This window comes from Alosa alosa, chromosome 7 (assembly GCF_017589495.1).
Source record: "Alosa alosa isolate M-15738 ecotype Scorff River chromosome 7, AALO_Geno_1.1, whole genome shotgun sequence".
In the NCBI taxonomy this organism is placed as follows: domain Eukaryota; kingdom Metazoa; phylum Chordata; class Actinopteri; order Clupeiformes; family Clupeidae; genus Alosa; species Alosa alosa.
Window position 1 is genome coordinate 17,706,111 of NC_063195.1, and position 72,089 is coordinate 17,778,199.

A 72,089-nucleotide genomic window follows, 5' to 3' on the forward strand; every position below is an offset into this window, starting at 1 on the left:
TGATCTTTAACACACGGAGTGCCTAGTATTGTACTACGTCACTTTGTTTTTCCATGCAGAAACATGGTCCTTTTCGTTAGTTCAGTGTTTCCCAAACTTTTTTTCTGGGGACCCACTTTTTAAAATTGACAGACCATCGCGACCCATTTCACTTCAAATCTACCCTGCAACCAACAATATTGTTTTAGGCCACAGGTTCTCCAACTTTTCTATGCCTCCCCCAATCATATATTGCTATAGGATCTAGATAGATAGATTCTGCTTTTCTGTGTTGCATTTTGAGCACCATCAGCATGAAAAGTTGGAAATGACTACTGAGAAGATACATTTTAATGCACATCCGAGAGTTGGGGAAATTCTCGCATGTTGCGCAGTCGTCATTCGTCAGCATAGTAAGCTGTTCCTGTATTTTTTAAAAAATGTTGTAGGCTACGTTGCGTTGCAGACAAATGGGTCCATAACACTGTGGAAGTCAATTCTGATGTCAACAGCAAATAACTCAAGTTGTTATATTGTGTTGTTGTATTATATTATATTGTATAGTCGTTCAGAACAAAAGGCTTTTGCGTAATAGCCGGAAAAATGCGCCTTTACTTTGGAGTTAGCGAGGTAGAAAACGAGAGAAATAGTGTTTAACATGTCCATTTAAATTGTAGCCTAATTTAATGCACTGTTGTAAATAAGAAATGAGAACACAAAAATAAAAATGTGAGGAGGTTGCTATTAACTTTAAAGATTGCATCTACAATCGAAACTATCTATATGCAAATTGAATGGCCTTATGTCCGGTCTATGGATGCTTTAGTTGACAGCACAGTTGACAGCACGGTCACTAGATTTTAATCGGTAAAGTTGAGGAGCTGGTATCTGTTAATGTTCGTGCAAATAAGCGGATTCATGTCCCTTGCAGTTTGCAACTGCGAGGTACATGGCAGGCACCCCTACAGAACGGTTTCATTTTGAGAGGTATATATCCATGCTCTGGCACCCCCTCTGCGATGCGTTCGTCCCCCAGTTCCATGAGCTTTTATGACAAAACCGTGACTGTGGTAGTTAACAAACTACATCCTAATAGAAAACGGTTAGCTTTCCTGGTATCAAATGACAAATGGTATCAGTTAGGCCTATAACACAACATAAATTGTGCTGGCGACCCAAATAAAATCTCCTGCAACCCACACGTGGGTCGCGACCCAGACTTTGGGAAACACTGCGTTAGTTTATGATGCATTCGGCACCACCTTAGACAGTTACCCAGTGCGTTGCAAATAAGGGGATTTCTACATTGTGTTACTTTTAATGTCTTTAAATCTTTTAAAGTAAAAAAGGACAAATTGGTCATTTGATGAAATAAAGAAAACAACATAAAATAGAATAATGAAAAGAAAATAATATTTATTGTGCATAAAAAAAACAAACCTAGCAAAACTCTCCTGACATTTCTTTTGCTTATTCGTGTTAAACATCTTTCAGGGAAAGTTGAAAGATTTAGTATGGATGCTATAACTCTTTCATCAAACATAAAAATCTTCCTATGTCTGTGCAGGTGAGAAAATTTAGGGTATGCTGCAAAGAGTCAGTGGGAGAGCTTATATCAATCAAGCTCTGTCTCAAGCCATTCATGGGCTATTACAACGAGTGGTTCTGCGACAAGATTTCTGTCAGGACACCTGAGGGCGATGACATTTTGTTTCCATGCTATCGCTGGGTTGGCTGTGATGAGAATATTGTGTTAAGACCTGCCAAAGGTAATGGCGCACACACACACACACTGAACATTTACAATGTACAGTATGACTGTTTACAAGACAATACACATTTGTCAGTTGTATTTTTTTGAATACGAGACTATGACTTGTGATAAAGCTCAGTTGTCTGTGTCTATGTGTGCTTCAACAACATCAACAACAACAAGTCAACAGAGGTTTTTATGATTATGTAATGTTTATTGATGTTTTGATGTAGGGCTATTCCACGCAAAACTGTCACGTCCATAACGCCAACTAAATGCCATAGTATTTGTATGATAGTAGTGCAATAGTATTTGTATGATAGTAAATGCCATAGTATTTTCCTGTAAGTTCTACAACCAAGAAGAGTGAATGCTCAATTTTCAAGTAATCATCATTCACATCATACCATACCATGGCATTGTGTTGCCGTTATGGACGTGACAGTTTTGCATGGAATTGCCCTGTATTGATGTATTGATCGCTTTAGATAAAAGTGTCTGCCAAGAAACATAAACATCGTATCAAATCAAATGATATCAAATCAAAAGTCATATGCATGATGAGCTATCTTCCTATGACCAATTAATGTTGTTGTTTTTTGTATGGATCCATTCCAGCAAGTCTCACGTTCCAGGACACACATCCCATAGCCCAGAGACAAAGGATGAGACACCTCCAAGAGCACCGTGAGACTTTTAGGTTAGTGGGCAGAGTGCCAAAGCATGCCGTTTCTGACTGTATAGACCCTTTCAAGAGAGTTTCATTATCAGCATCATAGTTGGCCCCACAAGGCTTCCGTTTTAACCAGGGTAGGAATTTCACGGCGGCCACGACGGCCATGGCCGTCGTAGCCCCTTGCGTTTGCCGTGACGCCCCTTTGAAAATCAGAGGTTTACAGGCCACGGTGGCCTTGGTGCCCCCGTCTTTCAATATTCTGCTTTGCGTCCTACTAATAGCGATATATATTTAGCCTATGGCCTGTCAAAACAATCTTAGCATTCACAGCGCAAATTACGCAGTGGAGAAAGTTAGCGCAAGAAAGAAAGTGCGTCCAAATTCACCCATTCTTCTCAGTTGAACTACTTGCGAAGTAGCCTCAGGGGCGGATCTAGAGATTTTTTCCTGGGGTGGCGAGGTTCCAGGAGGGGGGCCATGGACATTATCTAGTTAGTTTTGAGGGAATATGGATACATTTATAAAATAAGCCATAAATAGATTTAGGTTATATGGATTGAAACAAGATTCTGATGATTTGGAGGTATTTTTAAAACATGACCCCTCAAATGATGTCTTCTATTGAGTTTTGAGGGAATATGGACAAATTTAGTCATACAAAATAAGCCATCGGTAGATAAAAAAAACGAATATTAATATCCAACACTATCTAACTGCCTTTTCCAAGTATGTAGTCTAAATTACTGAAACAATTTGTGAAATAAGATACCAGAGACACTAGGCAAATATTTATAGGCCTGTCATGCAGTTGGTAGCACCATACATAGGTTAGGCTATTGCAAGGCTTAAAGCAAGGATTTTCTGTGCCTTTAAGTTAGGCTATTATTTTTAAGACCTAATATTATATAGATATTATAATATTATGATATCAAATAATGTTTTTGCTCAGAACGAACCTAAATGGAAATCAGTCCCCCTCAGTCCCTGATCTTTAGTGCCAAATGTTACGTTTTGCCATTCACAATTTTGGCTACTCACTCACTCACAAAGTGGTGAATAAGGAAGTACATGTATAGGCCTACTGTATTAAAGTACCTTTATAAATATCCTATTAAAACGACCTCAAACACGAGTGAACAAGCAACATGTTAATTTCTTGAGGACACAAACTCCTGTGCTGGCCTCAGCTTGTTGGTTCATCTACCAGCAAATGATTGAAATCTATCACCCAATGAAACTGCAAGATTTAACTGGAATAGAAGCAATTACATATCATGCACAACGCTTCATATGTGATGTGCTTTCAAACGTCTAGTCTAGTAGCCTACTCTGAGTAGGGTTTGTTTGAAAATAGTAGGCTATTATTGTGATTGAGTAGAATTTCAGTCATGTAACTGTAGGCTACTTTTACTTGTGTATATTGATTCACTGTATATGAAAAGAAAGGGTAAAAAAAACGCAACCGCCACCAGCTTGACACCGAATAGATATTCTAGTTTGATTTGACATGTCGACCAAATTTGGATAGTCATAGATCCTGGGAAAGTGGATGCATGACAATTTTGAGAACCAGTGTTGAATTAGCACGTGTATGGGTTGACATTGACAGCAGTATTTAGGCTACAATCAAATGTTATAAACTAGCGACACAAATAGACTTTAAACGTTAAGCTACGCATGAGCATGCCCTTATGATCTGACCTGACCATCATCAAAAAATTCGATGAGACAAAGTCTTGCGGATGTAAATGACGTCGACTAACAGTGAGGTTGTTGCCGGGTTAACTGATGGACTGATTATGGACTTTTTCGACTTGGTGGTCAAACTTACCACTTCGTTGTAGGCCTACAGACAGTTGACACATAGTTGCATGCACTGTGCAATCTGCTGCCAATGGTGAAATTTCACGGGGGTCACTGCGCTGATGGTGATGGGTGAAACCATTGTGAGGGGGCGGGGGATTCTAAATCGGCGATTTCTGTTTGAGGAGTTTGGTGCGGGTTTCACACCTTCTCACAGTCCAACATGTATGAACATAAAATAAACTTAAAAAAATATTATCTGATTTATAAATGGGGTGGCAACGGGTGGCAAGACTGTGTCCCAGGGGTGGCAGTTGCCACCCTTTGCCACCCCGTAGATCCGCGCATGAGTAGCCTACTCATCACACAGACATCACAAGTATCACACGAAAGTCATTTAAACGATGTCAGCCGCTAATTGCTGTGATGAACGGTTCGCGAGAAAAGTAAATAATATCATTCAATTTAATCATAAATTCTACTGAAGGTTTTGCGTCCATCTCCCTACCCATTCATCTCTGCAGAATACTTCACGAACCCCTCGTTTAACACATGACAAACCATATATCAGAATAAACAGCAGACCTTACCGAACACAAAGGTGTAATGCAGTCCCCTGTACAGTTAGTCGTTCCAGAGTAATCCCGTTTTGAATTTGCAGTACATTTCAACATACATGGATGTCTCCAAATTTGGGCTTTAAGTTTTACACTGTGTTTAAATTGTTCCACATTATTTCATAACGGGCCAAATACAAAATAAATATTACAAATGTCGCCTAGATATCGGTTTGTGAGTTTGTAAGAGTAAGAGTTTGTGAAAGTAGCCTTAATGATCACAAAATGCTAAGCATGCATCTAGGCTATTTGACTTTCTTAAAAGCTGAACTGTGCTTAATTGTTCAATACATGATTTCAATACATCATTCAAATATCAAATAAATGTTAAATATAGCCTAGATATCTGTAAATATTATCAGATGATTTACAGTTATATGTAATGTCTCATGTTTCATGTTTTTGTAATGTTTCATACAGTGATACAGGTCTACTGCAGTGAATAGGCTAAATACAACTTTGATCATTTTTATAGCCAACTACTGTATAGTTAACGTTGGCCTTAGTGCCCTGACATGTGGCCTTTGTGCCCTCCACCAAATATGCCCAACTGAAGGCCAAATGGCCTTGCCCCCAGAATGTTGAAATTCCAAGCCTGGTTTTAACATTCCATGTGTTATCTTAATGCAGAAGAAGTAGATTGGGAACCAAATAGAACGTTCAAGCATTGTTTTTGTTTTTATTGTTGAAAGGGTCTATAAAGTGTGTGTGTTTGTTTCAAAAACACAGTGCAGGTGAGACGACGGCCGTTTCCTTTCTCTTCCTACTGTAGGTGGCGTGTGTACGCCGAGGGCATGCCCCAGTGTGTTGATTTCGACACTTCCCTTGCTCTGCCGGCCGAGGTTCAGTTTTCTTTCACAAAGGCGACCGATTTCTTCACCTCTGCAGGCAAACAGTAAGCCAATGCTGAAGTCATTCCGCTCTTTCAAAATTCAAGTCACGAATGTTTGATGATTGATGCTTGGTGATTGCTGAGTCTGGTCCCGCTTACTTAAGTGCTCTTAGCAAGGCTTATGTTACCCCTTGGGCCACTACAATCCTCCATGGACTCACACTGTCGTCTCGCACTGCTGCCCCTGCACACTATCCAGACTATTTTAATTTGTTCCCCGTTGGTGGAACAACCTACCGTGTCAAGTCAAGACAGGTTAATTTATATTGTGCATTTCACACACAGAGGTCATTCAATGTGCTTTACATAAACAAAATCAAAACAGTAATAGCAAATAAAAGCATAAAAGGGCAATGGTTGATTAAAACATGATTAAAATGCAATCAAAAAACATAGAATGATTGAAAGACAAAGTGCAAAACAACAAATTACTGGAACACAGCCAACAACTTAACCTTTTGCTTCATCATACTTCCAGCCAGTTAGGCTGTTGTATTAGATTTAGCTGTAGACCAGTGAAGAATGCTATTAAAAACCATCTCCTTAATTCCAAATTGGAGATGCCAAGTTGACTTAATCCAATGTTAAAGCTGCAGTTGGCAAGATTGTTTTGATCATATTCATTGAAACCGACACTATGCTCCGACAGAACAACATAAATCAGCCTGTTTTAGAAAAAAAAAACACACTTGTACCTCCACCTAGAGCTTGTTATTTATTTTGCAAAAATCCACAGCTCCCGGTTCTTCTGGTCCAATCAGAATCCAAGCAGGACTGTGTGAGATCTGACTGTTAATCACAGTCTGGTGCGCACTGACAAGCACAAACTCGATGAAGGGGGCTCGGTGGTAGTGGGGGAGGGCCATGAGAGTTGTAAACATTCAAAATTTTGGCTAAATCCCCTTAATCTGTCACACTTGCCAACTGCAGCTTTAATCCAATTGAGCTAGAGCAGGTAAAAACTTGAAGTTGGCTTGCAAAAAGAAGAGTTCTTTGTTCTAGATGTCACAGGCAGAGTATCCATGCACAACATTAACATATGATGTTACTGCTACAAGTAACAACAAAGGTAACAAAGAAGTAGAGAGACAAACCACTCGTGGACAGATGACAGAATATACATTCCTGTCAAGAAACTATCAACCCACAACAAGTATGTCCTTTATGAAACTCACAGAGATTCTCATGTTTTGGCATAACAAGTAAGAGGAATGATGAGCACTCTGATTATTAGCATAGAAGCATGAGAGATGGCAACAAACTTACAACATAGAAAACATAGTGATCCTGGTCACATACCCAGTGAACAGCAGCACTCTTTTAATGGAGATTCTTCTTAGTAGCCTTGTTTGTGCACACACACACATACTTTTCCTTTTAGGGCCAAAATGGCCAGACGATAAGGCCCAGTTAGTCTCGATAGACACCCAAGTGGAGTAGTTAACACTCGAATAGAGCTTCAGAGAAGCCCGGTAGAGCAGTAACGATAGAGTCTCCCTCAGATCAGACCCTCAGAGCCCGTTGTATCTATTCTGTGTAGAATGACAGAGTGACTAGGCTACTTCACAGAATCCCCCTTTTCCCCAACACTGTGTACTAATAGGCTAGGTGCTCTGAAGCTCAAAGTGTTCAGACACTGTGTCATTGTGTAAGATGTGATGCTCTTTAAGAATTGAAAATAAGCAATATGCTTATAGGCCTATGATATCTTCAAAAATGGCAGGTAACTTTAGGCTCAGATATTTTCTGTTCTTTAAGCTCTGTAAACTTCCCAACACTTAGGCTAAGTGCTCTGAAGCTAACTGGGTTGGCCGACTGCAGACGATCGTGGGAAAGCATCAATCAACTGGACGTGATCATCTGCGAGAACAAAAACCCAACCATTGGTATGGTATCTCCCATTAAACAAATGAGCTGTCCAGCTACAGTATGGAGTAAAACAAACAAAAAAACTACAGTTTGTTTTTTGTTTGTAGCATTTGTTCTGACACGGCATGCTTTGTAGGATATGTAGAGGACCACTGGGACGAGGATGAGTTCTTTGGCTACCAGTTCCTGAATGGCCTCAACCCCATGGTGATCAAGCGCTGCTTAAAGCTGCCCGAGAACTTCCCCGTCACAGAGGAGATGGTCAAGCACTACATGCGAGGGTGCACCTTGGAGCAGGAGATGAAGGTACACTAATGGGGTGACCACTGGCACACCCATATGGGGAAATAAACCAAAATAACCTAAAAGTAGAGGAAGATCTATCTATCTATCTATACTGCTCAAAAAATTAACACAATTGTTAAAACACATTTTTTGAAACCTTCCACCCTTTTCTCCATTCTCAAACTACATTCACAGAATGTCTGACGGTTCTTGCAAAATAAAACACTCACCTCAAAAGTTTTACTTGTGCTCAGAACCAAACAGTGTCAGAGTAGCGATCCAGTGTATGATTGAAGTGTTTCCTTAATTATTTTGAGCAGTATATAGATAGATACATACATACACACACACACACTTAGTTACGTTTTGTTTTAAACTTTTCTCACCTCCAGAAAGGGAACATCTTCCTGTGTGACTACAAGATGTTGGATGGGCTTGTGGGAAATGTAGTTGCTGGCAGGCAGCAGTACCTCACCGCTCCCCTGGTCCTGCTCTACTGCAACCCTCAGGGTCTGATGCTGCCCATCGCCATACAGGTAAACACATTACATTATTGAAATGTAGACACGCCAAAAGCAAGATCATTTCGTTGTGATGTCTTTCTAGTGAACACAATGGAAGAATGCATATGTGCACCACGAAGCCAAATAGACATAATGTTTTCACAGAAGCACATCATTCTGTTGGATTATTAGAAAACACAATCCGACTTTGTATTACTTAGCCCATCTTAGCCCACCAGTAACCCAGTTCTGTTTTGATTTCTAAATATCCTAAATCTGCACGTGCAGCAACTTACCTGAGGGACATAGATAGCAGAGGTTAGGAAGAAAAAACGTATGAAATCAAATTCATAAATTAAGAAATCATGTTCAGAAATCTTAAATAATATTGATATTCAAATAATCAAATCATTAAGAATAATGAATGGAAATACTGTAGGTTATGTAACTGATATGTTGATGGACTTGGCTGTCTGATTAAAAATGACTAAGAAAGAGAGACCAGTGTCTTAAAACCTTTTCCTTTACTTGAAAATGAGAGGAAAAAATATGTGAAATTATTTGCAACCGTTTTATGCATGTTAAAACATATCTGTGTAGTTAAAGCAAAAGCCTGGCCAAGACAACCCCATCTTCCTTCCATCGGATTCCAAGAGTGACTGGCAACTGGCCAAACTCTTTGTGAGGAATGCTGAGTTCGGCGTTCACGAGGTCGACTTTCACCTGCTGAGAACTCACCTACTGGCTGAGGTGTTTACCGTGGCAACGTTGCGGAACCTTCCCTCACCACACCCCCTCTTCAAGGTATGGCTGTGATCCTGGAATAAGTCTGTACATCAGTCTGCCTCAACAACAAAGAACAGAGAGAGAGAGAAATGCATCCAGAAATTCAGAGAAATGCATCAAGACCTTCAAAACTTTAAGTATCCAAGTCTAAGAATACTATTAGGAGAGGAACAAAAGAGTGCAACAGTCGCAGCAAGATATATAGATGCTTGCCATAAACAAGGGTCACTTCATCAGTGAAGCACACAAAAAGTCAAATACACACACACACACACACTGCCGTTGCAGTAATGTATGATGCATGATGTTTTGTTTTGTCTTTACACACTACTACGTACATGTATGCTTTGGCAATACAAATTGTATTTTTTGTCATGCCAATAAAGCTCAATTGAATTGAGAGAGACCTACATTCACCCTCACACACACTCTTCTAAATGGATAATATGTCTCGAAGAAGGGTGCTGTGCACTGAACTACTGGAACACACACACAAACACACAGATACACACACACACACACACACACACACACACACACACACACACACACACACAGTGTACAATGCTAATATAGCGTGTGCAATGTTCTGTAATCATCATTCAGACAAGAAATTCCCTTGTTCAATCATTTATTCATTTCATATTTCAAGAATGTCGGGTGGTTAATACAGTTTCTTTCTGCCCTTGCAGCTCCTCTGCCCCCATATCCGATACACACTCCAGATCAACATCTTGGCCCGCAACCAGCTCATTTCTGAAGACGGAGTTATCAACATCGTACGCACAGCACCGTTTAATAGGCACTAAGGGTTTTTTGCCTGTTCTACTGAGTTCATGTGTCATCCATTCTTACAATCTAGTGACTAGTACAGACTTCAGAAAGTAAAAGTCCTGCCACGCTTTGGTTCCAACCATTCACTTAATCAGCGGATTCTAATTAGCACAATTCTTAAGCCAGGTAGATCATCTAATTAGTGAAATCACATGTGTTAAGCGCACAACCAATACATGGCAGGACTTTTACTTTCTGAAGCCGGACTTTTACACCTCTGCTAGTGAACCTAGCCTTACAAAGATCAAAAGCTACATTTCACTAACCGAGACTCTAAATGAAGCGCTACATGAAACTAGCTAGCCTTCTCACCAACTATTACATTTAAATGATGGGATGTCATTTGTATGACACGGACCATCCCGTGCAATGCATTAATACTGTCCTGCAGGAAAACATTTCCAGACAAAATCATGTAAATGTAAATCAGGTTTCTCGGCCAAGTATACTTGCATATACAAGGAATTTGGTCTCTGCATTTATCCCATCCGTGAATTAGTGAACACACAGAGCACACAGTGAGGTGAAGCACACACTAATGCGGAGTAGTGAGCTGCCTTGCTACAGCGGCGCTCTGGGAGCAGTGAGGGGTTAGGTGCCTTGCTTGTTCCCACTGGTCGGGATCGAACTGGCAACCCTCCAGTTACAAGCCCGAAGCCCTAAACAGTAGGCCATGACTGACCCCAAATCATTTTGCTGATTTAATACCATGCAACGGCACGCTACATGCAAACGTGGTTGGGTCAGCGCACAAACAAGGAAGTTGTCTGCCAGAACATTAATGCTGTAATGACCGCAGAGAGGTGACGGAAGGGTGGGGTGCAAGAGTGTTTGTTTTAATTCAGGCAAATCAGAAAATCCAATAAACATAGTTCAAGTACCTGACTCATTAAAAACACATCCTTTATGATTTTTCCCATAAATGACCTCCATGTAGTATGCAGGAGTTGGCGGAGAGTCATTGCAGAAGTTGCTGAGGCGTGCAACAACTGCGCTGACCTACAGGTCCCTCTGTCTGCCTGATGACATCTCTGAGAGAGGCCTGGAGAACGTCCCCAACTACTACTACAGAGATGACGGCATAAAACTGTGGAACATCATTAACAAGTATGCTCACTACTAGAGTTCAGTCCAGTCGTGTTTTTTTTTTTTTTAAGTATATTTGTTTGGCTTTTTTTCCCTTTATTAGGACAGGACAGTAAAGAGTGACAGGAAGTAGGTAGGAAAGAGAGATGGGGTGGGAGAATAAACTGATGCCGCTGTTTTTAATTAAAATGTTGGAAGCTTCTCCAGTGTGCAGACACTCTCTCTCTTGTTTTACCTTTGTATATGTTGTGTGTACGTTGTCCTGCACCTAGCCTAAAGAGAGGCGGGATATGCATGCAACTACTTAACTACAAAGAAAATACATGTTGCATTACATTTAGCAGACACTTCTTGACCAAAGTGACTTACATACAGTATGTCATATATTACAAGGGATTACATTGTCCCCAGTGCAACTTGGGGTTAAGTGCCTTGCTCAAGGGCACAACGGTGGAAGCCGGGAATTGGACCGACAACTTTCAGGCTACTGTACACTAGCCCTTAACCACTACAGTACCACCGCCCGCATGTGCACAGGTGCAGACAGTGCTGTACTGGTGTGGTGTTGCTAGTTGAATTGAATCCGCTCTGTGAAATCAATGCAATGTTAATCCACCAAGGTCAAACCAAGGTCAATCCGCTGTGTGTTTCTTTTCAGGTCAGTTGAGCGCTTCTTGACCCACTACTACGAATGTGATGCAAACGTGCAGGCAGACACAGAGCTGCACAGCTGGATCAGCGACATTTTCACCCATGGGTTTCTGGCACGGGAAAGCTCAGGTGTGTTATCACTCTGTCTTTTGTTATGTGTGTGTGTGTGTGTGTGTGTGTGTGTGAGAGAGAGAGAGAGTGTGTGTGTGTGTGTGTGGGTTGTTCCGATTACATGGACAGTCAGCAGGGGGGAAATACTTCTAGACCAGCAAAGATTATGCGTCTGATTATGCGCCTTCTGAAGGAATCGTTGCACTATCTGTACTTATTTCAATAAAAGTTTACTTTCTTTCTAAAAAAAATACTTTCTGAGAAGACATTGCTTGCTCAGGTGGGTTTGCAGTCTGTTATCTGAGGTGTGTTCAAATTTGTTAACATTAATGCAAACAAGCACAGCACGCAGCGAGTTCACAGTTGTTTGCGAAACGTAATTGTTTGTACAATTAGTCCAATAAAGATTCCCTTGCTTAGGTCTGTATTTTTGAAGATAAATATTTGAACAGCACCACCCTCATATGATTGAGACAATTGCCTTAAGCCACACCTTTATTGCTAACATGACTGTTTTCCTCATTTCATGGAAACAGATAAATCCCACTCTCTCCATTGATGTGTATGTGTGTGTGTGTGTGTTGTATGTGTCTAATACAGTATAGTGGATACCCTTACAGAAACAGCCTTTCATTCCTCTTCCCAGGTGTACCATCATCTTTTCAGACAGTGGCGGAACTCATCAAGTTTGTCACCATGGCAATCTTCACTGTATCTGGCCAACATGCCTCAGTCAACAACGGACAGGTAAGAAATTGTATCCCAATTACATAGAGCGACTAGCTGTTTTCTTTTATTTATTAATATTAACTGAAGATGCCTTACAAAGCCAACAGCCTTAGCCCCATAGTGAAAGCTCAGAGGCCATATTGGCTATAGCCTAAGTTAGAACAATCATACTAACAGCACTGTAATTCTTCTTCATCGGCCAATGTGCCACATTTCGTCACAGTTTTGACTTTGGCTGTCTGGTTATTTTTTAACATCAAATTTACAACAAATTTATGAAGAAGTTCTGTGATCTCTAACAACCTTTTGCCAAATTCCCTATGCAGTTTGACTACGGTGGCTGGATGCCCAACTTCCCCTTTGCCCTCAGAAAGGCCCCTCCCAAGGAGAAAGGCCAGACCACGGAGGCCACCATCTTGGAGACCCTACCTGATGTGGGCACGACAGTGAATGGAATGGCTTTCTTGCGTCTGTTAAGCACAAAGTCTCAAGACCATGTGAGTTTGTTCATCATCAGGTCATATGTTTAACAATGTTTAATTACATTTAACACAAACTGAAAAAGAAAAATGTCCTGGAAACTGAATGCTTTTCTTGTTTATGCCATTACTCAGGACGGCTTACTGACTTATTTGCATTCATATTATCGTAAATGTGCTAATTACCAACCATTTCGTTATAAAATTCTAAAACAACGATGATTTTTTTAATACTTCAAAATAACATTTGATAAATGAACCTTACATTTTTCAGTAGCCATAGGGGTGTAGATTTGAACTAAATGGTTTGTATAGAAATTAATATTAAGTGACACATACACGTTGGACATATGGGACGGTTGGTAATATGTGACGTTCCGATACCTTCATTTACAGTTTTTACATAATGTTTCTGTTATATTATTATTATTATGAGTACTCTGTTCACAAAATGTAAAATATATCTTAAATCAATTATTGTTTGTCATATTGACAAACTGTGATGTACGGTCATGCTTAGCTTATGTTTAATGCTTAATGTTCAATAGAATTCTCGATGTGTTTATTATTATCAGCATGTTATTTACGATTCCAATCTTATCACCCTCTCTGCAGTACCCGCTGGGATGTATCCCAGAAGATATGTATGATGCAGCGGTTCCTTGTAATCTCATTGAGGATTTTCAGAAGGATCTGAAGGAGTTGTCGGCTCTTATCGAGGAGCGGAACAAAAAGGTGGAGCTTCCCTACACCTATTTGAACCCCGAAAATGTTGACAACAGTGTGGCCATTTGAGAGGGTTTCGGAGCTAAATTTGTCTCAATAATATTTGTATATGCGCAGAGGGGGATCCACAAATATTTCTTGATTTGCATGTGTGTTTTGATATCTACAAATAAAAAATCATATTTGTAACTCATATATTGATTTTTACAAATATAGATGTGCATTTGTAAATAAAATGCCATTTGTAAAACAGAAAATTTCATTTGTGAAATGTGAGTCTGCATTTGTGGATCACCAACACACGCATTCTTCGTTTTCCAAAGTTACGTGTTTTTGAGACGTTCTTCACATGAAAGTCACACAAATCCACACGTAAATAGGCCTACTTTAATTCACCGGCACACAGAAATCGCAATCCAGTAGATGGCGACATCCAAAAAAATATTTCTTGACTTGCATTAGGTGTTTTGACATCCACAAATAAAAAAAATCATATTTGTAACTTGTAAATTGGTTTTCACAATTGTAGATGTGTATTTGTAAATGAAATGGCATTTGTAAAACTGAAAATTGCCTTTGTGAAATCTAATTTTGCTTTTGTGGATCACCAGCACACACAGTTTTCGTTTTCGCATTTGTGGATCAGCATTTGTAACCTGACCCTAGCCAGATGAATTTCGCTCCGCCTAGCTCCACTCATCCATCTGGAACCGATCCATTGAAGTGTTGTTTCAGAAGGCTGGGCCTAATCAAAAAATGCTTGCATATGATTGAATAAGCCACTTGTCCGTCATCTATTGACGTGCTACTTCAACCACTCACATCGAAGCCAACCCGTGACGCTAATAACAATCTCACAGTCGCTTCTACGCTATGTCACATCTATGAAACTCCCGCCCTGCGTCCTGATTGGCTGAACCATAAAGTCGGGTTGCATAAATCACTCTCAATGGAAGAGGTCCCAGATGGATGTGAGTGAAGCTAGGCGGAGCTAAGCGGAACGAAATTCATCTGGCTAGGGTCAGGTTACAGCATTTGTGGATCACGAGACAAACTTTGCGCAGAGAAGCCACCCAGATCCACAAGTAGCCTGCTGACACTTTCTAATCCAGTAGATGGCAGTGTTGTTCTATGGGACTCATAACCAAAGATTCTTTGCTCATAACACACAGAGCTAGCGAACATAGTTCTTAAATCTAACAAGTTATGCCTTTTACAACAAGCTTTTTGATGGAAAAGTGGTGTTTAATTTCCATAATCTTTGTTTAGTAAACGCATAAAACCGTCAGTTTGCAAGCGAAATCAAGAATTACGATCTTTGAGTTTGTTTATAGTTACCTAGCAACCGAGGCTTTAAAGGGGTGGTTCAGGATTTTGGACATAGGACCTCATTTCCAAGTAAGCAAGTGTGATATTTATCAGTGGAGACCCGTTTTCAACACGCGTTTCATCCAGTCCTTCTAATTGCAGAGTTAAGGTGCTAGGCTAAGCGAAGTCAACGGTATGTGCTAGCCTGCCACTAAAACAGTCTTACCCACTCCAAAGTACACCCAAGGCAAATAAATTATAACGCCAGACTATCGATGTAAATGTCTGTATTGATAGTTTTATTTCTAACATTATTCTATCCTTGCATTTCAACGATACGCGACATTTTTGAGGGACTAGTGTCTTAGCAGCGGCGGAATTATACTTGCTCCAGTTAGTAGTACTGCGCCAAAAAGTAAACAGTAAAGCGCACTCCAATGGGGATACCTAGTAGTAGCCTTGGTAATATCAGTCCGCCGCTGAGATGCAAAATGACTACTACCAACTTCAGGGAACAAAGTATAACTATTGCAACGCAATGCGAGGGTAGTTGAATTTCTTACACTATTCTATCAACACAGACATTTATATCGATTGTCTGGAATTTGCCTCGAGTGTCCTTTGGAGTAGGTAAGACTGTTTTTAGTGGCAGGCTAGCACATACCGTTGACTTGCGCTAGCCTAGCACCTATATATCCCATATATCCCACCGCCACATCTTTAGGCCTACTACCCACACAAATTACAATGGAAATACAATAGGCCTACATCACTTATTTTTTCATTGACATAAGGCTAAAAATATGATGAACACTGGCATTTCTCTTTCCTATACCATATTATTGAACTAGTAGAAGAAAGAGGTGGCTTGTTAATATGAGGAGTGTCGACTTGTCCATCTGATACAAACAAGTAAACCTGAGGAAAGGATGGTATGGAGTGTGTGAGGCTAACTTTGAATGGTATGGTTTTATTTGAAATTCACATTTTCAACAAATCCCACAATTTAAAACCTGCATACATAGCCATATTCTGCAGTCTCCCCACAAGGAAAAGAATAGCACAATATTGATAATGTATTTTACAGTAAAAAAGAAAGCGTCTTACAGACGATGCTGTTCCCACAATAATCAACTGCCCTAAACCCCCTCCATCAACTGCCAGTAGATGTGTCCTGCAGAGACATGGCATTGCATTGAGTGGTAGTTAAGCATTTACAAAACAGGAAACTGAAAACCAATTTACAAGTTACAAATATGATTTTTTTATTTGTAGATATCAAAACACACATGCAAATCAAGAAATATTTGTGGATCCCCCTCTGCGCATATACAAATATTATTGAGACAAATTTAGCTCCATATCGGTGTGCTCCGTAATAACTTTACTATCCTTGTTGATAAAAATAAAGCACAAATGCAGAGCTTCATGGATATTACCATTTAAACAAAAGAAGATAAGTATACAATAAGTAGTGAATAAAGTAAGTAAATCAGTATAGGCTGCTTAGATTTTCTGGTCTTTTGTCTGTCTGGCACATTTTTATTTAGCGACTAAAACGTGGACTTTCTCACAGAGAACATTCAATGTATGAAATGTTTGCTTCCATTGGGCAATAAACGCAATTGACTTCAATTTCCATTCAACTTCAAATGTATTTCTATTCCATTTCCAATCTATTTTATATTCTGTTTCACAAAAACAAAAGACAAAAATATCACATCTGCTGTATATAATGCTGTGCACATTCCAATTTTAGCACTGAAAAGATTCACTCTTTTAGTGGTCACCTAGATCCCTCTGGAATACTATCTGAGTTCACAAGCTATTGTTGAAGTTGTTATAAACATCAGTGCTCTATTGAACATGTTTAAATTTATTTCAGTTGTCTTAACACATTTTCAGCAATCTTCTGTGCTTGTTAATGGGACAAACATGCCCAGCAGTCATTACTTTTATCAGGATTAAAACTTGTGGGTTCTGACTGAAAGCTCCATCTGATGCCGTGCCCTCTAGTGGTAGAAATCAGTACTTTGCATGACATGTTTCTTTCCCATGTGTTAAATACACTTTCAGTATATTTCAAATGTATTCTCCACAGTGGGTGACATCAGTTGCCTCAGTTTGTTGGATAAGATGTGTTGAGATAATTGCTACTTCATTTTCTCTCAACTGTCATTTAAAGTAAACCTCCATCAGCTTTCTCTAAATGTTAAAAAGTGCTGACTGAGCCGAGTCATGATTGGTTACGCCCTGCGACATTGCCAATAAATTGCCACATATTGGTCTCACCTCCTGTCCTCACTGCGTGGATTCCCCCTTTGCTCATAGTGTGTCCTGTGGTTTCACATTAGTGCACAATATCTTGTGAAACACGTTCAGCTCTGTGGGGAAGGAAGTTGAGAGCAGCAACATCAGCTCCTTCTCCTTTTGGAATCCCAGTCGCTCACACTCACTGCACAATACAGTAGGTCAGCCGAGGCTGCTGAAAGTCGACTAACAGCGTAACGCGTTTCTGACCCCAACACGAAAAGTGAGTAGGCGTTTTTGTTTGTTTGTTTGGATCTGTAGGTTGCGAGAATTAGGGTATATGGGCCTCTGTCCAGGTGGTTTCCTTATTGGCAGAGGTGGAAAAAGTATGAAAATATTGTACTCAAGTAAAAGTACCAATACTTTGATTAAATATTACTCAAGTACAAGTTAAAATACCGATCTGAAACTGTACTCAAGTAAAAGTAAAAGTAGTTCATTTAAAATGTACTTTAAGTAAAAAGTTACTTAGTTACTTTTTTTTTTTTTGGGTACCAGAACAACCAGTTTTACCAGAGACTTTCTAATGAGGAGATATAGCACTCAAAAAATCCTCCATAGTAATGCATGGGGTTAGTTTGTAACGCCCTTCCACGGCAAAAACGTCGACATGTGAATACATTGAGCCAATCATGTGGTGTGTTGTAAAATACATTGAGCCAATCATGTGGTGTGCTGTGAAGACATCGTGCCAATCATCTGTTGTGATCTTGCCGCTGGAGCAAGATTGGTGTCGCGGAAGCCCACGCACACGCATTTCTGCTGAAATAGATGCACGATAAGTGCCCAAAAGCGCTGCAATATGGCCTGCCGAGTGGAGGGACTTGCCTAAAAGGACTTTGGTCTTAGCTCGAAGTTGCTGCAGCCAGCAGCTAAGGCAGCAATGTTCATGCTCCCAGTGTGTAGCTGGCTGGAGCAACTCGAGCTAGGTAAAACCGATTGTTTCAGTTTTGTTCATACCGACAGTACTCAGTGATGTTGAGAAATGGAGATCTTTGTGAAAAAATGTGAAAGAGTTCTCCTTTAAGTTTGAGCAGTAGTTGATTTTTCAAAGTTAGTTGCACTCATCCTTGATCGCTTTGCAGTGAACAGTAATCCAGCACAACTGAAATGCCTCTCACAGGCAGCTGAGGCAGGCAGGCCAATGTTGAGTTGCAGAGTTTTTTTAGATTTGGAAACGAGCAGAAGGTTCAGCACATTAAAGGGCGACTTGGGGAAAGTGGGAAATATAGGGCCCCAATGGAGGAGAGGGCATTTAAAAAAATGCCTGAATGAAAAGTTGAATACGGGGGGCACAACATTTTCACCAGGCATTAGCAATAACTTAGGTAATCCACACATAAAAAAATCCAAACAACTCCATAAGTAGAGTCGTAATGAAGTGGAATAACACAGGAAAAAGTATTGAACACGCTAAAGAAAAAGCACTAAGGAAAGGGAAGGAACGAGCTGGAATCTGTAAGTGGTTAGAGAGTAGTTATCCTTTCTATCTGTGCAAATTAATATAAGCTTGGTTAGTAGCCTACATATTGATGGGCTATAAAAAGGTTTTTCATTACCAAGGTGTCACACAAGAAACATTTCATGATGGATAAAAGCAAAAAGCTCTCCCAAGACCTTTGCAACCTTATTGTTGCAAAACATATCAATGAAACTGGTTACAGATGCATTTCAAAACTTCAGAATCTTCTAGTAAGCAGCATGGGAGCCATTATCTGCAAGTGGAAGGAACATCACTGCATCATCAACCGGCCATGCACAGGATCTCCTCACAATATTTCTGACCAGGGAGTCAGAAGGATAGTCAATTCCAAGGGCCAAGGACCACTCTGAGAAAGCTCCAGAAAGACTTGAAGGCAGCCAATTCAATTAAATTAAATTAGACAGTTCTGGAAGTAACTAAAGATCAGGATTCACAAGAGGGACCCCTGGAATCTGTTTAGAACAATGGGCCAAAATCACACCTGATACTGCGACTAATAAGTTTTGTCATACAGGAAATGTCTTGAAGCTGTCATTACAAACAAAGGCTTTTCCCCCAAGTATTGAAGAAATTTCAGTAGGCACGTTCAATACTTTTTTCCTGTGTCATTCCACTTTATTACACATAACTGTTATGTTTGGATTTTTTATATGTGTTAATATAATGTGTGGTGAAAAATTTGAATAGACTCACTAACCCTAACCCTAACCCTATGAAGTTCAGGCTAATTACTGAAAAAAAATTAAGTGTTCAATACTTATTTCCACCATTTTACCTGAATATTTTAACTTCCAAATGAAATGTCAAAATGACAGGACTGACTGGATTTTGTATACAAAACATAGTGAAAACTGTCTAAGGTCACTCTCCCTTGCTAAAGAGCTAAATGGTTTAGTCCGCCTGCACGATAGTCTATCTTTTGTTTATTTAGTTGAGCATCGCTAGTAGTGGACCGCTAATTGCTGCTGGTGCAATGTATTTCTCCAAGAAAGCCAAGCCAGGTTACCAAAAACAAAGGCCGAAACAGGAAAAATAGACATCAAAATGAGGGGAAACAACTAATAAACTTCTTTCCAAAGAAAGGTGAGCACAAACGTCAAAACACGAAATCCCATAGTGTTTGCTTGAATAGGCTATCTCCGCAATCATTAGTGCTAAAACGAACTGAGACAACCCATTGAAATAGCGGAAAATACTGTACACTTTCATAGGTTAGGCCATCACTTTCCATCACAGTCACTCCATCACTTTCAGAAAGACTGCATGGCGCCAGCTTGATTCCTGTCCTGTTGTAGGGCGATTTTTTTTTCTCTCCCTTTCTGTTTTCGTTAGTCTTAACTTTTTTTTTTTTTACTCAAGTAACGGATGGGATTTTGATGTAGCCAAGTACAATACTTCACTCAAAATGTAATCAAGTAAAATGTAAAATACCAATTTTATAAACTACTTAAAAAATACAAAATACACAGAAAAACTACTCAATACAGTAACGTGAGTAAATGTATTTCGTTACTTTCCACCTCTGCTTATTGGGGGGGGCTGGGGCAATAGGGCATGAGGGGGGAAGCATCTGTTATCTCAAAACGGTCATGAAAAACCCTGATGATTTCTTCAGAATAAATTATGTAGATGGATAGATAAGCTGCCTGATCCACACCATTCATACTGGCATGAGGGGGAAAATCATCTGTTATCTCAAAACTGTCAATAAATCCCCTGATGAAAAGAAAGTTGCATTGTCATTTCACAAAAGCCTATGCCCGTACTTTTATCAAGTGAATGAATATTAGCAACACTTTCTTAAGGGGCACTTAACTGTGCGTCATAATTTTTTTTTTTTTTTTTTTTTTACGTTCTGATATTTGTGTTTGAGATTGACATTGACTTTAATTCCATGCCTTTTCTGGGCAGAGGATATTCACAAACTGCATTTTGAAACGGTTTCACATTAAATTATTTAACCTTTTCCTTTGCTTATAAATATCTTGATGTCTGCATCATCGTCTTTTCTGGCTCTTGTTTCTACGAAATGACTTACTAGTTCTACTCATTTGCATGTCCATCATACTAGCTTTAGATATTTTTTATTTTTCTTGCTTGCGCAAAACAGATTAAGGATTGCATCATTAGGGAATAATGCTTCTGGTCACCATTTCCTTTTTCTTCAGAGGGATGTTTATAGCTACAGTAAGTGACAACTTTGAGTAGAAAAAAGGTAGAGAAAAAGCAGAGTAGAGGTGCTGGTCACCAGATACGTTAGCCTGGCTATCACCAGACTAAGCTCAATCTTTTAGTCTGGGGAATCTGCTCTGTATTTTCTACTGCACAAGAGGCATGATCAACGGGCATAGTTTAAATGAGTCTGTATGCAACTGGATAGTCCTTCAACCAATCAGACCAACGATCTGGGTGTGCCAGGTGGATAAGCCAGTTTGTGATTGGTCCCCAAAGATTTGTAATGGAAGTGGGGTAGAAATAATGGGAGGTTTCCAGGGCGAAATCAAATCGCCGGCAGATCAGGCTGGGTTTACCCAGTCTAGGGATACATAATATTATGAACAAATAGAGACCGCACACAAATAAAAAAAAAAAAAAACAACATTTTGGCCAGTGGCCTTTCTCAAGTCTAGTTAAGTGACAACTACCATGTATCTCCAAGTAAAAGCATTGTTGGTTCTCTTGTGGTAAGCTTTTTTGATTGTTCTGGTTGGCTGACCTTCTGCAGCTCTGACACAATTGATACAGTCTCAAAGCTAATGTTACTTGAGTACATAGTGCATAGTTCACCTTGGTGCATGATACAGGAACTGAGAACTGGAGTGTGGCGAGTGGTGTCAGTGCAGTGTAACAACTCAGACAACTTATCCCCCCTGTAAAAATTGCACTGATCCCTGATCGACACCATCCACACTGACCCCTAATAAAAAAGAGAAGTACACACACACACAAACACACTTTGACAAAAAAACAAAACAAATTCCTACACTTTAATGTACATGTTGGCAAATTGTCTCATAGGTACCACTTTTAAGCTAACAAGAAGAAACCAAGCTTGCTTTATTACTGTCTCTGAAGTGCTATGGCTTGTCTTTTTTGTTTTAGAAAAGGCAGGTTGCTTGACACCATGCTAGTCACCAAAGGCCCTCTGGTTTTCACAACAGTCCTGTGCATATCTACAGGTATTTCACTTCTGAGTTTGTATTGATATCATATCAGACTGTAGCTATATATATATACAGTCTATGATTAATATTTACCTAGGGTTGGTCTTGTGGATGCTCTCCTGCCTGAAATGGTTTCCCGTGACAATCAAGGCCAACATTTCAATGACACAACAGGCCCCCAAGGCATGGAGGATGATCACAAAGTGCTGAAGTTGCTTATAGTCCAAGGCATGGAGGATGATCACAAAGTGCTGAAGTTGCTTATAGTCCAAGACTTATCTCACAGTAACAGACTATGAAAGTGTAATTTAATCAGCTTTGTTAATGTGCACTATTTTGGACTCATTTGGGTGTCAGTGGGGTGCTGAATGACTAGTTTAACTAAACAAGTTAAAGTTGAATTTATTTTAAGGCACCCATAACAGTTTTTTGACCTTAACATAACGTTTCCAAAATCATTTTTGATGGCACATAACCTCATAACATGACGAACAATACTTCTGCTATTGTCTGAGTGGCCCTCTATAGGCGGTTACCGACTTAGCAACTTTCTAGTTTTGGGTAGGAAACTAAGCACAAATGATGTGCAAACTAATCAAAATACTTTTATCCATATTTTCATCATATGGGGTGCTTTAACCTCTCTTTGATATGTGACTATAGGTGTTCTGTGTCAGCAAAACTACAATGTGACGTATTCCTCTACCAGCATCTGTGGTTTAAAGGGGTCATTTGTGGACATGTCCTGCACTTACTCATATCCAAGCGATCGTCAAATAAGAGAAACATTCTGGCACATCAGTTGGTTTCCTGAGATACCAACAGACTTGAGTCTGGATTCCAAATATCAGGGGCGTGTGGAATATCTTAGGGATAAAGTGAACAACTGTAGTCTACGAATCAAGGATCTGAGAGAGAGTGACATTAAGGAAAAATACAGATTCAGGTTGAGAACTGATGACCCAAAGGGAACATTCTCTGGATCGGAGGTCTCTCTGTCTCTTACTGGTATGTGATGTAAACCATTTTATATGTAAACTGACTTTGTTTCTTGCTGTTATGAGTGATAAATTAACACACAACACTAAGTTGTAGACATTAGATGTACGTACATATGATTGCATTTTGATATGAAAATAACAATATACGGCCTATTGTTTTACTGTCAGATCTTCATGTAACAGTAAGTCCAGCAACAGTGAAGGAGGGCGACAGAGTGACACTGACCTGCAGCACCACCTGCAGTCTGAGTAACAACCCCACCTACATCTGGTACAGGAACTCACAGCCTCTGAGTAACATACACACAACCAGCAGCAACACCCTGTCCATACCCTCATTTCGCAAGGAGGATAATGCCAATTACTCCTGTGCTGTAAGAGGACATGAGGCTCAGCCATCACCGTCTGTTTGTAAGTTCTGGTTACTTGCATTTTTTGTCGTCATTTTGTTGGCACATTTGAAACTGAGAAAGGGTAGTATACAAGTATGTGACGTGTCATTTTACAATAAATAGCAAATGTTTTCCCCTTACGTTCAAGTCAAGTCAAGGTCTCTTTATTGTCCCCAAGGGGCAATTATTTGCACAGCCAGCAGACAGATATAAGGACAAAACACACAACAATGCGTAAAAACATAAAGCCAAAAAAATACCCGAGTATCTAAAACATAATAATAAATAATAAATAGTTAAAACAGTCCTGGCAGACTGTTTAATGGAAATGGAAGTCGGGATAAAAGAGTTTCTGAGTCTTTTTTTACCTGCATCTGGGCATGAAGTATTTACGGCCTGAGGGGAGTAGCTTAAACTGGCAGGACAGGGGATGGCTAGGGTCAGCTGCAATAGATTGGACCACCTAGGGTCAGCTGCAATAGATTGGACCACCTAGGGTCAGCTGCAATAGATTGGGCCTTCTTTGCCCCTCTGTTGGAGTAGGTGTGAGAGAGAGTGGGGAAGTTGATGCCTGCAATCTTGCTACATTTCCTGACGATACTCTGCAGTCGATTTTTGTTTTTTATGGACAGAGAACCAAACCAGCAGATAAAACAGAAGGTTAAAACAGACTCAATAAAACAGGAATAAAACATTCTCATAAAAATAGTGGGGTCAATGTTAAAATTCCTCAGTTTGTGCTGATGAGCTTTGGCACAAACAACATCAGTGTGTGAATCAAAGCATAGCTTGCTGCTTATGTTATCAAATTGTTATGTGATTAGGTCTCCTGTTGTGAAAAGTCCAGTAGCAGTAATGCTTTATCCTTTATTTGATATGTGACTAGGTGTCCTGTTGTGAACCTTTATTTGATATGTGACTAGGTGTCCTGTTGTGAACCTTTATTTGATATGTGACTAGGTGTCCTGTTGTGAAAAGCCCAGTAGCAGTAATGCTTTAACCTTTATTTGATACAGCGGGGAAAATAAGTAATGAACACGTCAACATTCCACTTTTTTACTCATAACTCTACTTAGGGACATTAATGTTTGGATTTTTTTATATGTGTGGATTACCTAAGTTAATACTAATGTCTGTAGAAAATTTCATGCAAATAGCCTCACTGGAAGTATACTTACTGAAAAAAATGTTGACGTGTTCAATACTTATTTTCCCCGCTGTATGTGAATAGTTGTCCAGAGTTGGCAAGACTACAATGTGACGTATTCCTCTACCAGCATCTGTGGTTTTAAGGGGTCATTTGTGGACATCCCCTGCACTTACTCGTATCCCAGCAATCGTCAAATCATAGAAACATTCTGGCACATCAATTGGTTTCCTGATACACCAACAGACTTGAATCAGGATTCCAGATATCAGGGGCGTGTGGAATATCTTGGGGGTAACACAAATAACTGCACCCTACGAATCAAGGATCTGAGAGAGAGTGACATTAAGGGAAAATACAGATTCAGGTTGAGAACCGATGACCCAAAAGGAACATTCTCTGGATCCGAGGTCTCTCTGTCTCTCACAGGTAATTCATATTTCAATTTTAAAAAATGAATTTACATATAAAAGAATTTTCTCTGTGGGAGTATGAAGTAACAACTTCATTGTATCTGTCCTGTTCACACTACACACATTATTCGACAGTTAGATGTGCAGTACATAATGCATTTTGATTTATGGAAATAACAATACTGCACATCCTTTTGCGATTAGATCTTCATGTAACAGTGAGTCGAGAATTTGTGTCAGCGGGAGAGAAGGTGACACTGACCTGCAGCAGCATCTGCAGTCTGAGTAACAACCCCACCTACATCTGGTACAAGAACTCACAGCCTCATAAACACACAGCAGATAACAGGCTGGCAAAAGACTCCGTCAGCGCTGAAGATGCAGGTGAATACTCCTGTGCTGTTCAGGGACATGAGATTCACAGTTCACCTGCACAGACTCTCAGTGTCAGATGTAAGTATTTGATATTCAGAATTTATTTTCCCTGATGAAAATGTATAGATAAGCATGGCATGTGGAAGAATATGAGGACCATTGCATGACAGTCAACTGAATATATTTTACTGTGAAAAAGAGTTATATTTGTCCGTTAAGCCTTTTTTTGTGAGTCACAAAAGAGGGACTTTTATTCTGAAATGAAATATTTTTGACAGATGGCCCAAGACACACATTAGCATCAGTCCATCCCTCTGGTGACCTGGTGGAGGGCAGCTCAGTGACTCTGACCTGCAGCAGTGATGCCAACCCACCAGCACACCGATACGCCTGGTATAAGGAAACTGGAAATCAATCTTCACAAGTTGGATCAAGTCAGAATTACAGCCTTGCGGACATCAACTCTGGACAGAGTGGACGCTATTACTGCATGGCAGAGAACGTGATCGGACAGAACAGATCTTCAGTGGTGGAGCTAAATGTAAAATGTAACTGCTGGACTCTTGTGGTTGGGGGCATTATTGGAGGTTTGCTGGCTGGCCTTGTGACTGGGGCTCTATTTGGAGCTATGGTCTACAAGAGAATATAAGTAGTTCTGTGTATGATGATCCCTTTCAACTCATATGTGTGTTAATATGAGTCATATTAGTTCTTTTCAACAGCTCTTATATGTGTTAATATGAGTCATATTAGTTCTTTTCAACAGCTCATATGTATGTTAATATGAGTCATATTAGTTCTTTTCAACAGCTTGTGTGTGTTAATATGAGTCATATTAGTTCTTTTCAACAGCTCGTGTGTGTTAATATGAGTCATATTAGTTCTTTTCAACAGCTCATACTGTATGTGTGTTAATATGAGTCATATTAGTTCTTGGTTGTCCTGTGTTTGGAACTGCAGTTTGTTACTGAGAAACTGAAGAGTGTGTAGATTGCGATTAAGAGTGTTTAATCAAATCTCACCCTTCAGGACACAAGCCAGAGAGGGGAGAGGTTCCTCCACTGCAGAAATGAGAGGCACCACCGCTGGATCACGGGTAACGGTGGAACTGTATCCTGTTTTCTTTACGTTGTGAAATACGGCTAATATATGGCATGCGGTTTTGTGATGTTTTGCTAATGTTTTGCTAAGGCTCTGTAAATGTTATTGATCAGTGTGTGCAAACAGCTCAGGTTGCAGTGCTCCTCTTAATACTTTATTGTTGTTGTAGGACTCAAGTAATGACACTTACACAGCTCTGAACCCTAGGACCATATCCCCGGAATATGACACTCTTGCAGTAAGTTCATGTCTCTCATTGTTCAGTAAGATGGCTATGGCTTTGACATTGATTGCTATTGGACGAGAGCTACTGTATTGAATGATTTGAGATAACCTCAGATTCTTCACAGCTAATAACTGTGAACTGTGAATCACTCAGCATTTGGAAATCAATTGTCTGACGTTTACGTTCCAAATCAAGAGAACAGTGATTGCATAACGTCACACGTCTAATTGAGAAATGTCAGTAAATGGAGAATAAATCTTCAAATTAACATGTTAAGTAAAGACAGGCGAATATACAAATTATGGTTATTCCAAATTGCACCATTTAGCATACAGCATGTCCAGCCATATTCTGCTGATGCCACATGCACAGGTTCTCAATAGAGAAGTGATGAGTTCTATCTGACATGTCCATGAATATGAGTCTATTTGTTGTTTTGCGCCAAATAATGTAAAAAATAATGTTTGGGTATTTTTTTTCTCATTACATTTCTTTCATGTGTGTTGCTCTCAGAATCTGAAGGTCTCAGCTGATGGCGCCACCTACACCCCTGCAGCTTCAGTCCCAACTGAGCTTCCAGACTACGAGAACTAAGGCAAGACAGAATTACCTCAGAGCGAGAGGTAATGCCCCCACCTACCCACACACACACTGCACACACACACACACACAGTCACTGCTCCACTCCCCTCCCGCCCACACACACATCTTCTGTCATCACTCACATACATCATACATACAGTACTCTGCTTGCAATAGTAAGTCCCTTTACCATACTTGCAGTACACTGCCCCCCCTCTCCCCTACATACACAGCACATTATTTCATCAGGAAGCTTCTCCAACACACATCCCCAACATACTTACAGCACACTGCACCCCCCATACACAGCACATTGTCTCATGAGGAAGCTTCTCCAACACATATATTGCACACTGCCCTCTCCCCACATACACAGCACACTATCCCATCTCCCCTGTCATCCCCCCAACACACACACCAAGACCCCTGGCAGTTGGGTTAGCCCCTTGAGCCGTGGATCTGCCCCAAGGTTTCTTCCCTTGGTAAGGGAGTTTTTCCTTGCCCCTGTTGCTCTTGGGTGCTCCTTGTTGGTGCCCCAATTCCAATCCTCCCCCACCTTCTTATGCAGCCCTTGCCACTTAATCTACTAAACCCCTCTTCTACTGCACTTTTTACACCCCCATAATTTAACTGCATTTCTTACTTCCAGTAACTATATGCATGTGACAATAAACTTCCTTGGATCCGCCCCAGCTGTGGCGCAACTGGCTGGGGCACCTGCACCGTACGCCGGCGACCCGGGTTCGATTTCCTGCCCCGTGGTCCTTTCCGGATCCCACCCCCTCTCTCTCCCATTCGCTTCCTGTCACTCTCCACTGTCACTATCATTAAAGGCATAAAAAGGCCAAAAAAATATATACTTTAACACTTCCTTGTATCCTTGTATCTTTGAGAGAGAGAGCGCGAGAGAGAAACTGAGCTGGAGACTCTGCATCAGATAAAGCTGAAGTGTTATGACTGGAGATACTTACACGCAGCTGCACTCTGAAACCCATTATTTTCAATGGCTTGTGCACACAAGAACTGGTTGCCTCTGCTCCGAGTTGGACTTTGACTGCGGCACGCTATAAATAATATATAATAAATCATATATAATATAAATAATAAAGCTATAAAGACCCAAAAATCTTTGGGTCATTGGCTCATCCAAGCGCAATCTAGTGGCGAGCGCACGTCCTTGAAAATGTGTGCTCTCCTTTCATCTGATGAGTGGGAACTGTTGCTGTTCCCTTGTTCACTCAGCAGAGGGTGCTGAAGGTGGAATGCTGAATGCTAAAATCATTTCTTCTTTACATTCCCATTCTGGAATATTTTATGCAGACAGAACACTCAACAGTTCTAGGCTTACTGTACATCAAGATATTTCATATTGTTGACCTTGTTCATTCTTATGATTTTATATATCACTTGGTGTAATTTTGTTGAAAAAATACTCACTTGTTTGCTTCAACACCTTCTTGATGTAAACAACAAAGTAAATAACTTTCTGTTTAGAAAATATATTTTGTTAAAAAAAATTACTACAAGTTTCTTGTTTACTATATTATCAACATGGAAAACTCATATCATCATATCATAGCTATATTTTCTTTGTTCATATATTACAAAGTTGTAAATGGACGGTTTAATTCTAGATATTCTTCTTGATGGTCAATCTTGTTTAAAGGTGTCTGCAATAACTTCAAACACATAAATGCAAAAAAGGTTTGTTTCAAAAGCTTCTGAGGGCAGTAAAATACAGTTAAGAACAAAATTATTCATACCCCTGGCAAATATTGATGTAATATTGATTTTCTCTTGACCAATGTGTTTGTTCTAACTGAAAATGACACTGCCACATGCCAAAAGGTTGTAAGACAATGTGGTAGAAACATGGAATCATGTTCTTTTTTTTTAATTTTTATGAAAAATGGCATGTCCAAAATTATTCATACCCTTTTATAATCAGTGGAAACATCTTTATTTGCCATCAAAGCTCTCAAAATGGTTCTTATAATACCTACCAAGCCTCTCCATGTCTCCACAATGATTGTAGACCGCACCTTTTTAACAGCAATCCTGGTTTTCAGTCAGGAACGATTATTTGCCATCACTCTGGCCTTGTGATCACTTTTTTGATTGAGAGTCTGGATTAACATAGGCCTTTTTTAACTTGTTGGACAGGTTTTTCCCTGTCTGACGTTTTCTACTTGTCATGAAAACTTCACACGATGGGTCTTTTAAAATGATTGTGTTACCGTTTTGTGGTTTCCGCTGAGAAAACAAATAAATCACCACAAATAGAACTTAAAAGTTTCAGGTGTTACATGGCAACAAATTACTTGCCGACTTTCACTCTCAATGAAGTTTCATTGTGATAAGCGAACCAACTTGCTGCTCTTATTTTTTCATTATTATTATATGTGCCCTCTTATTTACTTATTTACTTACTTTTTTGTTTACTTGAATGTTATGTTTGTCTGTGGACTTAAAATTGGTCAAATATGTCTTGTCTTCACCGTGGGATAGTGAGAAACGTAATTTCGATCTCTTTGTATGTCTGGAACATGTGAAGAAATTGACAATAAAGCTGACTTTGACTTTGACTTTGACTATTCACAGAGAGATATGACAGATGTCATTTAGAAGCACAAAACTCATTTTCCTTGACAGTGGTCTGTTATACTGAAGGGTCAGACCTCCAAACGTTGGAATGGAGCATTCTACAGCATTATGAAGAGCACTGCAATAATGCAGTATTACAGTACATGTTACATGTACATTGCAGTACATGCTTGAGCTGAAATCTTATATGGGCAAATACATCCAGTAATCTAATGTCTAATTTCTGCTGTAAGTTCCACACTTACAGGTTACATTTATCTGTACTGCTGAAGAATTGTGTTGCGAGAATCATATTCTCAGCTACGCAGTAATATAGACCAGCTCTGCTCAGAGTTGATGTCGATAAGGCTGTAATTCTGACTCGATCCAATTGTGAAGACCAATATGATTCAAGGATCTTGTAGTACCAGGTTTACAGTAGGTATGCACTGGTGTGTTGGCATCACTGCTGCAGGTCAGAGTCACAGAACAACGCTGTTCTATGTCACCAGAGGGGCTGACTGATATTGCGGTGTCTCTTGGAGCATCTGCAGTTTTGAAAAGGAAGATACAAAGAGAAAAAGAAATTAACATTAAAAGCAGCAAATACATCAGCATTGGTTTATGCATTGGTTGGACATGATCACAGTTATATTTTGTGTCATTGACCTCCTGTTATGGTATACTTTAAGGATATTTGTTATTTATTATTTTTTTTGTGAAAAAGGTGAGAAGGTGCATTTGGCAATATGCAACTTCAGTTCACAGTCTGAAGGCAACTTAATATTTTGGCCTTGGTCCACATTGGAGACTTATTGAGATATGATAATACTGGCAAGACTCAGCCCTAAGTAAATATAGAGCAGGAAAGTATAAAAATGTCACCAGAAAGATATCCCTCCGTAGACATACAATGGATATAAAGAGGCTGATATCCCAAATGCAATGCTTTCACATATTTTCTCATTCTAGTGTGGTAAACCTTGTCAAAAATCCCTATGAAACTTATTTCCCTGATTGACCAAAATTAGGGGGTCTGGCTCATGGACTAATACAAAATCCCAGCCAATCAACATGAACTCATAAACAATCCCAGCCAATCAACATGAACTCATAAACAATCCCAGCCAATCAACATGAACTCATAAACAATCCTAGCCAATGAAGACGGGGCAAGACAATAGACGTTTGGTTGTTGAGCTCAAATATGCCACATATTTCAAATATATTTGAAATGTGTGTGTGTGTGTGTGTGTGTGTGTGTGTGTGTGTGAAAGAGAGGGTGTCTGGATGTCTCTGTACACACATAAACAGGAAACTCTCACACAATAGAGCAGAAATGTGATGGAGAAAGAAGCCCAAATATCAAATATATAGAAGAGGCACAAATATCATGTAGCATTGATCACCGCAAAACGTACATATGCAGAGCAAATAAACTAGCAGACAGATTATTGGGAGTATTATTTATTTTATTATTTTATTTAGAGACTCTGGAGTGGGCAGGACTCAAAAGTGAGAGGAGCATAAGCTCCCCAACCACCACCACACATTCTAAAAGTTTCCAGACAGAGAACAAGAAGTTTAGCCTAGAAATCTAGATGCGCCCCTAGCGGTAGCAAATTACATTTGCTGCCAGGGCTAGTCTAGCAACTCTCCGTTGGCTTTTGAGCTCCAGAAATCGAAACTTAATCAGGCCAATGAAATCGTGTATAGAGTCGTTAGGTGGGCTTAACATAATGATTGATGGCAGAGTTGCAACGGTTTGGCTTGAATTCCCTGCTACTTGAAAACAAATAAGATGGATGTTGCTGCTGGCGAACAGTGTGACACGAGTAAAGCTTTTATTAAGTTGGCAAACGTTTGAACTAGTCAACTAGCTCCGCTGGTGGGAAACACATTGGGACTCATAGCGCTGCCACTGTCCTGTTGAAAGACAACTGATTATCCCGCCCCTCGGACAGAGCACTGCGAACGGTGAGTGCCCAGACTCTACATTTTAATGTGGGTCTGGCTCATCAGGCTACAAGAAGTTACCAAGTTACCTCATCATCACCACAACCAGCGAACTGAGACAACCACTCCAGACAAGAAGGAGAAGTCAGATGAGTATCAACAGTAGCCTGGCACGATGATGATGTTCTTCTTCAGCTCACATGGGCAAGAAGAGCAAATGTAAATAAACAATTAAATGTAAATATATAAATACATGTAAGTTTCAACAAAATGCACTTGTTTAATCGTCCATGGTAAGTACAGTGGGGAGTCTGGAGAGTGAGAGAGTGAGTGAGTGAGTAAGTGAGTGTGTGAGTGAGTGAGTGAGTGGAGCAACATATGCAGCTGCTCTTCTGTAGAAAGGCCTCACACACACACACACACACACACACACACACTTGCTTAAGAAGTTTCCGTATAGACAGAACAACAGAACAACTCTCTCTCTCCCTCTCAGCAAACACAAGTAAGTGCAATATTTTACTTCTTTAGTTGGTTATTCAAAAAACATCTTCAGATGGTTATTTAAAACAACAACAACAAAATCATGTCCAAAATAAAACCGGTATATTTATTCTTTCCTCGTTCTAGTTTTGAAAGATAGGAAGATGACAGCTTCTCTATACTCTCCTGTTCTTAATCTACCCCACTAAGAGTGTAAAGATAGTAAGATGGATCGATCATAGTGTGTTAGCATTACCCTCTTAATGTCAATTTGCAACCATCATCAGTGTAACTGTGTTCTTTCCAATGGGCGATGGTAGCATAGTGGTTAGCGAATTGGGCTAGCATGTACTGTAGCAGCCAGAAAGGTTGTGGGTTCAATTCCTGGCTTCCACTGGTGTGCCCTTGAGCAAGGCACTTAACCCCGAGTTGTTCTGGGGACAATTGATAAAAAGTGTCTGCTAAAATGAATGAATGTAAATGTCCCTAAAACTCTCACACAATAGTGCAGGCCTATGTGAGAGTGTGTGTAAAAGAATGGGACATTTTGTAATTGTGGCCGTGTAGTTTCCTGTCTGCTTAACTTACATGAACATTTGACCACATTGCTACACTTTGCTACACTGCTGTCGCTGGAGCTGATGATGTTGAAATATTACAAAATATTTAGTCTTTTTTTTAAAGGTTGATGCAGCCATGGCAACCACAAAAGGCCCTGTGATTCTCACTGCAGCCTTCTGCCTGTTATCAGGTAATCCTTCCCTGTATTTATATTTTTATTTCTTAGGCCTGCTGCAGACTGCCCGCACGGCGTGAGTGTGGCGTGTCTGTTCCATGTCAGTGGTGTGGCAGCTGTGTGGCGTTTTCTGTCTCTATTCACACAAGAAACGTGTCCGACACGGCGCTGCGACGGCCCCTCTGCCTATAGACCCTTTCAAGAGAGTTCCATTATCAGCATCATAGTTGGCCCCACAAGACTTCCTTTTTAACATTCCATATGTTATCTTAATGCAGAGGAAGTAGATTGGGGGCCAAATAGAATGTTCAAGCATTGTTTTTGTTTACCTTGTTGAAAGGGTCTATTAAAACATCTGTTCACTGTCTATTTTGAATTACGTTTGGCTGACACATTTTGTTAGTGGGTTCATCCAGAGAGGAACAACAGATGAAAAAGGTTTAGATTGGACTGAGCGTACCAGTGGTAGAACGGTTGCGAGGTAGCATACAGTATGCCTGTATGAGAGCATTCAAGTATGTGGAAGCAGAACCGGAGAATACTTTGTAGGCAAGCATTAGAGACTTGAATTTGATGCGAGCGGCCATAGGTAGTCAGTGTGGCTGGATGAGCAGTGGGGTAACGTGCCCTTTTGGGTTGGTTGTAGACCAGGCACGCTGCTGCGTTCTGGATCATCTGAAGGGGTTTCACTGTGCAGGCTGGGAGACCTGTCATGAGGGCATTACAGTAGTTGAGTCGTGAGATGACTATGGCCTTAGGAGTTGGGTAGCATCTTGAGTCAAGTAAGTCCTGATTTTCCATATGTTGTAGAGTGCGAAACGGCATGACCGGGTGACTGAAGCAACATGATCAGAGAAGGCATGACACCTGACACACCAAATTTCTTGCAAATAGTAGGTTTAGCTGGGAGGGCCAGCAGTTTAGTTTTTGAGAGGTTTAGGTGGAGGTGATGTGCCTTCATCCATGTCGATATGTCTGAAAGGCAATCAGAAATCCAGCTGAAGTTTACTGTCGTATAGATGTAGCAAACCATGTTCAATCTTTCTGCCAATTAACATTAGCCTACTATAACTTCATTGAGTAGGCTATGCCAAAATCCGATGTTGATCCGTCATCACTGCACCCTCGATTGACATTTACCACAGTTGCCTAAATATGTGCGGATTATTTGAACTTTTTTGAACACAGATCCGCTGAGCACGCAAAATACATCATTCAATCTCTATGAACAAAATTCTCGCTTGACCCCCAGGCAAACGCACTGAGACCAGGTCGGGGGCCCCCTAGCAGCTCGGGGCTCCAAGCAGTTGCTTGGTTTGCCTGTTGACAAGGTGCGCCTCTGGGGTTTATAGTAGGGCTGTTAAGCTCTTAAAATAAGGACGATCTTGCTTTTTATGAAAGAAGCATGAAACTTTCAGGGTTTGTTCTTGATGACCTAAGCTTTAATTTAAGATCTGGAGGCATTCTCAGTTTGACCTCTGAGGTCAGATAGAGGTCACTGACCTATGTAATATGTTGTGACATTACAGGTGAATGGGGTAAAAAAATGAAATCATATATATCACCATGAAACTTTCTCAGTTGATTACTCATGATAAGCTAAGAAAAAATTTAATGAAAGTTTTTTTTATATTTTAATGTTTAAATATGCAAATTAGGCCTTATCTAATTAAAAATGCACTAATTTGCATACATTTTAAAAAACAAAATCAGAGTCTTGAGGGCCTTTTCTTCTTTCTAAGCTGGTTACACTGGTGCTGCAGTGAAGTTTTGTGTCCAAAGTTTGAAAAGCAACATTGAAAATCAAGAGCTTGGATCGAACCAGCCTTCCTTTCTGAAATACAAGGGGCAAGCACAGTGGGGACATCCGAGGTGGATGTCGGACAGAGGTGGAAAAAGTACGAAAATATTGTACTCAAGTAAAAGTACCAATACTTTTTTTTACTCAAGTAACGGATGGGATTTTTGATGTAGTACAATACTTCACTCAAAATGTAATCAAGTAAAATTTAACATACCGATTTTATAAACTACTTAAAAAATACAAAATACACAGAAAAACTACTCAATACAGTAACGTGAGTAAATGTATTTCGTTACTTTCCACCTCTGGGTACAGACCCACTTGGCTGCAGTGGAGTAGGTGGAGGTGTGGCGTAGGCATAGCCACTGTTTTTCTCATAGACTGTAAGTAGTCTCACCTCCACTCACATCTCCAGCCAGATCCATGTATCCCATCAGGAAGACATGGTGTCATGGTTATCTATGGTTGTCATGGTTATCTATCACAACAATGTGAGACTGACTGAAGCTTCACTGCAGCACCAGCGTTCTGATCCCTGCTCCTTACCACCGGAAGCAAACAGCTTGCACGTAGAGCACCCAGGTGTATAGGTGTGGCACAAGACTTTTATCACAACGTTATTGTCTGCCCAATTCACTTTATTCACCCGGCGGCCAGATTGAGGCTACAGGGTACACGTGCAATCACACTTCAGTCCAGCAGATGGTGGTAATGCACTCTGTTGGCAAACTGCCAAAAAAGCTCACAGAAAAAGCTGGACTGAAAAGTGATGGCAAGTGTACCTTGTACCCTCGTGCTGGCCGCCGGGTGAATAAGGCCAATAGATCCCAATCCTGTACCAAGTTATGTTATACATGTCCACACACTTCTTGTTGATGCTTATTGATGTTGATCGAGTCCCACTGCCCACACAAGGTTAAGCAGCTTTGATGTGTAGTAAGGATTTCCCACAATGCACTTCATCCCATCACAGCTAGTAGGTCCTGGCAGATCTTCAGCTGTAAAATGTCCTGCAGCAGTGATGCTTTAACCTTTCTATCATGTGACTAGGTGTCCTTGGTTAGCACGACTACAGTGCGACATATTCCTCCAGCATCTGTGGTTTAAAGGGGTCATTTGTGGACATTCCCTGCACTTACTCATATCCAGGCAATCAGCCAGTCAGAGAGGCATACTGGTTCATCGAATGGAGTGGGAGTGAACCATATTATTTAAATGAGGATTCCAGATATCAGGGGCGTGTGGAATATCTTGGGGATAAAGTGAACAACTGCACCCTACGAATCAAGGACCTGAGAGATAGTGACGCTAAGGAAAAGTACATTTAGGTGTATAATTGATTTAGAAAAGAACAAATTAGCTGGACCTGAGGTCTCTCTGACACTTACAGGTTAGTATTGTGGAAAAATAATTTTTGATGTGAAAGTATTTTGTTTGTTGTATTTAAGTAATAACATCCTTTTGCACACAGATCTTCATGTAAATCCAGCAACAGTAAAAGAGGGCGACAGAGTGACACTGACCTGCAACACCACCTGCAGTCTGAGTAACAACCCCACCTACATCTGGTACAGGAACACACAGCCTGTGCGTTACTCACACACAACCAGCAGCAACACCTTGTCCATACCCTCATTTAGAACAGAAGATGCTGGTTATTACTCCTGTGCTGTAAGAGGACATGCGGCTCACCCATCTTCATCTGTGTGTAAGCAACGATTGCTCTTCTCATTTTTGCAGTTTAATTTGTTGTCACTATATGATACTGCAGTCATGTTGAGTAAGAGGAACTCAAACTACTGTAACTTTAGGCAGTTAAATCTATCAATTCATTGAATCTAGGCACTGAATCTGCCAATGGCTGGTGAGGACAATGCAGCTACACACATAGGAACCCTTTAGCTGGAGAATAAACTCTGTGTTGTTCATTGTGTGTGTCCATGTTTCAGGTGTGAGTGGCTGGAGTGTGACCTACACCCCACAGAGCATCTGTGCCTTGAAGGGCTCCTCAGTGGAACTCCACAGCTATTACACATACCCTTATGATCATGCAGTCACAAAGGCATTCTGGTATATCACAGGACATACGGATCTGAGAGAGGATGAACATTATCAGGGTCGTGTGGATTATATTGAAAATAACAACAATAGCCACACTCTGAGCATAAGAAACCTGAACCTTGGTGATGCAAAAAATTATATATACAGATTTGTAACTGATAAAGACGTAAAGTATTCTGGTGGAAATCTTGGACTCTCAGTTACAGGTATTTGCATAAATATACATATTTCATAATGGTAGTGTCCTCAAAAGTATTTGAAATGTTTAAATGGACACATGGAAAGAATATTCTATGTATTAAATACATCATATATTATTGCAATGTAATCTCTTTCAGAACTGCAAGTGCTGGTTAATCCAGCAACAGTGAAGAAGGGAGACAAAATGACACTGACCTGCAACACCACCTGCAGTCTGAGTAACAACCCCACCTACATCTGGTACAGGAACTCACAGCCTGTCCACACTCTGAGCATAAGAAACCTGAACCTTGGTGATGCAAAAAATTATATATACAGATTTGTAACTGATAAAGGCGTAAAAGTATTCTGGTGGAAATCTTGGACTCTCAGTTACAGGTATTTGCATAAATATACATATTTCATAATGGTAGTGTCCTCAAAAGTATTTGAAATGTTTAAATGGACCCATGGAAAGAATATTCTATGTATTAAATACATCATATATTATTGCAATGTAATCTCTTTCAGAACTGCAAGTGCTGGTTAATCCAGCAACAGTGAAGAAGGGAGACAAAATGACACTGACCTGCAACACCACCTGCAGTCTGAGTAACAACCCCACCTACATCTGGTACAGGAACTCACAGCCTGTTAATAATCTACACACACCTGACAACAAGCTGGTTATAGACTCAGTCAGCACTGAAGATGCAGGCAAATACCCCTGCACTGTTCAGGGACATGAGATTCACAGTTCACCTGAAATGACTCAGGATATCAGATGTATGTGAGATTCATACCATCTTTTTTATAGCATCTTAGAAGACATCAAGTCATTAATGAAATCACACAGTAACTTAGAGCAACATATATAAGGTAAAAGAGAACTGAAGAGGTTGCTGATCCAATTATCATGTTCCCCATCTATTAGACTCCCCCAGGAACACCTCAGTATCAGTCAGCCCCTCTGGTGAACTTCATGAGGGTGACTCAGTGACTCATGAGGGTGACTCGGTGACTCTGACCTGCAGCAGTGATGCCGACCCACCAGTGCACAGCTACACCTGGTACAGGAAGACCGGAGATGAAACAGTTCTTCAGGACACAAGGAGAATCCTTAACTTCACTCTTAACCGCTTATCTGGTGTGGATGGACTTTATCACTGTGAGGTGCAAAATGAGGTCGGCTCGGAGAACTCAACCGGAGTCAGGGTCTTCTTGCCAGGTCCAGAGCACTTTCTTATTTTCACTTCCAACTGTCAAGTCAAGTCAAGTCGGCTTTTATTGTCAATTTCTTTACATGCACTGGTCATACAAAGAATTGAAATTTCGTTTCTTACTTTCCCATGCAGACATAGACATGCTTTAAATACAGACATAGACATACTATAGACATAGCCATAGACAATAAACATTAAATTAAAGTGCAAGACTGAAATATAGAACATGTATGTATCAAAATAGAAATATAGGACATATATATAAAAAAAATAGAGGTAGTTGTGTTGTATATTTATATAGTCTTAACAGTTACATGAAGTTTAAACTTGTGCTTGTGTGACCTGTATATTTGCATTGATATGCAGTATGCAGTAATTTCAAGTATATCAGGCTTGATGTGAAGCAGCAACACGTTAGGGCCAGTCACAGTGCAGTTCCACAGGGCGGTGTTGGGGGTTAGGGTAGACAGGATCCTAGTTTCCCTAGGTTCCTGGCTGGCTGGTGGGTGGGGGCTGTCAGTGATGGGAGAGTGGGTAGAGTGTTCAGCATCCTGATTGCTTGGTGGATGAAGCTACTTGCCAGTCTGGTGGTGCGGGGGAGCGGAGGCTCCTGTACCGCTTCCAGAGGGCAGGAGGCTGAACAGTTTGTGCAGGGTGGGTTGTATCCTTGACAATCATTAGTGCTTTGCTTGGTGAGGCGGGTGGTGTAAATGTCCTGCAGGGAGGGAGTGGTGCTCCAATGATCCTCTTAGCTGTGTTAACAGTGCTGGAGGGTCTTCCTGTTCTGATCTGTGCAGCTTCCATACACTGTGATGCTGCTGGAGACGATGCTCTCGATGGTCCCTCTGTAGAATGTAGTCATGACAGGAGGCGTGGCACTTGCCTTCTTCAATTTGCGCAAGAAGTAGAGGCTGCTGGGCTTTCTTAAGCCAGTGATGCTGTGTTGGTGGTCCAGGAGAGGTCAAAATTAAGCTGATGTGCACCCCCAGAAATTTTGTGCTGCTCACTCTCTCCACAGCATCTCCGTCGATGGACAGTGGTGGCAGTTGTTTGTGGCCTCTCTGAAAGTTGACAACAATCTCCTTGGTCTTGCTGACATTTAGCAGGAGGTTGTTGTCTTTGCACCATTTAGCCAGCAGGTCTACTTCTTCTCTGTAGTGAGCCTCATCGCCCTTAGTGATGAGGCCCACCAGTGTTGTGTCGTCCATAAACTTCACCAGATGGTTGGAGCTGTGAGTGGTTGTACAGTCATGTGTTAGCAGTGTGAAGAGCAGGGGGCTGAGCACACACCCTTGAGGGGCCCCCGCTCAGGGTCAGAGTGCTTGAAGTGTTGTCCCCGACATTACTGCTTGTGGTCTCTGCAACAGGAAGTCCAGCAGCCAGTTGCAGAGGGAGGTACTGAATCCTAGCTTGTCCAGTTTGCTGATGAGTTGTTGTGGTATTATGGTATTGAATGCTGAACTGAAGTCTATGAACAGCATCTCACATATGAGTCTTTATTGTCTAAGTGGGTGAGGGCTGGATGGAGGGCAGAGCAGATTGCATCCTCCGTGGATCGTTTGGCTCGGTATGCAAACTGGAAGGGGTCCAGGGTGGGGGTAGGGTGGCTTTGATGTGTGACATGACTAGCCGTTCAAGCACTTCATGATTATGGGCGTGAGTGCTACAGGACGGTAGTCATTGAAGCATGATGGTGATGATTTCTTTTGGCACGGGTATGATGGTGGCAGTTTTGAAAAGTGATGGGATGACTGCTTGCTCCAGAGAGGTGTTGAAAATGTCTGTAAAAACATCCTTCAGCTCTTCTGCACAGTCCTTCAACACTCGGCCCCTGGTATGTTGTCTGGGCCTGCTGCTTTGCGTGGGTTAATGGTGGCTAGTGTCCTCTTCACGCTGGCAGAGGACAGGTACAGGGGTTGGTCGTGGGGGAGGTGGGGTTTTCTGTGGGTGAGTGTCATTTTGTGCTTCAAAACGGGCTAAAAAACTGTTCAGGTCATTTAGCAGAGAGGTGTTGTTCTCACAGCTCCGGGCGCAGGCTTGTAGTCAGTGATGGCCTGTATGCCCTGCCATAGGCTCTGTGCATCTCTGCTGTCTTTGAAGTGTGTTGTTATTTTGTCTGTGTAATCCTTTTTTGCCTTCCTGATGCCCTGGGACAGGTTAGCCCTCGCTGTTCTTAGGCCAGCTACATCTCCAGCTCTGAAGGCTTTGTCTCTGGCCCTCAGCAGTCTGTGGACGTCTCCTGTCAGCCATGGCTTCTGGTTGGCCCGAGTGGTGATGTGTTTTATTTCTGTAACATCATCGATGTATTTGGTGATGTAGGAGGTCACAGTGTCTGTGTATTCCTCAATATCAATGTGGTTGTAGATAGTCTCTGTAGAGTGTTGGTGATTTTGGAAACCTTGTAAAACCGTTTCGTCTTCCCTGAATTTCCTTATTTAGAAACTTTTGCAATACAAAACAATGTTTTTCTAAATGTTCTCTTTAGATCCTGGTTTGCCCAAAGAAATCCTGTTTATTGCTTTGGGGGGCATAGTAGCTCTCTTGTTGGTGGGCATTGTGTGCTGGAGGCAAGTCATACTTTCGTATCAGTTTACTATGAATCACCACTTTTTTACAGAATAAAACATATATTGAATATCTATCTATATGTCTAGCTATTCTGTGTCTGCACACAATATTTTAAATTTTGTTTGTGTTTTGGAATGTAGGAGACAGAAGATTCAATCAACAAAAACCTCAAGGAGCACAGACAGCAACACGCAGGTAAACACTGATTATTCAGATGTGTCCCAACTAAATCTAGCACCATAATATAATTACTCCACATGTAATATATTTTCAGAGGATCAGAAATAAATTGCGTCGGGGCATCAGTATCCAAAGTTTGGAGTGCTGGCCCTGGATGAAATTAAAATGACCTCCAGCCTCTTTCCCAAAATAAGATGAGACAGTGTTTTGTTTTTGGTTCAATTTTGTACAGTTCCTAGTGAAAAGGGCATTAATACACAAGTTAGCAATCAGAGATACAGTACATAGACATCATGTAAAAGGAAAGAAATTCACAGGTCATCCTACACTGATGCACTGAAAAGAAAACCCAATGCATAGGCATGCAAAACTAAAAACACATAAATGGCCCTCAGGTAATCTCATCTGGCTCCTGCCAAAAATGTTTGGACTGTTAGACTAGTCACCCTAACAGAGTAAACTACCATGTTATTGCTTATTGTGTGGTCTTTCACAGGGACACTCTGATCCTGTCTATGGCAACATCTCCACAATCCCCATGGTCTCTGAACAGAAAGTTCCTGCAGATCGCAAAGATGATGATGAAGAAGATGATGATGTCCAATACGCCAGTGTCCAGATTAAGCCCAAAAAACAGCAAGAAGTGCCCAGTCAGGACGAGGACGTCCAGTTCAGCAAATCCAAACCAGAGTCTACAATCCCTGAGCCACCTCTGTCTGGCACATCACAGGAGGAGACCCAGTATGCCTCAGTGAATCTGCAGGGACTCAGTGCTGCCACCCAGTGAGTATTTACTGCTATTACAGGAACATTTTACACAGCAGAGATGACATGAGATATTCTGAGCCACTACTGCATTATACTAGGGTATGTTGTATTTTCACAAATGCTGGCAGAAAATGTGAAAGAATGAATATGGCTGGGAGTTTAACATTCTTAATAGTTTGTTTTATATGGTAAAACCTGACCCGCAGCATAGGCTATCTGTCATTTAAAGTTTTTCACAATTGCTAAAATACTAAACTCCATTCTCTAAATCAAATTCTCAGTTGCCTGAACACGTCTTGAATCAATCCTTTGGCTAAACCGTAAAATGAAACACAATTTGCAGATCTCATAGACTGTTTTTTGCAAAACACTAAACACATTCTCATGTTAAACTTAAAAAAGTGTAAAAAGGAAAATGTCATATATTAATTAAACGCAACATCCCGATCTAATCCTGGGTGCTGGACAAAACACAGATACTATACGATGAGAGAGAATACTAAAATGGTCTTTTCCGGAAAAGTCTAATGTAAAACACATCCCCAAAAAACCTTCAACCCTTTTCTCAGAACAAACAGTAAACACAACCCCACACCTGAGTTTTATTTTATGAAGAGAAATTGCACACTTGCTGTTGTGAGAGAGTTCTTTAGGGGCAAAATGTCCTGTATTGAACAATGCAAATTATATGGAACTCCCAAGTTATAGTTTATTTACCGTGGACGTTTTTGGGCCCTCTCAAGCCCTTCATCAGACGTGAGTCAACAATCCAAAGACACCCATAACTATGTCACTACACAAGAAGGCAGGGCAGCTAACAGTGAATTTCAACAGTCCAGTTTGGAGATAACCATGGCCTAATCAAAAAGTTGTATGGAATCTTGTGTCATATAAGGTCTGATCTTCATAATGTTGTAAAGAACAATGATTTTGCAATTGAGGCTACATGCTCAGAGAAGTTAAGTCGGTCATCAATTTTGATGCCCAAGTTACGTGCAGAGTAACTGATGCCCAAGGGATCAGTGAAGATGACTCAAGCTGGGTGTTAATCTGAAAAAAAAAAACAGAAAGGTTTTTTAGAGATTAAGCTGAAGGTGCCGATCTTTCGTCCAGACTGAAATATCCTTAGGCATAATCCATACAGGAATCCGATGAGAAATGGTAGTCCTCAGTTTCACTTGAAAAGCTGCCACTGACTGAGATGTTCCCTTTCCACAGAACAGCAGAGGTGGAATCTGTGATCTACAGCAACATCAATACACATTCCAAACCATAACAGCAAGACACCATGGTTTGAGTAAGAAGAGACTACAACAAGAGACTACAGCCTGATATCAAGATTGTCTGATGATTAGTGATGCAGTGATGTGTAATATTTAAGTAATAAGAGCCCATAAAAGTAATATTTATGTATTATTTGACACCTCAGTGTGTTTTTATCTCTTGACTAGCACTTTGTAAATCACATTTCTCAAGATCGTTACTGTAATTTCCTGTCTACTAACCAAGGTTTATCCATACATTTTGCAAAAAATTCTTCCACTATGAGGTTAGTACACAGCTAATTCTAATCAACTGGAAAAGTGACAAATATGCTTGGACAAAGACTGGTGGTTATCTTGTCCCCATGGGGGATGGTAAGTGGCCAAACAAATCCATAAGAACCACTGTTGAAGAGTAACAGAAAAAGGTATCATCTTAGTGTCACCAAGTCCCCCCAAAAATTTAAAAATGACCTCTGCTAATAGATTATGTAGAAGGCATGCCAGATAAAAGACTTACTAGCATCATCCCGCTAGGCTAACACACTGAAGGAGAAGTTATGTGTATATGACCTCACATTCTCCTCCAGGTTGTGAGAATGTGTCTACCTCTGTTTCTGGCATACACTAAACGCCCCTGCGGCTGCGACAGTTAAAGAGTAAGTACATGTGTGCTTCTGACACTACAATGTAGCTTGAGTGTCAGGGTATCTGTTCTGCTCATTATATTTAGTTGCAATCTTCACATCAATGTGAACGCAAACAGTCAACTGGCACTCTTTGTCCATACTTATACTAAACCATGCATATGTGGCAAGAGCAGCATTTTCAAGTGACTACACCACTCTGGGAATTGCACACAGACAAATGTTAACTTTAGTAGTACCAGGTTCAAGAAGGCACACAAGTTTGTTTTACTCAGTGCCGGAGATATGGTTCCATCCATAAATAGATTTTTTATTAATAAATAATTACTACAAACCAAAACACATAGACATGAGACCAATAGTTTTACAAACACAAAACAAACAAAAGACAGAGATAGAAGGATACCTGATGCTTACTGGTGGGGAGGCAGATCACCGTAGGCCGGGTGGGAATCTCAGGAAGCCTTACATGTCTTGTACATGTCTAAGCTCTTTCTGTCCAGCAGTCATGGCATAACAAATCAGGTTTCATGCTGTGTTTTAGGCATAGCTTATCCCCAAACCCCCCTGTTCCCTTCTGTGAGGAGCTTCCTCGCAGAAGTTCTAGTTCTGATTTAGACTCTATATTATTCTCAATTATCAAGCATTGAGATGCAGCCCTCCTGGCCCGGATCCCTTCAAAACAAATTTAAGTACAGAGAACTTCCTTGCTTATGCACCTGTGCAAATGTGTAGCGTTGTGTTACGAAGGGTTAATTTAGGGGGGATGATTATGCTGAATGATAACTTTGGTGATGGATGCATTTATCTCCTACAATGGGTTTTTCACATGGCCTTCCTAAAAAGACTATCAAACAGCTTCAGGTGATACAAAATGCAACGGCTAAGGTTCTTACGAAAACTAAAAGAACTGACCACATTACTCCAATTCTTAAGTCCCTGCACTGGCTTCCAGTAAGTCACAGTATTTTAAAGCACTACTTCTTGTTTATAAGCAAGGACCTAAATACCTATCAGACATGCTTCAGCAGTACACACCAGGGCTTGAAAACGAAATAATTTTTCAATCGCTCCGCTCACTGTAAACCCCAACAGGTTCAATGAACTCAAAATATTTGATGAAACTGATTACCTCAAAATATTTAGCTATGTTAAAAAATATTTTAAGTAATTTCTACTTAAAATGAGACTTTTTTTAATGCTCAAAATCTTTAAGGACAAGGATAAAATTAAAAAGAATAATGTGAGAAATAGATGTGTTAAGTTATTGTTACATTAGTCAGACAAGCTGTTAAGACTCCAAATCTTTGAGAAAATGAACAACATTAAAACAAATAATTTCAACAAACATACATTTTAAGTAATTACTACTCTAAACTAGAAGTTATTCACACTCATTTTTTTAGGAAGTTGATGAACTGAAACATAATAATTTGACAAACAAACATTTTAAGTAATCACTACTTAAATCATTGATAAGTTCAATGAACCTGATCATTTGAAACCATTGAAACTAACAAAATTGAAATGGAGTTGATGTTTTTAAGTTATCACTCCTAATAATATATTCATGTTATCACCATGACTCATTCAGTTTCTCAGACCTAAACATTGTCACTTCATTCTCTTATATTTTTAAGTTGACTTCACTCTATTGAAACACATTTTTTGACTGTTTGTTTACTATTTACCTCAAAATCAAAAATATTTTATTTGTATGATTCAAATAAAAAACTACTCAAAAGACAATTTCAATGCAGATTCCATTTATTTAAGAATTCCATTAGAATTCTAACAGAACAACATCCCCAGCAATGAGGTTAATACAGAAAATCAAAGAAATAATAACCTTTTACCACTTCAACAAAGGTAATAATACTCAAATAACAAAATAATAGGCCAACATAAATAAAAGCGAAAAGCTCCATTGCTTGCTTGAGTATTAACATGCTGGCAGTACAGTACCAACCATGAGATTTGGAAAACAGACTGCTTACTCATCTATCATCAGCAATTTATTTTTAAGGCTAAGCAGCAGTCTAGGAGGTAACCGCTTCAGGTCTTCCAAACCCATTATTAAATGTGTAGATCAATTGCTGTGGATAATCGAGATGAAGTGCACAAATTAAGCCAAATAGCAAAATTAACGTCTCTGTCAACTCTGCTATATCACACAACAATATCTCCGTCAAGAACTATAAAATGGATAGTATGCTGCCCTCGTACTGCGTCACCAGCAGGCAGAACTAGACAGCTAGATAACACAGTTATCAGGAAGTTAACAGGAAGTAGTACTTAATTACTAAACAGTTACCTCAAAAGACCAGAAGGTGGCAGCATACACAAAGGAATGAGAAATAAGGTAATCACATACAAAATAGGATGCATTCTTATGGAAGGCAGAACACTCCCCGCTTGGTATAATATTATTATGCCACTATATAACATTAAAACTCAACTTAAACATGGTGACAAACTAAATTTTCTATTTCACTCAGAGAAGAACGACTATTTCTGAGATAGGCCTCAAAAGCACTTTAGCGGTCCCTTCTTTAACTATTTTGACCTCCACTTTCCGGATCCTCTTGTCACGCTTGGCAGAGTGTTGACAACCACTCCCACAGGCCATTCGTTTCTGTGGGCTTGGCTGTCCTTCAGCAGGACAACGTCGCCGGTCTTGACATTAGGCCTTTCATCAGTCCACTTTCGGCGGCCTTGCAGTGTTGACAAGTAGTCCCTCCTCCATCTCTTCCAAAAGGTGTTTGCAAGGCACTGGACATGTTTCCATTGCTTCTCGTGTAGATCAGCCATTTGGAAGTTTCCGGAGGGGGCTGCGACATTACTCATCTTTTGGGTAAGCAGCATCGCAGGAGTGAGCACTGTAGGCATATCGGGGTCAGAGGACACAGGCACCAGGGGCCTGGCGTTCATGATTGCCATCACTTTGGCCATGAGGGTGCTCAGGACCTCGTGTGTGAGGCGGGTGTGCCCAGTCTGAAGCAGCATGGCATCCAGGATGCGTCTGGCGACGCCGATAAGCCTTTCCCATGAGCCCCCCATATGTGAGGAGTGTGGCGGGTTGAAAACCAAGAGCACTCCTTGCTTTGAGGTAGGCTGTTATGGTTGTGTCTTCCGTGTTAATGCCCAGTTCTTTGCAGGCTCCCACAAAGTTAGTCCCTCTGTCAGAGCGGAGAAGTCTGGCAGGGCCCGCGGTTACAAAAAAAATCTTCTGGCGCATTGATGAAGCTGTCAGTTGTCATGGATTCAATGAGCTCCCGAAGTGGACAGCTCTGGTTGCCATGCAAGTGAATATCACTGCCCAGCGCTTACTGTCTGCACTTCCTCCTCTTGTTCTCCGTGTCATGATGGCCCAAGGCCCGAAGACATCAAGGCCTCGTTGGTGAGCGGAGGCTCGGGTGTGAGTCTGTCAGCAGGTAAGTCTGCCATCTTCTGATCCTGTAGCCGCCCACGCAGCTTGCGGCAGGTCACGCACCTGTGGATGGCGGACTGACACCAGGCGCTTACCGCCAAGGATCCAGTAGCCTGCTGCTCTGACAGCTCCCTCTGTTATGTGTGCGCCCTGATGTACCACCTGCTCATGGTAAAATCTCACCAGGAGTGTGGCGATGTGGTGGAGCGCGTGGAATAAGCAGTGGGTGCTTTTCTTCACGGGACAGGTCTGGGGGATGTTATCGACCGCCAACCCGAAGCAGGCCGTCTCCATCAGTCACTGGATTAAGCTTTTTGAGTGGGCTTTGGTTAGGAATTGTTTTACCCTCTTTTAGGCATTTCAGTTCGTTTTCAAAGACCTCATGCTGAACAGCGCGAGTTATCACACACTTTGCCTGTGACAGTTAAGCTTGTGGTGAGTGTGTCTTTGAAATGCCTCCAGCCTCTGCATTTTGCGCTGACTGGATTTCCTTGAAAGACGCAGCAACGTGGATGAGTCTGGCTGTAGCATTGCAGAGGTTTCTCCAGCTTGAAAACCTTTCAAAGCGCTCTGAGCCTAGCTGAAGCGTCCGAGGCCCTGGTGGACAGGCGGTGACCTCAGGTCGAATGTCAGAGTCTGCATCTGGCTCCACCAGGGTGAAGATGTGGGGCTCCCAGGATTCCTCTGTGTTGCTGCGTGTCAGGAAACTGGGGCCAGAGAGCCAACTGCTTTGCTGTAGCTGTGCTGCAGGCATGTACCTTGTCGCATGGTCCGCAGGATTCCGGTCCGTGGGGACGTAGGACCACTGGTCTGGATGAGTGGATCGTCTTATGCGGTTCACCCTGTTGGACACATACACATAAAATCTTCTGGATGAGTTATGGACATACCCAAATTACGATTTTACTGTCTGTGAAGAATCTGACATCGTCCACATGGATGTCCATCTCATCTCGGATCAGCTCATACATTTGAACAGCGAGCACGGCTGCACAAAGTTCGAGGCGGGGAATGGTGTGTGCAGGCCGGGGAGCCAGCTTGGACTTCCCCATGATGAATCCCATGTGTGCTTTGCCATCAGCGTCGATTGCTCTCAGGTAAGCCACAGCCCCTATAAGCCACTGTCGTCGGCGTCAGAGAAAATGCAGAGTTCTCTCCCTCTGTGTTGAAGACAGTAGGGCGGGTATATAACACCTCTTTATTTGCAGGTCTTCCAGAGCTTTGAGTGAATCTCTCCACGTTCCCTCTGTCTCTTTCCGGGGTCGAGTGGAGTGTCCCACCCTGCTCTGTTGAGAGTTCCCGTACTAATGCTTTTCCCTGCATAATTATGGGAACAGCAAACCCAGGGGTCATATAGACTGTTCACGGTGGACAGGATACCTCTCGTGTGTATGGCTTAGCCTCCGGGACACCAGGAATGTGAAGCTGTCTGTTTCCAGGTTCAGGAGGCCCAGGCTTCGCTGGAGGGAAGAGGATCTCGCCCGAGTTCCACATCTTTCAAGTCTTTAGCACGGTCTTCCTCAGGTAGGGCTTCCATTACCTGTTCACTGTTTGATGCCACTTTATGTAGCCTCAGGTTAGACTCTGCCAGCATCTTTCTGGTTCTCGTGAGGAGGTCGATTGCCAGCTCAGGTGAGGCAACAGAAGTCAGCCCATCATCTACATAAAACTGACGCTCCACGAACTGTCTTGCATCAGAGCCGTATTCTGCTTCACCTTTCTCGGCAGCACGTCTCATGCAGTATATGGCGATGGCGGGTGATGGGGTGTTTCCAAATACATGGACTTTCATCCTGTACTCCACCACGTTCTTGTCAAAGTCATTGTCCTCATACCAGAGGTAGCGGAGGTAGTCTCTATGATCGCTTCTGACCACAAAGCAGTAAAACATTTGCTGCACATCTGCTGTAACAGCTACTGGCTCTTTGCGGAACCTCAGAAGCACTCCCAACAGCGTGTTGTTCAAGTCTGGGCCGCTGAGGAGTACATCATTCAGGGATACGCCTTCACATTCAGCGCTAGAGTCAAATACTACTCTTATTTGACCGGCTTCTTTGGGTGGTAAAACACCAAAGGGGAGGTACCAGTGTTCTTTACCTGCCTCCAGAGCTGGCGCCTGCTTTCGGCAGTGGTTGTTCATCATTTTCTGTATGAACTCTGTGTAGTGGCTTTTCATTTCTGGCTTTTCTCCAGGGTCTTTATGAGCGATCCAAAGCGTTTGACTGCTTGTTCCCTGTTGCTTGGAAGGGGTCGTCGTTGGCGACCGAACGCAGGGGTGCTACCCAGCTGTGGTCGTCGTCCTGGAAGACCTCTCTGTCCATGATGGTCAGGAACGCTTTGTCATCCACTGACAACGCTGTCTTGTTGTCGTCTCTGGAGCTCTCAAACACAGAAAGGCCGAAGCTGTCTGTGCTTTCGTTGCCCAGCCTGTGTCTTCTTCACAGGTGTGTGAGAGGGTTGTGTTAAGCTGCGATGTGCTGCTGTGGCCTTCCTTTACCTGGATGTTGTTTGGACAGGGATGGAGGAAGGATGTTCTGCCGTTATGCAGCACATTGGCTTTGTACCGCGTTGACCCGGCTGGTTTGTGGGCTGCCCCAGACAGGCGACACCCACGATGACCCAGCCCAGGTCCAGCCGTTCGCATAAGGGGCGTTGTGTGGCCCGTTGATTTGCTCCGCACCTTGTGAACTCTGAGGATGTCTCTTCCCAGGAGCATGAGGATGGGGGTGTCTGGGTCCACAGCTGGAATCTTGTTCGCCCCAGGCTGTAGGTGAGGTGGTGCTGCGACATCAGGAGGCGGGATTTCAGATCTATCATCCGGCACCATGTCACACTTTCGATTAGTGTGTGGGAGAGGGAGTTGCAGTTTCCCATCCATAGATTCAAGCATGAAGTTATTGACTTCGCCTGCGGAGGTCTCTGTTGTCCCAGCGCGGGTCTTCAGTGTGTAAGGAGCTGGACTGGCTTTGATGCGAAGAGGCTGAAGAACTCTGACTTTTCGAGTGACTTGTTACTCTGTTCATCCAGCACTGCATACATCTTGACAGCTTTGTCTTTTCTCCCAGCAGGATAGACATTAATCAGGCAGATCTTAGCACATGGCGTGGGCTGTCTGCATTGCCATATCTCTGTGCACTTGGATGTAACTGTGGGTGCGTCTTCATCTGGCTTCCCGCTTTTCCTCCTTCTCCGTGTGAGCTCTCGCTGGATGTAGGAGGGCCTGGAGATAATAGAGCGTGATGTGCCTCTCACTGTTGCACTCATCACATTTGATTGATGCTTTGCAGTCTTTAAGCTATATGCTGAGTTGACCCACAGCACTTAAAGCAGATCTGCGGTTGTCTTTCAGGTAAGCCTTACGTTCTTCAATAGGTTTGGATCTAAAGGTCCTACACTTTTTGAGTGGGTGTGAGGCTTCCTGTGTATCGAACACTTTCATGGTCTGGTCCCCTCGTTCTCTTCTCCACAGAGCCGTCACCTTCAGTGTACTTGGGTGTGACATCGGTCTTGTGCACACTTACTGGGGCTTTGTGGCTGTGCCTCGTGGCTTTTTCTACTTTCTGTGGCGCGTTGCTGTTGGAGGTGGCGATGGCGAGAACTTGGGTCATTCCTCACTTTGGCCTGTCGCGGACGAATTGAGAGAAGAGAGAGAATGGAGGGGGAAGGCTACTCCATGCTCTTCTTTGAACTTGGATCCCATGGTTATCCACCTCTCTTGCAGGCTATAGGGTAGCTTTTCTCTGCGATCGGTTCACGCCCAAGAGCTGTATCTAGACAGAAGCGAGGCCTGGTAGGTATCCTTCTTCTTTGGCACCTCCAGTTCAAGGAGGATATCACCGAGTTCTCTGAGTTTGGCATTGTCCTTGTTGGTTAGCTTGGGAAACTCTTCTATCTTTTTAAAGAGTCGTGTTCTCGGCTTCTGGTGTCCCATAGCATTCCTCCACCGCGTTGCCACACCATCGCGGAGGCCTGCAGCAGGATTAAGGACATGCACTGGCCCGGATTCTCTGCGCTTGCTCTGCTGAGTCTGCACCTAGCCACTTTACCAGCAGGTCCAGTTCTTCCCCTAGGTGTCAGATTCAAGTCCTGGGTGGCACTGAGGAAGGATGCTTTCCATGACCAGTAGTGTTCAGGGCCGGTCATCGAACTGTAGGAGACCGGAGCTCACCAGGTCTCGCCGCGCATGAGGTACCTGGCGAGGTCTTGTGCTGGCTGTGGCTCGGGGAGTATCTGTTGTTGGACTGGGAGTTGGATGAAGCTGACTGCGGGCAAGGCTTGAATGGAGGCGGTTCACTTAGCTGTTCTTTCTTTATGTTGTTGACTCTCGGCATTGGGTTCGTGCGAGCAGCTGCTCCAGTGTGTCGATGGTGTTGTCTGTAGGCATCCAGTGGCGGCGTGTGTTGGCGGGCGGTGGTCTGTAGGCATCCAGCGGCACATCGTTAAGCGGCGGTGGTTCTCTGCGAACATCGCTGAGTGCTGCTGGGCGTAGTTGCCTGTGCGTTCATAGGCACTGAAAGGCTTACTTGGGACGTATGGCTCGTGGCGCTTCTCCCGCTTTCAATCTCCTCATCCTCATATGCTGCAGCTGCTGGCCGGTGACAGCGGCCATCTTCTGGCTCATGAGAACATGGAGACTGGCTTCAAGTTCAGCTTTCTGCCTCATCCGCGCTTGCTTCTTTTTCAGCGAAAGTCACCTGGGCTTGTGCTGCTTTTGACTTGCGCGTGCTCTGGCAGCCGCTGGCGATATTGCTGATCCACGGACCTTCTGGATATCTGAGACCGGGGGAGTCAGGTGTTCGGAAAGACTCTAACCTCTCCGGTTGCCTCATGGCCGTCTTTGGGTAGCTCTAGGGTGCTGCGCCCTGTGCCTGTTCGGCGGCATCCACCTCCAGTCTGTCCATGTGTAGCGACATCTTCCTGGGCTATCTTCTTGAGTTTGAACTTCCTTTCGCTGTTGTCTTTTACTATGCTGCCCTCGTACTTTCGTCACCAGCAGGCAGAACTAGACAGGTAGATAACACTTTGACAAAGCTCCAAATAAATCCAAGGACTGATTGAATTTGTTTACTTTTTGTCTTCTTTGTCTTTTTTTGTGTAAAACTGTAAAAGAATTCAGAAAATACATATAAGTTTTACATTCTGATACAAATGAAATACAAGTCAGCTATGTTGCTAACCACATAGCTTCAGCACATACAGATCGCTAGGAATGGCGTTTACAACATGACCAACGAGAGCTAGCATAACTTAGCTAACTAAAGTATGCACAAAACATATATCTAAGTTACAGAAGTAAAGAAAACTAAAGAGATATGGCGAGGAATATTACTCTAACACAAATCATCTACTTACGGACAAATAATGTCCAAAGCTCAAGCGTAAAAATGGAAAATAGCTGGCACCGTGTTCATCTGTGTAAACTTCGTTGGTCGACTGAAACGTGAATCAGGAAGTTAACAGGAAGTAGTACTTAATTACTAAACAGTTACCTCAAAAGACCAGAAGGTGGCAGCATACACAAAGGAATGAGAAATAAGGTAATCACATACAAAATAGGATGCATTCTTATGGAAGGCAGAACAGATAGCAGGACCAAACTTCACAAGGAGTCTGTATCACCGAGGCAGTGAGAATAGCTACAGCTGCATCCGAGAAGTCTGGCAGGTCAATTTCTTCTGCCTGAAGAACATGACAGTAATTAGTTAATGAGTAGAGTAGGCAATGAAAAACACTACATGTGTATTTAATATAATATGAAATACCAGTGAATGAAAAGTTCAGGTAAAATTCCCAAATATGACATTCTTGGTGAATTACTGCAGTATGATTTAATTGCTATTCTGGTAGCTAGGAAGATGGTTGTGGTTGTTGTCTTTTGGCTGCAAGGTATCAGAGAGGGCTGAATAGAAATACAGATATATAGAGAAGACAAAGTAAAAAAAGAAAGAGTGAAAGAGGACACACAATTTAATCAAAAACTTACATTCCAGGTCTTAAAAAATCCATCTTCCCACAGGAAGATGGGAAGGGCCTGCAGAGTAATTTTCCTTCTGCTGTTGACATTGACGTCTTAAAAAGACACAGAGGGTAAATGGGATATAAAAGATTGTGGGGTAATGGGAAGACAAATCAGCAGAATATTAATCCTATAACTGACCCTGTGTCTCGGAAAAGGCGTCACATGACCTGCATAGCCAACACATTTTGAAAATGCCACATAAAATAAGTCTAAGGTGTCATCCCTTTTTTTGATACAAAAACATCACTCAACCCCATGCCTTTGTGTATCCCTGTGGAGAGATGCAAAGGGATAACATTAGGCTAGGCTATTCTCATTGGTAAATAAATGCTTACAAAATATCACTATTAACTGTAAACTATAAACTTATAATAATATAGGCTACACGTTGGCTACATTGTGACACTAGTAAATGGAGGACAAGTAAGTTATCACTTACCATGGTGTGATGGTGGTTCCTTGCACAGAACTGAAAACATGTCACACAGCCATCTGGTCCTGAGGGCAAAAATATTATGAACAGTATTATTTCACTTTTTTGCACAAAAGTCAGTCAGACAGTCTCTTCATCTCTCTCTGTGTAGGCAGGCCTATCAGTCAGACGTTGCCATTGATCATGCTTAGGCTATTGACAGTAAGTTTGGAGCTACAACTTGGCTTCCTATCTGTGTTAACAAAAATGGAATTGACGTCAATATAAGACATATGCTATTGCTGCAGGGTTATTCTTCAACTATGGTACTCTTTGACCTGGTAATTTTCAGAAAGTGTAACATCTTTCAGTAAAAATCTTTTTGCATGTTTTAATTTAATTTTCTACTCTTTCTAGAAACTTGCCCTAATAGTGGCTGTAAAGATTTCACTTGAATAATATATATTTTTGACATTTTATTCCAAAAGTCTAACTGTCATTTCCAGTATAAGTATATAAATATATATACTCTTTTGATCCCGTGAGGGAAATTTGGTCTCTGCATTTATCCCAATCCATGAATTAGTGAAACACACTCAGTACACAGTGAACACACAGTGAGGTGAAGCACACACTAATCCCGATGCAGTGAGCTGCCTGCTACAGCCACACTTGGGGAGCAGTGAGGGGTTAGGTGCCTTGCTCAAGGGCACTTCAGCCGTTCCTACTGGTCGGGTTTCGAACCAGCAACCCTCTGTTTACAAGTCCGAAGCCCTAACCAGTAGGCCACTTTTTTAATAGTAGGCCACGACTGCCCAATCACACATTTCCAAAACACAACAAAACGTGTGTTTTCAAGCAAAAATAACATCTACTGTTCCAAATGTATTTTATTAAATATTACACATATCAGCCAAAATATTAAATGTATTAATTTTCCAGAAATGCATGTTGTATTATTTTTATATGTTTAACTTAAAATGTGTAAAGAGGAAAAAACGCACGCACATCCCGATCTAATCCTGGGTGCTGGACAAAACACTTACGATGAGAGAGAGGGGAAAAAGTCTAATGTGATCCCCGCCTAAGTTTTATTACATGAAGAGATATTGCACACTTGCTGTAGTGAGAGAGAGGGGAAAAAGTCTGCAACACCAGTATATGCTCCCAAGTTATAGTTTATTTACCGTGACGTTTTGGGCCCTCTCAAGCCCTTCATCAGACGTGAGTCAACAATCCAAAGACACCCATATATGTACAATTAAGTGATCACATGATCACACAGTGGTGTTACACAGGCAAGTAATTATCCAATCACAGCAATAGCCAATACATGTTCAGTAATGCAGTGCATACATACATCCATACACATATCTACATTTTCCAGAAACACCTACATACACTATATACAAAAATTACAGGAATCCAACAACTACAAAAAACATGACCTCATTCTCTGTCCACAGGATACACAACGGTCAGATGTCAAAACAGACTGTGCAAAATTGTGCAAAATAGTGCAAAATGTGCAAATTGGCATCCATTGTCAAAATGTGCAAATTAGCATGTCGGCATTAAACTCATGTTCACTTATAGTAGCTGTCCATAGAATAAGCAAGTATACACAAACCCCATATCACAAATCACCAGCTAGATGTCATACAAATAGTCTGTGCAAAATTGTGCAAATTGGCATCTATCACCACATTGTGCAAATTAGCATCTCTCATCAGGACTCATCTCATGTTCACTTACAGTATATATCCATAAAAATGTGCAAAATGGCGACTCTATCACATTGTGCAAGTTAACGTCTGTATCAGAACTCATGTCATGTTCACTGATAGTACATATCCATAGAGCAAGCATGTAAGCAACTTAAAATGTGTGTTGTGATGGAAATGACAAAGTGTGTTGGAGATGACATACATAGGCCTAGACAAATTTAAGATTTTAAAGCATTAAGATTTAAAACAAAAAACAATGCATCCCTGCCATATGTTATGTAATTATGATGTTTTTTTTCTACTAGATTCTTTAGTAGGCCTACTATGAAGCAAATAAACTGTGTGTTTAGGGCAATGTCATTTCCACCACCAAAAACAAAAAAGTAGTAAATATGTTTTAGTTTTTTCCTATTCCTTTCAAGGACAAGAAAAGTATCATATTGAAGAATTACCCTGCAGTGTTACTTTGCATTACATCTAGCAGCTAATGCGAACCATATAGCTTATGGCAGCTAGGTAGGCTACTAATAAAATGTTTAAAAGTGCGCTGCCTGTTTGTGCGTGTCATGTGTTTGATCTCCAACTTATGAAACGTTGCTTTGGTGTCTAACCTGCGCGGCCAAAGTAGGCTAGGTCACACCAGAAACGGTTGATAAAGGATCTTTGGTAGCCTAATGCCTGAAATAAACAAAGTACACCTAAATTAAGGCGCGTTCTTACCTTTGTCTGATGATGATTGGTGGATCATCTCACTGATTGCTTGCAGCTTGCCTGCCTACATCCGGGTGCGCAGCAGTCCTTGCAAACAATTAGTCTTAGGCCTACGATGTCAAAGTGTATCAATTTACAACTGCCACAATCGATCGTAGACTAGTTCATTAACCATTCATTGGGATTTCCGATTCTTTTATTGGTTTATGTTGGTTTGTGTAGGTTATTAGGTTATTTGCCATGTTGATATGAACCTAACCAATGAAGTTGCACGTCTTTATTACGTCAGACGTAATTCCAAAAATATTTACAATATCCATCTCAAATACCATGCAGACTGCTGCTGACTGTAGCCTATATTCTATGATAAATAGTTTGTATCAAAATTTGCAGACACAATATATTGTCTTCACAGGCCTACATTACAAACATCATTTCCAAATCAATTTCACTGTGCGAGCAGGCCTAAGCCTATTTAAGATCCCAACTGAAATAGCATACTGCCTAGGCTACATTACAACAGCAAGACGCTGTTGTTTTTTTTTTTTCGTGAAATAGGCTATGCTTTTGTGAAATTTTATAGGCTATAAAACAAAAAAAAATATTAACCGGTTTTGGGGATTTCAGAATAATATTTCTGTTCCGGAACAGTTGAAGACCATTTGGTTTTCGTTTCCGTTCCCGTTCCTCTTAAAATTCTGCTCGTTTTTGGTTTCTGTTTTCGTTCCTTGAACCGGTTCAGAGCCTTGGCACACACCCTCTAGACCAGTGTTAGTCCGCAAGCTATCCCAAGTGGTCCGTGAGCAGACTTGGTAGAATATAATATAGATTAGTTGTTTGCAATATTGAACCAACTTGTATGTAAATCCAAACAGTTCTGCAACACTGCCTATGTAAGGTATGTCAGTTTAAATCATATGAATCCTCTGACACAATAAGCAAGGTGCAAAGACAATAAGCCAGGTGGTTCAGTGAGTAGACCTATAATGTGGGCCTAATACAGTATACTGTTTTTTTTTTTTTTTTTTTTTATACTTTATTGCAATTATTTATCTACATCCATGTAAGGTACCCACTTCACTTATTTCACATGTTACATTGCAATTTTTTTTTTGTTTTGTTATTTTATACATATAAAAAAAGAAATAAGAAAAGACATGACAAAAAAAAAAACATGATAGAAAACTTATACAAAGCAAAATACTCCAAACAAAATAAAACATGACACACAGAAAAAAAGGGGGAGAAGGGGAGTGGTATTTGAGCCTACATATTACTATTTTATTCTATGTGCAGTTGTACTTGTTTTTAAATATTTATAGGCACGTTTTTGGCCATTTATAGGGGGGTGTTTAAGCCTACATGTGTCTTTGGTCCTGTGTGGAGTTATCTGTGTTGTTGACCGATGTGTGCATATCATTTCTATTATTGAAATAAATAATTATTTTATGTTGTATTTTTTCTGGGTATAACTTATTCCATTTACTAAGTTGGTTCCTAACTCTAAAAGTAAGTCTTTCCATATCCAAGATGTTTTCTATTGTGCTATGCCACTTACACAAATCTGGGGCTTTTTCTTGTTTCCATCCCCTTGTTAGTTGTTTTATTGCAGATATACGTACTATATTAAACAATTGTTTTATATTTAGGTTCTATTTTCTTGGACAGGCTTATACCTAAAAGGTTTTCTAATGTTAAGGTCTGTCGCAACTCAAAAATATGTTTTATTGCTTTATCAAATTCCTTCCAAAATGTTTTTAGTACTGGGCATAAGAAAAAAATATGACTATAATTTGCGTTTTGCTCTCCACAGCTTCTCCAACAACTAGTCTCTAACGGCTGAGATTTCCCTGAGATACGGCTGAGATACAGTATACTGTTGAAGTAGGTCTACCTTTTTTTAATCTAGGTGGTCTGTGAGCTTTTTATATTGGTTAAGTGGTTCTTGGTCCGAAAAAGTTTGATAAACACTGCACTATACCATCCATGTAGCATCCAGAATGTTGCTCTGTGTACGGGAACTTCCATTGTTCTACTGCACAAATGTAAATATATAGTTGCAAGAAACATTATAAGAAACATTATACTTTTAGGGGACAGAAATAAAGAGAGGGATAGAGAGAGACAGAGAGCGATAGAGAGAAAGACAGACAGAGATAAAAAGAGAGCAAGAGAGAGAGGGGGGTATTTCTTCTTTCCTTGTTGTTTGGTGGCTGATGGACAAATGTAGAAAGTGGTACCAGTGGTACAGCGCTAGGTAGAATGGTGTTAATGATTATGTTATATTGTTACCTCAGTGAAACCGTCTGAAACTTTATTCATTTCGGTTACACTTTACTTGACAGTATCGACATAAGAGTGACATGACACTGTCATGAACATGTCATAAACAAGTCATAAATGTTTATGACATAACGCTTCTGTTATTAAGTGACATTCGGTTTTTGTCATAACAAGATAGGATTAGAGTTAGGATTAGGGTTAGGGTTGGGATTAGGGTTAGAGGTTAGGATTAGGGTTAGGGTTAGGGTTAGGGTTCATATGTCATGACAGTGTCATATGTTCATGACAGTGTCATGTCGATACTGTCAAGTAAAGTGTTACCTTCATTTCTCACACACCAGGATGAAAAGCATAAAATAAACTCTGCATCAGTGTTTTCAGTTCTTCTTTCCACTGACACTGATGGTCATTTTCACACCCTCGCTGGCAGCCTTTAGTAATCATGCAAGGTCAATACCGCAAATACCAAGAAACATTGACCTCCACAAAACTTACACAGACCAAATAACCAAGCAAAAAGTAAATAAGAGTAATTATTTATTTATTTATTTATTATTGAGAGTTATGTTTGTGTCTGGAGAAGGCTGCGATGGGGAGGACTCTAAAGTGAGAGGAACAGAAGCTGCAGAGAGAAAAGCTCACCAACCGCCATCACACATTCTAACAGTTTCAAGACAGAACAAGAAGTGACCACTTTAGCCCATCACCATAACAACCAGCCAACTGAGACAACCACAATCTCACACTCAGGACAAAAAGATGATGATGTCAGATTTATAAAGTTTTTTTTTGGAATTGGAATGTAGCCTTATTATTTTTAAGTGTATACATGTCATGTTAACTAGTAAACCTAGTTGAATGGTCCAGCTAGTACGATGTCATACAGTAAGTAAAGTAAAATTCCAGAATTGAATTGAAACTGGCTCTTAAATTCCAATTCAATTCTTGAATTTCACTTGCATTTCAATTGAGGTAGCAAACAGGAAGCAGAATTGCAATTCGAATTGTGCACAACCCTGGTACAGTGGGGAGTCTGGAGCAGCTGCTCTTCTGTAGAAAGGCCTCAGTTCACACTGACCACAGATAAGACAAAAAAAGAAGCACAGTCGCCGCATCAGCTTTAACAGCCACCCCCACCCCCCTCTCTCTCTCTCACACACACACACATACACACACACACGTATATATTTTCATCACTTGCTTACAAAGTTTTCGTTTAGACAGAGCGGTTGTTCCTCTCCCTCTCAGCAAACACAAGTAAGTGCAATATTTTACTTCTTTAGTCAATTTAGTTATTTAAAAACAACGAAAACAACAACAGTCCAAAATGAAACCGGTATATTTATTCCTCGTTCTAGTTTTGAAAGATAAGAATGTGACAGCTTCTCTAGACTCTCCTGTTCTTAATCTGTACCTCACTAACAGTGTAAAGATAGCAAGGTGGATCCAACAGTGTGTTAGTATTATCCTCCCCTTTATATAATATGCAGAATGATAACTGATTTGCATACAGATGAGTGCATGGTAATGCCGACTAATGAAAGAGAACTAACTTTACTCTGGCTGACCAATGACAGTGTTTGTATAACCTTCTTCATGCCATTTTGCAAGCATCTTCAGTTAACTGTGTTCTTTCCATCATGCCTAAAACTGTTGCACAGTATAGCACTGCAGGCCTATGTGAGAAAGTAGCCTATGTGTAAAAGAATGTGACATTGTCTAATTGTGAGAGTATAATAGGCTCACCCTACTCATACACTATATGAGCTAGAAGCAGTTTCCTGTCTGCTTAACATACATGAACTTGTGACCACATTGCTACACTTCCCAGCACTGCTGCCACTAGAGCTGATGATGCTGAATTATCATAAGTCTCCCAATTCAGTAATTATTTGCATATAGGAAATGCATGACTGGTGTTCTGCTACTTTGTAAATCTTTTTAAAAAATGTTGGTGTTTGTGATATGGAGATTACTATAGCATCACGCAAGAGGGATGGATTTTTTCTGTCTGTTTTGTTAAACAAAGTATGTTCATGCATATTGCTATGATATTTATTTCTTTACTTATTTCATGTTTGCATTTGGCTGAAGTTATCTTTATGGTTATGCAAACCTGTATAGCCTATCATATGAAAAATGCAAACAAATCAGAAAAATTTCTGATATACATAAGGGGAATGTTCTGTTTTACATAAGGGGAAGTAGTGGGTTGCCCCCTGCATCAGCATGTTTGTTTCTGCTCATGTTTGGTTCTGTCACCGCATTCATAACACTGAAGGCAACATTAGCAGATAACTTATGTGTTAGTGAGAATGTTTGAGTGAGTGCTTTTACAAATGGCACATTTTGGAGCTGGTTTTGAAAATAAGTAATAAGTGTAGGTGTAAGGAATAAGTGTAAGGAATAAGTTCTTCACTTACCTATTTTGATCGCTGCCCAATTTCCATGCAGATTTATATTAAATTCAATTCTGGTAAGACTACCTTGTTCATGGTAAACTTGTACAAGCTCCCTGCTGCATAAAAAAGTATGTACTACAGTAGATTTCAGTTCTTGCCTCTATTAATATGAAATCTTTTTCATTACTATATCCACAGTCTTGTCTTTTTTAAAGGTTGATGCAGCCATGGCAACCACAAAAGGCCCTGTGATTCTCACTGCAGCCTTCTGCCTTTTATCAGGTAATCCTGCCTGATATTTATATTATTACTGTATATCTTAGGGCTGAGTCTTGAAGGCCTTCTCTTCTCTAAGTTAGTTTACAATGTGCATCAAAACCAAAATGTAAACGAGATGATCTCTTCATAAAGTGCTGAAGCAGCATATGGCTGTGTGACTAATCTCAAAGGGATCATATATCCACAGTGTTACTGTTTACAAGGTTATGAGCAGCTATGAGGTGTAGTACACATTTCCCACAATGCACTTCACCCCATTACAGCCAGTAACTGCTGCCAAATCTGAATAAGGCAGATCTTCAGTTGTGAAAGGTCCAGCAGCAGTGATGCTTTAACCTTTTTTATCATGTGACCAGGTGTCCTTGGTCAGGGCATCTACAGTGTGACATATCAGTCTACCAGCATCTGTGGATTAAAGGGGTCATTTGTGGACATTCTCTGCACTTACTCGTATCCAGGGAATCTAAAACTCAAAGAAACATTCTGGTACATCAAAATGACGACTGGGACAAAAGACACAGATGACTTGAGTCCGGATTCCAGATATCAGGGGCGTGTGGAATATCTTGGTGATAAAGTAAACGATTGCACTCTACGAATCAAGAATCTGACAGACAGTGACACTGAGGAAAAATACAGATTCAGGTTTATAACCAATGACCCAGTAGGGAAATACTCTGGATCTGAGGTCTCTCTGTCACTTACAGGTTAGTACCGTGGAAACTAAATGTTAAATGTAAAAGAATTTTGTTTGTTGCAGTAAAGTAATAGCTTAATTTTCCTATATGACAATAATGACTTTTAGTCCTATTGCACGCAGACCTTCATGTAACTGTGAGTTCAGCAACAGTGAGGGAGGGCGACAGAGTGACACTGACCTGCAGCAGCACCTGCAGTCTGAGTAACAACCTCACCTACATCTGGTACAGGAACTCACAGCCTCTGAGTAACATACACACAACCAGCAGCAACACCCTGCCCATACCCTCATTTAGAACAGAGGATAATGGTTATTACTCCTGTGCTGTAAGAGGACATGAGGGTCACCCATCACCATCTGTGTGTAAGTACAGATTACATTGTCCATTTTCGTGGTTCCATTTCCTGTCTCTAAATGATTGTGCAGTTATGTTGAGTAAGAGGAACACAAACTACTGTAGCTAATTTTAGGCAGTTAAATATCAATTCATTGTTCTGAATCTGCAAATGGATTTCAGCTGTTTATCTTTTTTTGTCTCAGAATTGGTCATACCTACTGTTTCAACTGTTTGTGAGCAATACAGGCTACAAAGTTGTATTGTTTTGAATGAACAGGAATAAATTGAAAGGGTCTATTGTAATCATATATTTTATGACATGCATTTACAGTTACAGTATGTTATTATACATTTTAATAAATAATTCCAACTCTTTAATGTTCTGTTCCTGGTGAGGAGAATGCAACTATGGAATGTTTACACAAGGAGGAACCCTTGTTTAGCAGGATAATAAACTTTGTGTTGTTTATTGTACATTTTAGGTGTGAGTGTGTGGACTGTGACCTACACCCCACAGAGCATCTGTGCCTTGAAGGGCTCCTCAGTGGAACTCCACAGCTATTACACATATCCTTGTGATCATGCAGTCATGAAGGCATTCTGGTTTACCACATGGGTGGATGGTGAAGAGAACCCACAGGACTTAATACTGGAAGAACATTATCAAGGCCGAGCGCTTTACACTGAAAATAATAGAAATAGCCACACTCTGAGGATAGGAAACCTGACCACCAGAGACTCAAACAGTTATCGCTTCAGGTTTATAACTGATAAAGGAAGGCATGCTGGTAAAAATGTTGAAGTCGCAGTTACAGGTAATTTTAATTAATACATCCAAGTGTAAGTACACTTGTAAATAAATAATATTTATAAAATGTTCCATTTATACAATGTAATAATATTTCAGATCTGCAAGTGCTGGTTAATCCTGCATTAGTGGAGGAGGGAGATAAAGTGACACTGACCTGCAACACCACGTGCAGTCTGAGTAACAACCCCACCTACATCTGGTACAGGAACTCACAGCCTCTGGGTAACTCACACACAGCAGACAACAGGCTGGTTATAAACTCAACCAGGCCTGAAGATGCAGGCAAATACTCCTGTGCTGTTAAGGGACATGAGATTCACAGTTCACCTGAGTTGATTCTCAATGTCAGATGTAAGTATGTGAGATTTGTATCATTCTTTGTAATGATATTTTATATAACTATGGTACAGTATCTGAGAAGAAACAAATGGAATGTGCAATAAAATAAATTATTTGCTAAAATGAAATGTTTCTGTCAGATGCTCCAAAAAACACCTCAGTATCAGTCAGTGCCTCTGGTGAAATAGAAGAGGGCAGTTCAGTGACTCTGACCTGCAGCAGTGATGCCAACCCACCAGTGCACACCTACACCTGGTACAAGATGCTCGAAGATCACACTTCACAAGTTGGATCGAATCAGAACCACAGTTTTGTCAACATCAGCTCTGAGCAGAGTGGAATCTACTACTGTGTGGCTGAGAATGTGATCGGGAAACACAATTCTTCAGCAGTACAGATAAATGTAACATGTAAGTGTGGAACTGGAAATCAGAAATTAAACTGCTGAATTTCCACTGCCCTTATGTGTTATGATTCCAGTATCATGTAATATTTCCTAAAGTAATGGTAGTTAACTATGCTGATTTGGGTGTGATGTTTCTGGACAAGTAAAAGCACACTTTATTATACATTTTTTATTTCTTTAGTAGAATGGACCTTCTCACGTTTTCCAGGAGATCAATGAGATCATTTTCAACCGATGCATAAACCAATGCTGAAATATCTGCTGTAATTAATGTTGATTTCTGTCTCTCTAAATCTTTCCTTTCAATTCTGTAGATGCTCCAAGAAACACCTCAGTTTCAGTCAGCTCTGGTGACATAGAAGAGGGCAATTCAGTATCTCTGACCTGCAGCAGTGATGCCAACCCACCAGTGCACAACTACACCTGGTACAGAAACAAGCATGGGTCTGAACCTGCATGGCTTGGACAAGGGCAGACTTATAGCATCACTAATATTAGCGCTGAGCACAGTGGGCTTTACTACTGTAAGGCAGAGAACAAACATGGAGTCGGTGATTCGAATACCACATTGTTGGATGTGCACTGTGAGTACTGATGAGATGTTGGGTGGATCGGCATTCAAGGCTTCCACTCCCAATGCCTCTGAAAACATCAAGTCATTCATGAAATCATGTGGTCATTTAGAGTGAAGGCTGTCACACACGGCCAGGAATGCGAAAGCCAAACGTGACGGTGGAATTCTGTTAGTAGTATATTATCATGAACTATCTGTCAAAAATAAGCCCCGCCCCCTGAAACGTCATAAATCACGTGATAGCCACGCCTCCTTTTATGCAAATTAGCCACGTGTTGTTTGTTATTGTTATTGTTTTGTGAGTCATGTGACAGTCATGTGACTGGTGTCAAACCCCTGGGCAGCCATATTGGATGTAAAGTCATGTGACAGTCATGTGTCTGTTGTCAAACAATGCCATGCCCCCCTTGGAATTCTGTTAATCGCTTTACTACACACACTACTGGTGACGCGTCTGATCACCCATCGATTCAGTGGAGTTACAGTGACCATACAGCTGTTTTCTATTATGATGTATCAAAATCACCCTGAAAATTAGAAAGGGGACACTTAGAGCGATGCGACGGTTGCCCCGTTGCTCCACTTGCCGTGTGTGTTGCTTCACTCACTTCAATAGATTCTATTAAATTTTGCCGGACGCATGCCATAAATCGCCTTCGCGTCACCGGCTGTGTGTGCAGGCCTTTAGTTACATAAGGTAAAAACGAGCTGAAAAGGTTGATCAGATTGCTATGTACAATTATCATGTTCCCCATCCACTAGACTCCCCCAGGATGACCTCAGCATCACTCAACCCCTCTGGTGACCTTCAGGAGGGCGACTCAGTGACTCTGACCTGCAGCAGTGATGCCAACCCACCAGTGCACAACTACACCTGGTACAGGAAGACTGGAGATGAAACAGTTCTTCAGGGCACAGGGAGGATGCTGAACCTCACTCTTAACCTCGTCCCTGGTGTGGATGGACTTTATTACTGTGAGGTGCAAAATAAGGTCGGCTCAGAGAACTCAAACGGAGTCAGGGTCTCCTTGCCAGGTCCAGTGAAGTTTCTTGCATTTCCTTCAACATTTGGCTCTGTGAAGCATTGATGATTTCACTAACATTTTGATGTTCCCAGGATTTCTCTATATATTTTACTGAAGGAGACTTTTGAAGTACAACATTTAGCAAAACAATGATTTTGTATATGTTCCTCTTTAGATTCTGGCTTGCACAGAGGATTCCTGTTTAGTGCTTTGGGGGTCATTTCGGCTGTAGCTCTCCTGCTGGTGGTCATTGTGTGCTGGAGGCAAGTCATAGAGAAATACCTTTATATCAGTTTATTATGAATCATAACAGAGACTTCTTTTACAGAATAAAACATATAGAATATTCATATGTCTAGTTACTCTGTGTCTGCACACAATACAAGTTTAAACTTTGTTTATAGGAGACAGGAGACTCAGTCAACAAAAACCTCAAGGAGCACAGACAGCAACACGCAGGTAAACACTGATTATTCAGATGTGTCCCAACTAAAGGTAGCACCGTAATATAATTACTCCACATGTAATATCTTTTCAGATGATCAGAGATAAATGGCATTAGGGCATCAGTGTCCAAAGTTCGGCCCACGGGCTAAGTGCTGGCCCTGGATGAATTTGAAATGGTCCACACTCTCTTTCCCAAAATAAGATGGCAAGAGGCACTGTTTTGTTTTGGTTCAGTTCACAGAGTTTTGGCAGTGTGTAGTGATGATGGAATTAATACAAGAGCTAGCATTCAGAGAGACTACTGTCCATTAACAGAGATACATAGACAGAGACATAGTGGAGCATAACTTACACTGAATTTGCAAAGAAATGCACACGTCAGCCTACACAGATGCACATGCATGGGAAAGAAAAGTCAATGCATAGACATGTAAAACTAAAAAAAAAAACGAACTGGCCCTCAGGTACAGTAATCTCATCTGGCTCCTGTCAAAAAATGATTCTTATTCTTATTATTATCTGGACTTTAACAGGGACACTCTGATCGTGTCTATGGCAACGTTTCCACAATCCCCATGGTATCTGGCTGTGGACAGGGAGTTCCTGCAGATCACAAAGATGATGAAGATGATGTCCAGTACACCAGTGTCCAGTTTAAGCCCAACAAACAGCGAGAGGCGCCCAGCCAGGAGGAGAAAGTCGAGTATGCCAGCGTCCAGTTTAAGCCCAACAAACAGCGGGAGGTGCCCAGCCAGGAGGAGAGGCACCCTTAACAGTTATTTTTACTTTAACATACCGTTTCAAAAATTATTTTGATAGCATATAACCTCATAACATGACGACCGGCACTTCTGCCAGGCCAGTGAACCCTTTTTTTTTGGCAGTTTGCAAACTGAGTGCATTACCACCACCATCTGCTGGACTGAGGTGTAATGGCAAGTGTACCCCTCAGCCTCGTAATGGCCGCCGGGTGAATAAGGCGAATAGCCTGAGCGGCCCTGTATTCATGGGTTTCATCAGGTCCGTTTTCACAGGTGTGTTAATCAAGCACCATGCAGTCTGCATTGATAATCAAGGTGCCTGATTGTATACACCTGTGGAAAGGGATCTGATGAAACCCATGAATTGGTGATTACTGACCTAGCAACTTTCTATGTTTCTGTGCAGGAACTGAAATTGAATAGGAAAAGAGCTGCTATGCTACAGGAATTCAGAGATATGTTTCTGCAGATTGCTGTCAGTGTGGTCCCTCTATATTATGTCAGAGTCATGTTAATACTTTGTCGCAAAAGACGCATTTAGTTTGTTCATTATTGCGCTTCTCAACTGTAGGGGGACCCTGAGAGCAAATCTTGTTTAGTGCTGCTTTAATAGTTGGTTTGATTCAGTCATAAGCAACTAAATAGTAACACAATCTTCAACAAAGCAAATTCTTCAAAATTAAAAAAATAAAAATAGACAACTAATGTGACTTGAGTTGAATACATGTTTCAGCAAAGGTAATGGTCCTTTCCTCACTCTTAAAAGACAAACACTGGCCCATGTCAATTTACAACAGTTGTATTTCTTGACAGTGAGTGTCATGAGCCCTCTCACTCCACCGGGTTACCACCTTAAGTGGTTTCCATTATCTTCCACTCTGCTCACCACTCTCTCTACTCAGCCTAACTAGCTCCACCTGTCCCTGCTCTGCTCTGCTCTAATTACTCTGCCAGCTGCGCTGAATTACCCACTAACCTCTCCCAGTATTTAAAGCCCTGTCTTTCAGCTCTCCTTTGTCAGATCGTCTGCAAAGCTCACACCCGGAACCTGTTTGCTCACGCTTCTGGCGCACTCTTGTTTTGTGACCCCGGACCTGCCTGAATCTTGGATTCTCTTCTGCCCCAGAAAACCAGACCTGCTTTCTGCCGTAACGACTCCTGACTACTCTTCGATCCCGGTAACTCTGACCAGCCTTCTGCCTTGCTACTACGAATTTGGATTTCCCTTGATCTGTACTTCTGCCTCGTTTCGTCCGCCCTGTAGTGTCTGTGTTCCTCCCCCAGGACTTCCGGACCACCCACCACCGGCGTCATAGGACGCATCGCTGCCACTGGGGGGGGACAGTCACAGCACATTGGACGGAATCCCTGTTATTCCCGGTAATCCCTGGAGCCCTCACTCACTCCCTACTTCCCTTTTCCCTTAAGTTTAATAGACTTTCTGGTGTGACGCAATTGTGGTCCTCTGGTCGTATGTCTGAACCGTGACCGTGAGATTCAGCACTGTCAACAAGAAGTCCAGACCATGAGAGACCGACGGCCTGACCGAAACACCGACTGATTACTAATGAGGTTTGCAGTGATGTTTAATTGATGAGCTGTTTAATACCTCCATGTCCTGTTTTTTTTAACCTTGACTACTGGAAAGCGTTTTAATTCAGCTTCTGTTATGTTCAATACAAGTGACATGATTTGACTGAAGTGGTATGGCAGTGTGGCTGACAGTGTTGTGCGTGAACGAGTTCAAAAGAACGCGTTCATTGAACACGCTCATTTTTTCGTGAACGTTGAACTGAACGCAACACATTTTTTAATAAAGAACTTGAATGTGAATTAGTTCACATTATGTATCATGAACGGCAGACATCACTGTAAATGAACGTTGGAATTTGTTTTCCATTGAAAACTGAGTGACATCTGTTTTCTCTTTTGAAACGCAACGAGAGAAAGTTCCTCCCTCCTGTATTCTCGCTGGTGCCACTTAAATCATGTATCACCAGACAGAAATGGTTTTGACATTGTGTGCGCAATGCATTGCGGGCAACGTAGTGTCCGGCTGAGAATAGTTGAATAGCATACTGGCTTCCGCAGGCAGGCAACGACGAGAGTGCGGAGGGCTGGAGGAGCGAGAGAGAGAGACAGACCAATGACGAGAGTGAGAGAAAGCGCTGCAATTCAAGAGTTTTGTTCATTTCATACACACATATATAATATCAAATAATATATACATATTTCATATTATATATTCTTTTTTTAATAAATGCTGGTAGATTTCATTGAACTAAGTATAGAACTGGTCTACCTTGTCTGTAGGCCTACTGCTGCAAGTTTCATCACCTGGTAAGAAACCCACAATTGCAGTGTCATGAGCAAATGTCTACAATGAGCAGCTTCAAAGAACGTATAGTGATTTCTAGCTCAGTGAGTGTGAAAAAAAGTATTTATTTGAATATCTCACGAAAAAAGTAAAATGAACTGAACTTTGAACTAGTTCAGAATTAAAATTGTGAACTTTGAATGTGAACTGTTCACTTTGAGCATGTATGAACTGAACTTGAACTAGTTCAGAAAAGCTGTGAACTGGCACAACGCTGGAGGCTGATCAGTCCAGTATTTGAAATGTATGTGCTAGTGAAGTGTGTGAGACCTCATCATATTAAAGAAGCACTATGCAACAATGTTAGCAAAAATTACCTTAATTATGCAAGTTGAGAGTCGTTCTGATGGTTCTACAACACTTTCTGGGTCGTTTGGTGTGTGCTTCGTCTCCCCCTATCACTTCTCCGCAGAAAAAACGAATATGCAACTTTCTGGACCCGGTCCAGGTATATTCGGATGTGACTCAGCAGAAGTGGGGGTTTAGCGTAGCAGTCACATGCTACCGAAGCTGCAGGGGGAGCGGTGTAGTGAAAAATGCGAGACCAAATCCGGCGAAAACCCAGAAAAAGCGAAGGAATAACCAGACCTGCATAGTGCTTCTTTACATTTTCCATTAGTGTGTGTGTATGTGAGTCTAAGTCTTTGACTGATTCTGCTGTGGACTCGTATTGGGAAAACAAACTTGTGAGACACAGTGTACAAGTTGCATCAGTATTATCATGTTTGCGTATGAATTTTTGCGGTGATTTGCTTAAGCATGTTTGTCATTTAAAAGATTACTAATTGTTTATATCATATCCTCATGAAAGAGGCTATGTGTAATTACTAGTTGTAATAACTATAGTATATACTATGTAATAACTTGTTTGTGCTGTCAGACTGTGTTTCAAAGATTCGCGTTCATTTTAAAGGTTGTTACAGTTTAGACACCACTTTAGAAATCTGTGTGTGTGTAGCTTTTTAGCATTTTATCAGTAGACCTATATGGTGTTTTATACTGTGCTGTTTTATTGCCTGTGGGTTCTTGCTTGTTTCAAAATAAATACAATTTGAAAGGAGGGTTTTAAGTGATGATGATGATATATGCACACACGCCACACCAAACTCTTCCAATAACTTCCCATTTCTCTTTCCACTTAATGGAGAACTTATTAAGGCAAAAATGTTTAGATGGTTTGTTCTAATATGTGTCAGTCTTATTACAATTCAGTGTTTCTGTGAAAGTGTATGCTCTGTGTATGCAAATATTTAGGCTTACCTGCGCCTCTTGTAATGATTGGCTCGAAGATGCTGTGAGAGCTTGCCAGTGACAGAACACAATGTAGCCTTCTTTTGCCGCATTGAATTGGAAAATATCAAATTTATCCATTGGAAAATAACAAATTGACAGTACCTTTTGGTTTTCAAAACTGTCAGCCTAGCTATGAAAGCCTATGAAAGAACACATTGTCTGCCTCTGACACAAATGCCTCTGCAGACCTCATCATTATCCACACTAAGCACACTATGGGCGAGTGGAGCCTTAGACACGTCTAGGTTATAGAATCGCACAAAGGTATTTGGGGGAATTCCATTGAGCACTCATACAGATATCTTCTATCGACATGCCACGTGTAAAAGCCCAAGACGTGGCCATGCCCCGAGTTGTATGAGCCCTCAACACCGCAGGAGGGACTTTACCCGCACTCTCATAAGCCAACTGGATGCCTCCACTATCCAGTGAGAAAGACCCCAGATAGCAAAATTTGACCGGCCCACCTCTGGCCCACTACCTTGCCTCAGGGTTTTGTGAGTGTTGGCCCAGTTCTGGCTGGGCCTCCGGCCCAACAATGGCCCAGTTACTGATAACTGACACAAAGAATTTCCTCTGGCCCAGATGTGGCCCACACACTGCAAAATGACTCTCATTGTTTCTGTTGGCCCAGGTCTGGCCCACACACTGTGAAATGACTCTTATTGTTTCTGTTGGCCCAGGTGTGGCCCACACACTGTGAAATGACTGTCATGCATTCTGTTGGCCCAGGTCTGGCCCACACACTATATAATTGAGTGTTGGCTGAGTGTCGGCTGGGCCTCTGGGCCTGTACTGGCCCATGCACTATAAAACTGATCTGACTGAGTGTTGGCTGAGTGTCGGCTGGGCCTCTGGGCCTGTACTGGCCCACGCACTATAAAACTGATCTGACTGAGTGTTGGCTGAATGTCGGCTGGGTCCCCGGGCCACATGTGGCCCATTAACTACCAAAAGTACTTGAAAATAAACACAAATCCAGAACTAGTAATTAAAAGCACAAGCTACTTTTATTAACAAGTTTGACAAACACAACCTTGCAAATAAAACAAACATTTAAAAATTATACAAGCTTTTACATATATACACTTTAGAAATTAAACAAGTTAAAATATACAATCTACTTTTATCTACAACAATCGACTTCTTTCATATACAAAAACACAAACAATTAAACATTTTAAAACTGTATAATGATTCAAAGAAATAAATTATTCTAAATTAACATTAAACATTTACAGAAATATTCTATCTCTCTCCCTCACTCCTCACTCTAAAAAGAGTAATTCCATTGTCAGTAGTTGTGGGTTGTGAGTTAAGTGTTGTGCTAGTGCTTTAAAATTCTGTATTTTTGTACCATGTACCATGACCTACCCAGCTACATACATGCACACATACTCACTCTCAAAGTATTTTTTCAAGAGCAGCAACCTTTGCCACCTGCCTTCTCTTTTCTGTTGCCCACTTCATTGTTGCCTCCACCAGTTTCAGCAGCACTACCAGCCGGGGTGTCTCCAAACTGCATTTAGGTATAAAAGAATATTATAAGATCATTATGAGGTCTAAAGCAAGATTTCAACATGTCATCTGTCAGAGAAGTTCTGTTTGTCCACTCAAAAATACTTACAGATAGCCACCTCAGCTCTCTGTGGGGGTTGATCAAAGAGTTCTTTCCATCCATCCTTCAATTTGAGATGCATGGACAGCATGTCATTTCAAAAGAAAAGAAAAAAATCATTTAACTATTTATCCTTTACTGTCTGACAAAATATTACTAAAGCCCAGTCTTGCCACTCTGCAGCTGTCTTGGTAACACCTCCCTGGTAGTTATTTTGGGCAACATTGACATTGTGTGATTGTCATTGGTAATATATCAGCATTTAACAATCACCAAGAGCAAGACATATTTTTCAACACGTACAGACCTGAAGCACTGGGTGCTCCAGTTGGTTGGCGCGCATGTTTCCTGCTCACTCCTGTTCTTTGCTGACATAATGGATGAGGCAAACCAAAAGCATCTAAAA

General features: G+C 41.2%; 2 protein-coding genes and 1 long non-coding RNA gene across 4 annotated transcripts in view; all 3 read left to right on the forward strand.

Moving 5' to 3' along the window:
- Positions 1–13,871, forward strand: part of LOC125298022 (polyunsaturated fatty acid lipoxygenase ALOX15B-like) — a 17,898-nt gene extending 4,027 nt beyond the window's left edge. Inside the window, exons 3-15 of the mRNA XM_048248653.1 lie at positions 1,547–1,748; positions 2,351–2,432; positions 5,601–5,723; positions 7,503–7,606; positions 7,726–7,895; positions 8,267–8,410; positions 8,978–9,181; positions 9,856–9,942; positions 10,935–11,104; positions 11,742–11,863; positions 12,492–12,592; positions 12,901–13,071; positions 13,669–13,871. Coding sequence (XP_048104610.1) covers positions 1,547–1,748; positions 2,351–2,432; positions 5,601–5,723; positions 7,503–7,606; positions 7,726–7,895; positions 8,267–8,410; positions 8,978–9,181; positions 9,856–9,942; positions 10,935–11,104; positions 11,742–11,863; positions 12,492–12,592; positions 12,901–13,071; positions 13,669–13,848 — 1,860 coding nt within the window. The 3' untranslated portion in view covers positions 13,849–13,871. The remainder of the gene's footprint in view (positions 1–1,546; positions 1,749–2,350; positions 2,433–5,600; positions 5,724–7,502; positions 7,607–7,725; positions 7,896–8,266; positions 8,411–8,977; positions 9,182–9,855; positions 9,943–10,934; positions 11,105–11,741; positions 11,864–12,491; positions 12,593–12,900; positions 13,072–13,668) is intronic.
- A 3,663-nt stretch (positions 13,872–17,534) lies between these two features.
- LOC125298023 (B-cell receptor CD22-like) lies at positions 17,535–27,970 on the forward strand. Of its 2 annotated transcripts, none has more exons than XM_048248654.1 (11): positions 17,535–17,620; positions 21,983–22,059; positions 22,708–23,052; positions 23,214–23,456; positions 24,669–25,013; positions 25,202–25,450; positions 25,651–26,017; positions 26,402–26,474; positions 26,643–26,711; positions 27,213–27,322; positions 27,931–27,970. In XM_048248654.1, the coding sequence occupies exons 2-10, from the start codon at positions 22,005–22,007 to the stop codon at positions 27,291–27,293; spliced, it is 1,827 nt and encodes a 608-aa protein (XP_048104611.1). In that variant the 5' UTR covers positions 17,535–17,620; positions 21,983–22,004; the 3' UTR covers positions 27,294–27,322; positions 27,931–27,970. The 2 variants fall into 2 exon arrangements, with proteins under 2 accessions (XP_048104611.1, XP_048104612.1); XM_048248655.1 differs by having other exon boundaries at positions 26,402–26,468.
- Positions 27,971–41,596: 13,626 nt separating this feature from the next.
- On the forward strand, positions 41,597–43,239 carry LOC125298024. The gene is made up of 2 exons (XR_007194147.1): positions 41,597–41,838; positions 43,042–43,239. It is a non-coding gene; the product is annotated as an uncharacterized LOC125298024 (long non-coding RNA).
- The last annotated feature ends 28,850 nt before the right edge of the window (positions 43,240–72,089 follow it).

Coding starts and splice junctions, on each gene's coding strand:
- LOC125298023 (XM_048248654.1), top strand. CDS start 22,005: ATGCTAGTCACCAAAGGCCCTCTGGTTTTCACAACAGTCCTGTGCATA. Junction 22,060..22,707: donor AGTCCTGTGCATATCTACAG/GTATTTCACTTC, acceptor ATGTGACTATAG/GTGTTCTGTGTCAGCAAAAC. Junction 25,014..25,201: donor GGTCTCTCTGTCTCTCACAG/GTAATTCATATT, acceptor TTTTGCGATTAG/ATCTTCATGTAACAGTGAGT.